At 34.5% G+C, this 72,089-nt stretch overlaps 5 protein-coding genes across 5 annotated transcripts in view; all 5 read right to left on the bottom strand.

Annotated features, from left to right (window-relative positions):
- The window catches only part of LOC113086156 (uncharacterized), a 14,328-nt gene extending 2,851 nt beyond the window's left edge, over nucleotides 1-11,477 (bottom strand). The window contains exons 1-8 of the mRNA XM_026255347.1: nucleotides 11,377-11,477; nucleotides 10,993-11,289; nucleotides 6,785-7,102; nucleotides 6,360-6,683; nucleotides 5,956-6,270; nucleotides 5,566-5,874; nucleotides 1,795-2,109; nucleotides 1,405-1,716 (exon numbers count right to left, since the gene is read on the bottom strand). Coding sequence (XP_026111132.1) covers nucleotides 1,405-1,716; nucleotides 1,795-2,109; nucleotides 5,566-5,874; nucleotides 5,956-6,270; nucleotides 6,360-6,683; nucleotides 6,785-7,102; nucleotides 10,993-11,289; nucleotides 11,377-11,419 — 2,233 coding nt within the window. The 5' untranslated portion in view covers nucleotides 11,420-11,477. The remainder of the gene's footprint in view (nucleotides 1-1,404; nucleotides 1,717-1,794; nucleotides 2,110-5,565; nucleotides 5,875-5,955; nucleotides 6,271-6,359; nucleotides 6,684-6,784; nucleotides 7,103-10,992; nucleotides 11,290-11,376) is intronic.
- An 18,096-nt stretch (nucleotides 11,478-29,573) lies between these two features.
- LOC113086153 (uncharacterized) lies at nucleotides 29,574-32,959 on the bottom strand. Its single transcript, XM_026255341.1, has 6 exons — nucleotides 32,649-32,959; nucleotides 32,224-32,547; nucleotides 31,820-32,134; nucleotides 31,430-31,741; nucleotides 30,005-30,067; nucleotides 29,574-29,850 (listed from the first exon to the last, which is right to left on the bottom strand). Exons 1-6 carry the CDS (start codon nucleotides 32,950-32,952, stop codon nucleotides 29,588-29,590), a joined length of 1,581 nt encoding a protein of 526 aa, XP_026111126.1. The 5' UTR covers nucleotides 32,953-32,959; the 3' UTR covers nucleotides 29,574-29,587.
- Nucleotides 32,960-38,241: 5,282 nt separating this feature from the next.
- On the bottom strand, nucleotides 38,242-44,570 carry LOC113086152 (polymeric immunoglobulin receptor-like). The gene is made up of 8 exons (XM_026255340.1): nucleotides 44,528-44,570; nucleotides 43,014-43,097; nucleotides 42,112-42,273; nucleotides 40,860-41,069; nucleotides 40,471-40,779; nucleotides 40,068-40,385; nucleotides 39,715-39,990; nucleotides 38,242-38,516 (listed from the first exon to the last, which is right to left on the bottom strand). The coding sequence occupies exons 1-8, from the start codon at nucleotides 44,568-44,570 to the stop codon at nucleotides 38,242-38,244; spliced, it is 1,677 nt and encodes a 558-aa protein (XP_026111125.1).
- Nucleotides 44,571-51,989: 7,419 nt separating this feature from the next.
- LOC113086151 (polymeric immunoglobulin receptor-like) lies at nucleotides 51,990-59,292 on the bottom strand. The gene is made up of 8 exons (XM_026255339.1): nucleotides 59,250-59,292; nucleotides 59,088-59,162; nucleotides 57,212-57,526; nucleotides 56,925-57,133; nucleotides 54,058-54,148; nucleotides 53,655-53,972; nucleotides 53,290-53,577; nucleotides 51,990-52,081 (listed from the first exon to the last, which is right to left on the bottom strand). Exons 1-8 carry the CDS (start codon nucleotides 59,290-59,292, stop codon nucleotides 51,990-51,992), a joined length of 1,431 nt encoding a protein of 476 aa, XP_026111124.1.
- A 5,467-nt stretch (nucleotides 59,293-64,759) lies between these two features.
- LOC113086154 (polymeric immunoglobulin receptor-like) lies at nucleotides 64,760-71,089 on the bottom strand. Its single transcript, XM_026255343.1, has 8 exons — nucleotides 70,933-71,089; nucleotides 66,861-67,175; nucleotides 66,471-66,782; nucleotides 66,072-66,389; nucleotides 65,707-65,994; nucleotides 65,310-65,417; nucleotides 65,114-65,157; nucleotides 64,760-65,027 (listed from the first exon to the last, which is right to left on the bottom strand). The coding sequence occupies exons 2-8, from the start codon at nucleotides 67,126-67,128 to the stop codon at nucleotides 64,818-64,820; spliced, it is 1,548 nt and encodes a 515-aa protein (XP_026111128.1). The 5' UTR covers nucleotides 67,129-67,175; nucleotides 70,933-71,089; the 3' UTR covers nucleotides 64,760-64,817.
- Between the last annotated feature and the right edge of the window lie 1,000 nt (nucleotides 71,090-72,089).

The following is a 72,089-nucleotide window of genomic DNA, read 5'->3' as shown; positions in this document are numbered from 1 at the left end:
ACACCAAGAGGACAACTGACGGAGAAGTGAAAACTCAGGTGATACCGGAGACTGGAGGCTTGGTAGGCCGGGACAAAGTTAGAGCAACTGAGGACCAAGGTGGGAGGAAGAGCCCTATAGTTCTTGAGAAACAAGATGAAACCAGAGTAAAAGACTGTGGTGGAGGCAGGTTGACGATTCACAGAGTCTGAGTCAGAGGGACAAGGAAGCAAGGAAGGATTGACGGACCCTGGTGGAGCAGAGGGAGCATGGAGGAGCTGAAGGGTTTGAAGGTGGATTCCTGTGACCTGGGAATGGCAGACAAATTAGACTCAGGGCTGAGCAGAACCAGTGGAAATGCAGGAAATACATGGCTGGGAGGAACCAGTGGAGATGGGAGAAACAGGGAAAAATCATTCATTGAATCCAATAAATAAACAACCAAACCCTATCAGAAGCAGGCATGTGAGCAGGGCTTTATTCTGTACCCTCAATCTCTCCAAGGATTCCTATGGCATCCCATGATAGGCTCAGTCACATCCTCTTGTGCAGGATCATGCTCTCAGTCTGCAGTGGGCATTGCAAATGTTTTTATGCAGGGGGGTGATGGCAGGCTGGTCCGTGGATCAAGAGTGGGGCTGGCGATATCCTCTACCGGGCAGATAGTGAAAGTCAATATATTATTCTCAAGCACTCACTCCACATAAGCAGCGAAGATCCCTTGAGGACTTTCCCTTGACAGCTTAACCTTTGACAAGGTGATCAGTCCAAAAAAATTAAAAAAATCCATAGGCAGCTGCCCAGGTAGCAAGTCAGGTATGCCATATCTAAATGATCTTTAGTGTGGTTCTTGAGGGAGTGATCATCTTGCTATAGACCAGGAAAGTAAATAGTGTAAAGGGGCAGTGGGTGCTGCAACAAAATAATCTTATCTAGGTTTTGTCTTCTTTCACAGAACATTGGCTGTAGTAAGTGCACGTTGAAGGAGTATATATATATACAATCACAAATAACACTGATGAGACCTAACAATGAACAGGGCTTAAATACATAGGGAGCAAAAAAAAATGGAACAAGAGTGGGGACTGAGAAAACAGACAGGAAACACAGGGGGAACAAAACCAATGCATACTGCACATGACACTAGTCACTGTTTTCATGTGGGCATTTATATAAATAGAAATAGAAATAGAAATAAACACAGTATATTTTCATGTGTTCTAAAACAAAAAAGTGAAATCCAAAATAAATATATATATTGTTAATGCAGGGTAATTGGGACATTTTTCCCAGTCATCTCAGTGGCTAAAAGTGGCCAAATGTATCTAAATTTGCCCCATTCCTACATAAGTTTGACATATATAAAGCATGCATTATCTGTTCACTTCATTATTTACTGCAGTGAAATCATCTGAATGGACTCACTGATGAGGTTGAGCTGAATCTGAGTGTTCAGGGAGATGAAAGTCAGATCTGTGTCTCTGGTTTCTGCTCCACACCAGTAAACTCCAGCATCTCTCACACTCACATTACTGATGCTCACTGTAACAACTCTCTCTTCATTTCTCTCTGATGAACCACTCATTTCTGTCACTTTAGATGAGCTGATGTTCTGGCAGATGTGATTATCATCCTCTTTACAGAAATGAACTTTATGTTCCTCTGGGATCTGACAGGTGATGTTGACTTCTCCACCGAGATTCACAGATTCTGTCACTCTCTTTGGGTATTTTGCATCTACAAACCAAGACAACTTTACATAGAAACTGAACAAATAATTTACATATACAATATAAAGTATTCTCTGTCCCTCACCGTGTTTGAAGCTCAGCTGTATCTCAGTGAATCTCTCAGTATAGTCAGATTCTTTCACTCCACACCTGTATGTTCCTGCATCTGCAGCTTTCAGCTCTCTAAAAAACACCATCAAGACTCCTGCTCCGGTTTCGTCATATAAAGAAACATCTCCATTCTCCATCCATTCATCCTGAACTCCTGGACTCTTCCTCTCTGAACATCCGTCTGATTCTTTACAGATGTATTTTGGTTTGGTTTTGTATTGAGGATGTTCACACTTGATCATCAGACGACCTCCAGAGTAGCCACTCACACTAGACACGCCCACGTTAGCTGTCAAAGTAGATGTTTAAATCGTTTTGAATACACCTTATTAACTCAACATCCATAGCTGAGTTTCCAACACCCTGCATTTTGAAGTATCACATCAAAATCGAGTGATGCATTGCAAAAAGAGATGTGTTAAAAATGACGTGTAGAATTTTAACACGTGTTGAGTGTGCTCAGGGACAACACATGTTATGTTGACTTTATCAACAGATGTGTAATCCATGTTAACACACATTGTGTCAGGTAATTAAATACTCAGAGTTGTTATGTTACAGTGAAACACGCAGATGTAAAAACATTAACCATTTAATCAATAGTCAAGTACAGAATGCATGTGCACACAAAGTACAATAAAACGTTTCAAATTTGCTCAAAGGCTGGACAGACTCAATGTGCTGTAAATTATTTAATTAATCATTCCTGAACACCTAATTCACAACACTGCTTTTGCAAAAAATTCATGAAAAGGGAACAGTTATTCAAATTTGCATTAAACTTTAAATTAAAATGTAGCAATTGGAAAAATATTGTACGCAAATAAGTTATGTTTATATAGGTCTTCTTTTTTGAGAACATAGCAAACAATGCATACAATGCATAATGATGGTGAGTGCATGTTGGCACTTAATTTAAAATAAAAAGGCCTTTCTCATTCCACCGCATCTGAAATGTTGTTCTACACTGTAAAAAATTGTGCCATTAAATAACAGTAATTTACTGGCAGCAGGGGAGCCAGTAAAGTACTGTTAATTTACAACTCTCAACCATTAATTTACCACTCTTAATTTTTTTTACAGTATTTTACTGTACATTCTACCATGGAGATTAACTCCACTCCCACTGCTTCAAACAGTGATCAGAAGATCAGAATTTGTGTCTCATCATTGACTGAAGCACAGGCTCTACTCTCCAGCACAATGGTGAACAACAAAACTTCATTAACATATCTCTCTTGTGCAAACACACATTAATACAGTTGAGTTCAATATTTACTCTCATTATCAGTGTATGACTTTGCATAATTTTTGTATGGATGTTCACAATATTTTATTTAAATTAACTTTTTTTCATTTGGTAAATCTGACATTTACATTTTACAGTATATTACTGTTTTTCCTTGAGTTAACGGCAACAAACTGTAGAAAAACCCTTTTTTTTTGCTGGCAACCATTAATTTACGGCAACAAACTGTAGAAAAATAACTGTTTTTCTACAGTTTGTTTCCTGTAAATTAATTACAGTTTATTACTGTTAAATTATGATTCATGCTGTTTTTACTTCATCTTAAATATTTTACCCTTTAAACACTGCAAAAAAATCCTTAGTTTTAAGTGAACAATAATGTGTATACACTACAGAGTGTTTGAGTAACACTGAATTAGTGAAGTTAATGAGATAATTCTGTGATTAATTTATGATTGAGCATTAGTGATGAACACCTGCTATTAACAAACAGAATCACTAAAGGAAAGAGAAACATAAGGACTACAAATGACTTCAGCCACAGCCTTGAATTCATCAAATCTCTCAAGATCTGATTAAACAACTCCTAAAACAGCTTCACCAGATTCACATTATTAACCAGACTGACTTTTCTGTCCGATGTCTACAGAAGATCTTATTGAGAGTTAAATAGGTTTAGGTGTTTTTTTTCCACTACCATGATGGAGATCAGTGTTTACTTTAGTTGGGCTCTTGAATGTGACTTTTCAACAACTAAGTTTTTTTTTTTTTTTCCATGCTGTAACAATGCATCTTTGGAACTTGTTATAGCAAAATAAAATAAAATCAACAATTCAATGGAAGAAATAAATCTGGTATTGTTTTTCATAGATTGACAAAAACAAACACTCTATCTCATCTGATTCAATCCTGTGTCCTTTCTCTTACTGGATACTACAGCAAAATAAGAAACACTGCTGAGCCTTAAGTTATGAAAGACTGTTAAGAAAATTTTTCAATGCTTTGTTTTGCTGAAATTTAGAAAGAAACATCAAGAATCAGCGTATGAATCACAACAATGGTGACCACAAAATAAATAAACAGATATGTTCTGAACTTCACAAAACATGCTACTAAAACTTAAGACAAAAGCAAAATGATAAGCACATAATAATTCAAGAAAATAAGTGAACAATTCAGGGGCATAATTTATTCATGCACAATGCATGCTGGGAGTCATGGATGAGTTTTATCCTGTGCTGGTACCCAGCATGCTTTGCATCATAAACCTTTTGATTGTTGCCATTGTTGAGATTCATATGCTGATTGTTGATGTTTCTCTTTGAGTGTTGTGGAGACTGCTGCCCAAAATATTTAAAACTCAAATTGTCGTTAAATCCATATGTTCCGGTTATCACATTACTGTTCAATCTTATAAAATTGAAGAAACAAAAAATGTATTAATATTTCGTTACTATAGCAACACTTTAAGGCAGTCTAGTAGTTGATGCCTGACAGAAACAATCATAATCACTTGACTATCAATATTAATATTGATGTACCAGATGTACTATAAAGATACAGCAATGAAACAAAATTTAAAGTACAGAAGTCAAGGGTCAGGACCCCAACTAAAGCAAACACTGATTTCCACAATGGTGATGTCAAACGAAACAGTAACATTATCATCTAAATCTCTGTAATTCTCAATAAGATCTGTTGATCTCTGATCTCTGATCTGACAGAAATAAAGTCAGTCTGGTTAGTAATGAGTGAAGTTGGTGAAGCTGTTTGTTGATCATTTAAATCTTCAGTTGATTTCATCTAAGGCTGTGGCTGAAGTCAGTTGTAGTTCTTGTGTTTGTCTTGTTTCTATTTTCTTCAGTGATTCTACTCGTTAACAGCAGCTGTTGATCATTGTCTGAATTCACTCATTAGTGTTCATTCTCTCTGTCAGGTGGATTATATTAGTAAACTCATGTAGGGAATAGTGAATGAGGGTGTAGGGTGTGATTTGAAACACAGCCGATGAGTGTTGACTTTGAACGTTGTTAATTTACGATATATAGCAGCAGGCTACCTTCTCGAAAATGATGAATATTACCCAGAATGCACTGTTTTAATGAGTTACTGTCGAAATTATAATTATATAATTATAATTGCCTTCCAGAACTGTTAAACGACTGCGTTCCCAAACAGCAGCATCCACCTCCGAAAGCAATTACAGCATTTATTGTTTCGTCTGCTCATTCTGAGGAGAAATGTATTATATATGAAAATTATTATATTTAGTAGCTGCTACTTTTCTCAGTGATGTATAGTAGCAGTTTTTCAGGATGTGATGATTTTGTTGTCTTTGACTCATTGGATGGAAACGGTGCTTGTTCACAAATGTTTTGTGCGATATTCCAATTTTGCGCATAAGTAAAATTTACAACTTTAAATGGAAACCTGGTTACTGTGAATCTGCATATAAATGTTTGATAGCTACATTGTGATTCATCTGAATGGACTCACTGATGAGGTTGAGCTGAATTTGAGTGTTCAGGGAGATGAAAGTCAGATCTGTGTCTCTGGTTTCTGCTCCACACCAGTAAACTCCAGCATCTCTCACACTCACATTACTGATGCTCACTGTAACAACTCTCTCTTCATTTCTCTCTGATGAACCACTCATTTCTGTCACTTTAGATGAGCTGATGTTCTGGCAGATGTGATTATCATCCTCTTTACAGACATTAACTTTATGTTCCTCTGGGATCTGACAGGTGATGTGAACTTCGCCAAGAAATGCAGCTTTATTCACAACCACTGGATATTTTGCATCTACAAACCAAGACAAGTAAACATAAAGATGAGAAAAATTACTTTATATATATATAAGATTCAGTATTCCATGTCCCTCACCGTGTCTGAGGCTCAGCTGTAGTTCAGTGAATCTCTCAGTATAGTCAGATTCTTTCACTCCACACCTGTATGTTCCTGCATCTGCAGCTTTCAGCTCTCTAAAAAACACCATCAAGACTCCTGCTCTGGTGTCGTCATATAAAGAAACATCTCCATTCTCCATCCATTCATCCTGAACTCCTGGACTCTTCCTCTCTGAACATCCGTCTGATTCTTTACAGATGTATTTTGGTTTGGTTTTGTATTGAGGATGTTCACACTTGATCATCAGACGACCTCCAGAGTAGACGCTCACACTAGACACGCCCACTTTAGCTGTCAATCACAGATATCACTTCTAATTATAATCAAATCTGACACAAACACAGACTGTAAAAATCTTGATTCGGTTTAGTTTTACTCACTAATAATATGTAGATGAACAGTTTTAATAATGTAGTAACTGTACGAGTGTCTGTTGATCCAAACTCCACACAAATAAACTCCTCCATCATCTGGTGACACAGCAGTGATTTTCACACTCAAGAGGTTTTGTCTGTTATCATAGATGCTCAATCTTTCTTTCTGATACCATTTGTCATCAGTGGAGATCATCTCATCAATGATGTCATTTCTTGTTTTGAATATGATCTTTCTAAGATACTTTTGATCCTTTGAGTATTCACAGCTGAAAGCAGCAGTTTCTTCACTATTTACTCTCACTGTCTCTGATGCGCCACAACATGAATCTGTCAACATTCAAAGTTTTATTTGTGATGTGAGTAAACTACAGAAAAATATGAATCAAAGCATTGAAAAACTGATCTGATTGATAACTTGTATTACTCACCAATAATATGTAGATGAACAGTATTAATAATGGAGTAACTGTACGAGTGTCTGTCGATCCAAACTCCACACAAATAAACTCCTCCATCATCTGGTGTCACACCAGTGATTCTCACAGTGAAGAGGTTTTTATGTTTCTCATCAGAAATACTGAATCTTTCTTTCTTCTTCCATCTGCTGTAAATCGTCTCAATGGAGTCTTTTCCTTCTTTGAATATGATCTCAGGATCATGTATATGATTGTATGAATATTCACAGCTGAAGGTGGCAGATTTTCCAATATTCAGCATCACTCTCTTTGACACTTTACAACATGAATCTGTAATTTACAAAATAAGGAAACCAACGTGTTCTGTGTCATAAAACTGCTTATTTAATTTATGCATTTAGCAGTCACTTTTATTCAAAGCGACTTACAGTGCATTCAGACTATCATTTTTTACATATCATGTGTTCCCGGGGAATCGAGCCCCGAACCTTGCGCTTGATAGCGCAGTGCTCTACCAATTGAGTTACAGGAACACTACACTGAAAAAAGTAATATGTAAATTTACTTAATTTTTATTTGGCAAGTTTTTGCACAAGCACTTTTCAAGTAAATTTAACACATTTGGAAATTAAGTAAATCTACTTAACTAAGTTAAGTAAAAAAAAAAAAAATAATAATAAGTACATTTTCTTGAGTAAAATTTAATTAAATAATATTAAATTAATGCATTTAGCAGACACTTTTATCCAAAGCAACTTACAGTGCATTCAGGCTAACAATTTTCACCTATCATGTGTTCCCGGGGAATTGAAACCCCAACCTTGCACTTGCTAATGCAATGTTCTACCACTGAGCTACAGGAACACTTCAAGATCTTGTGAAAAATAAGTGAAAACTTCACTTACTTACTTTTTTATTTTGGAAAAGTTTTTACACTAACAAAAAACCTGAAACAGATATTCTAGAAATTTCTAAATGTAAAATATATTTTTTTTTCAAAACAGTTTTATCAAATGAGGGTAAATAAGTCTCTCACTTCTGTCCCTTTAAACAGACAAAAGAAATAGCACTGTAAAACCCGATAAGTAAACTTTACTCAAACCGTTTGAGTAAACAGATTGCCTTGATTTAAACCATGTAAGTTTTAAAACTTTGCATTTAAGTAATTAAGTGATTAACTGAGTGATAATTGTGAATTAGTGATGAACAGCTGCTGTTAACAAACATAATTACTGAAGAAAAGAGAAACCCAAGAACTACTACAACTGACTTCAGACACAGCCTTAGATGAAATCAACTGAAATAAAATACATGAAATCTCTCAAGATCTGATTAAACAACCCACAAACAGCATCACCAGCTCCACTTATTAATAACCAGACTGACTTTATTTCTGTCAGACGTCTACAGAAGATCTTATTGAGAATGAACTAAGGTTTAGATGTTGATTTATTGTTTCATTTGAAGTAACCATGTTAGAGATCAGTGTTTGCTTTAGTTGGGCTCTTGACCCTTGATTTCTGTCTTAGTCTTTTCTCTGGCTGTTATAACTGTGTGTTTCTAAAACATGTTTGTTGTAACTCAAAAGCCCAGAAGAAAAGCCATCAGGTGTTAACCTGTGCCTAGGTGTAGGTTGTTATACTTTATATCGGTGATGATAATCATCAATTATTTATCTGTATGGCGTCTAAAGAAGTAGGTGTTGTGTAATTAGTAGAAGTGATTCTAGTAAAAATGACACTAAGAGCCAGTGATTTTGTAATAAACAGTTAATATATATATATATATTTTTTTTTTATGGTCACCATTGTTGAGGTTCATATTCTGATTATTGATGTCTTTGTGTGACTAACTGACACTGTGGAAGACCACACTGTTTGAAAAATCATTCAGATTAACGGATTATCACAGAACCACTGGCTCTTTGAATCATTTTTACTATAATTAATCAAAGTACACAACACTTATTTCATCAGAGATTAGACTCTGTACAGTTCAATAATTGATGATTATCATCACCGATATAAAGTATAACAACCTACATCTAGGTACAGGTTAACACCTGATGGCATTTCTTCTGGGTGTTTGAATTACAACAAATGTGTTTTAGAAACACACGGTTATAACAGCCAGAGAAAAGACTAAGACAGAAATCAAGGGTCAAGAGCCCAACTAAAGCAAACACTGATCTCTAACATGGTTACTTCAAATGAAACAATAAATCAACATCTAAACCTTAGTTCATTCTCAATAAGATCTTCTGTAGACGTCTGACAGAAATAAAGTCAGTCTGGTTATTAATAAGTGGAGCTGGTGATGCTGTTTGTGGGGATGTTTAATCAGATCTTGAGAGATTTCATGTATTTTATTTCAGTTGATTTCATCTAAGTCTGTGTCTGAAGTCAGTTGTAGTAGTTCTTGTGTTTCTCTTTTCTTCAGTGATTCTGTTTGTTAACAGCAGCTGTTCATCACTAATGAACAATTATCACTCAGTTAATCACTTAATTTTTAAATGCAAAGTTTTAAAACTGACATGGTTTAAATCAAGGCAATCTGTTTACTCAAACGGTTTGAGTAAAGTTTACTTATCAGGTTTTACAGTGCTATTTCTTTTGTCTGTTTTCTTAATAGCAGAATATTTATCATGTGCATCCAGTCCTTCGTGCTGTCTTTGCTGTAAACTGGTTTAAAGGGACAGAAGTGAGAGACTTATTTACCCTCATTTGATAAAACTGTTTTGAAAAAAAATATTTTACATTTAGAAATTTCTAGAATATCTGTTTCGGGTTTTTTGTAAAAACTTTTCCAAAATAAAAAAGTAAGTAAGTGAAATTTTCACTTATTTTTCACAAGATATTGAAGTGTTCCTGTAGCTCAGTGGTAGAACATTGCATTAGCAAGTGCAAGGTTGGGGGTTCGATTCCCCGGGAGCACATGAAAGGTGAAAATTGTTAGCCTGAATGCACTGTAAGTTGCTTTGGATAAAAGTGTCTGCTAAATGCATTAATTTAATATTATTTAATTAAATTTTACTCAATAAAATATACTTATTATTATTTTTATTTTTTTACTTAACTTAGTTAAGTAGATTTACTTAATTTCCAAATGTGTTAAATTTACTTGAAAAATGCTTGTGCAAAAACTTGCCAAATAAAAATTAAGTAAATTTACTTATTACTTTTTTCAGTGTATAAAGGTTGACGTCACTGTATTCTGTTTGCACCTATATCTTTATTTGTGCTTTTTTTAGGCACATGATTGCCTGTTAATAAGCGGAGTAGGACGGGATTTAATGATGTAGGCGATTTGTGATGTGCTTCTTTTCCTTATTTTTAATCTTTATTGTTAACCATATTGATGAGAAATGTGATGCATATGCAAATAATGTAAAGTGCATAGGCTTATTTAATTCAGTTTTGTTCTATAATGTTGTAATCATTTTTTTTCTGCACACACACACATACACTACACTAACACGTGCAAATGAATGCTCTTTTCAAACAGAAGCTTGTAACACACATGATATCTATCACAGCATATAATGACCACTAAAAATACAAATTATATATATTTTCATTCAAATAAAGGGAAAATTAAAAGTGAGTTTAATCCAAGCAGCTCTAAAAGATCTTAGAATAGTTCTGCATCCTTCTGAAGGCACTCCGTCTGTGTTCGCGGTGTTGCAGATGCCTGTCAAAGTTGATTTCATTACTATAGCAACAGTAAAACTGTCATGTTGTTATAACGAGAAAACAACTTTTGTTATGTCGAGATAACAAGAAAATTAAGTCGTTATAACGAGTAAACGACTTTCGTTATGTCGAGATGATGACAAATTAAGTCATTATAACGAGAAAATAAGAAGGAAAAAAAATCATAATTCATGGCCACTTAGAACTTCTGTATGTATGTACATATATATATATATATATATATATATATATATATATATATATATAATATGTATATATATATATATATATATATATATATATATATATATGTATATATATATATATATATATATGTATATGTATATGTATATATATATATATATATATATATATATACATATATATATATATATATATATATATATATATATATATATATATATATATATATATATATATATATATAGACAGTGAATGCTAGATATATAGATAGATAGATAGATAGACATATTGTTAGTAGTCTTATAGAGACTTAAAATGACTGACCTTCTTTCACATTTAAAATCATATCAATAGACCATTCGTCTTTAACTCTTATCATGTATCTTCCAGCATCTCGTTGGTTCAAATCTCTGATGTAGATCATAAGGTTTCCCTCATCGTTTTGAAACAGCGTGAATCGTCCTTCATTAATCCATTTGTAATGTTTCTTATATTTTATTATTGTTCTCCACTCAGATAATCTGGTCATATACTTATAATTTGCACTGAACCAAAGTTCCTTCGAATCAACAAGAACACTTCCTCCAGAATATCCAGTCACATCAATGTATTTTTCTGCAGCTGTCAATCAGATGAATACTGTGATCAGAAAGCTGCTGAACAGAAAACAGCATCATTACTGCAGTGATGAAAGAGAAAAGCTCTGACCTGAGATCAGGTAGAAAGTGAAGAAGATGAGGAGGATCTTCATTGTGACTTGAGTTCAGTCTTCTTTCTGCTGAATGATCTCTGTGTGATTCTCTCTGTCTCTACATCTGTCTGCTTTAGTTACTTCCTCTTTATTCAGCTCTTAATCAGTAATGAACAGCCTTACTGGCTCCTCCCCCCATCACCATTGACTGAATATCACATTAATCACACTGAAAGAGTGTCACCTACTGGAGGATACAGTGTCTGATACTGAGAGATCATACAGGCTTCATGTGCTCTATGTAAGCAAGTAGGGGTACCTGCAACCTGGAGCAATGGGCGTGCCAAAAGGTGGGCGTGCCGAAAGGTTTAGTGAAAACTGGCTGTTCCGCCTAAAGGTGAGCCATACTCTTAATCGCTATTGGCCTATAGATTAATAGAAAGCGATAAATTAAACACATAATCCTATTAAACCAATTGAAATTTATACAATGTAAAAACAGCGTTATTGATGTGAAGAATATTATTTTTAATTGTAAAATGTTACCCTAGAAAACTAGATTTTGCCTGATAGAAAAAAAAGATATAGTTGACAAAACCACTAAATTATGAAATTAGTCAGAAGAGTTTAGTAAGCTTATGTTACGTGACATAAGCTTACAAAAAGACAGCATTATCCACTACAACATTTATTTATCTTTGAGTTTCAGTTGTCAATTCAAGTGATCACATTCACAATTCACAACTAACATCTGGACTGACAGACTTGCAGTCAACGATACCTACACAAAAGAAAAAACTCATGTTGAGAGATTCAAAGAAGAAGTAACCAATAAGTAGAATAAAATATAAAATAAAAAAGACTAACAGTGAGAACTGAAGATGAACACAGAGCTGAGCCAGATAACAAACAAAAGATTGACTCGTTACCGATCGGTTTTCCGATCACCAGTAGTTCTTTCGGACAGTTCGATTCAATAAACCGGTTGAAGAAAACGGTTCACCAGTTCTTTTGTGCTCGAACTAATGAATTCATTGGCGATGATTGCCCTTGATTCAGCCTTCAGTTTACCCGTGCTCATAACATTAGCACAGAATCAGTTCAGAATCAATCACCAAAAGAATCAGTTCGGTTCAGACGCTCTGTGTCGGTCTGCTTCACGTTGAATCACACATGCAAAGTGTCGCCAGCTCCTCAGTTCTCGAATCGGACACGTCTGACAGAAACGGTTCTTGACTCGTGAACGAGTCATTATCTAACTCGGCTTGGTGTTCATCTTCAGTTCTCTCTTCACAGCAGTTCAGTCAGTGTACTGTTTGAGTAAATGAATTACTCCGGGATATTGGTTTGTTTTAACTCTGAGGGAGTGTCAGCCACATTAAACAAGTTAACAGCTTAAAGGTCCCCTTCTTCGTGATTCCATGTTTTAAACTTTAGTTAGTGTGTAATGTTGTTGTTAGAGTATAAATAATATCTGTAAAATTCTAAAGCTCAAAGTTCAATGCCAAGCGAGATATTTGATTTAACAGAATTCGTCTACAAAAAACGACCTGTTTGGACTACAGCCCTCTATTCTTTTGTCTGTTTTCTAAATTGCAGAATATTTATCATGTGCATCCAGTCCTTCGTGCTGTCTTTGCTGTAAACTGGTTTAAAGGGACAGAAGTGAGAGACTTATTTACCCTCATTTGATAAAACTGTTTTGAAAAAAAAAATATTTTACATTTAGAAATGTCTAGAATATGTTTTTTCCAAAATAAAAAAAGTAAGTAAGTGAAATTTCCAAATGTGTTAAATTTACTTGAAAAATGCTTGTGCAAAAACTTGCCAAATAAAAATTAAGTAAATTTACTTATTACTTTTTCAGTGTAGTTCCTGTAGTAATGACATCACTAAAACAGTTTTTTTGACTAACCTCCGCCCACATGAATTCACAAACAGGGGGCGTGGTCTTGTTGCGCTCCGACGGAGAAGAAGGAAGAGCTGTTTGTTTTTGTCGCCATGTCGTTGAAACACTTTTTTTTTCATCTCTGAGTACAATCACCTTTGTTTGGGCTTCCCAGGAACGCTGTACTTTGACATTAATGGTTACAATTTATGTTTAACTCGGTTCCCGACCATTATAATGCACATGTAAAACTATGTGCAGCTCATTTTTTGCTGAGGACAGCTTGCTGAGGACAACTTTCTCAATCTCAATCAGTTTAATGCTGGATTCGCACAAAGATTATTCCTGAAAGATGGAGCAGTTCCCTCTTTGTCTGGAGAAGGCGTTGTTTATGGACCACAACCGGTAAGTTTATTTTATTATTTAAGTTGGTGCGTTTAACAGTTTCTGTAACTTATTACACAAAGGGCAACGCTGTTTAGCTTTGTTAACTAGATGTTAGGGATGTGAAAAAAAAAAAAAACAAATGCGATTTTCATGCGCATCTCATCAGTAAAAACGCTCCTGTGATTATAAGTAAATCTCCAGCACATGCTCCTGCCCACTTGCTTCTCAAAACTAGTCCAATCACGTTACCAGGAGGTCAGCCTGCTCTAAGCTGCTGTCGAATCACAGCACAGGTACCGCTGGCCCAATCAGAACTCATTACGTATTTCTGAAGGAGAGGCTTCATAGACCAAGGAAGTCATCAGCCCGTTTTTTGTGACAGTGAAAACAGCAGTATACAGATAGGTGAACTGTGTGAAAAATACTGTGTTTTTTTTACACGCGAACCATGAACACATGTTATATTGCACATTGTAAACACAATCAAAGCTTCAAAAAAGCGCGTAAAACCGGACCTTTAAGTCATTTGTGGATTAATGCGTATTGGAGACGTAAACCTTTTAAAACAATTCAGTTTGATTTGGTGAACTGGTTCGAGAAGATCCGATTACATTGAATGATTCATTCGCGAACCGGATATGATGCTTTGTTTTGCTTTGTTTTGAACTCTCTCTCACAACAGAAGCAGAAGAGAAGACGATGCTGAATAAAGTCATAGTTTTTGCTATTTTTGGACCAAAATGTATTTTCGATGCTTCAAAAAATTCTAACTGACCCTCTGATGTCACATGGACTACTTTGATGATGTTTTTATGACCTTTCTGGACATGGACAGTATACCGTACACACAGTTTAAATGGAGGGACTGTTTGCTCTCGGACTGAATCTAAAATATCTTAAACTGTGTTCTGAAGATAAACGGAGGTCTCACGGGTTTGGAACGACATGAGGGTGAGTTATTAATGACATAATTTTGATTATAGGGTGAACAAATCTTTTAAATATATTTGATCAGTGTAATTTAAATCTTCCACTAGAGGGCATTAGTAAACTGAACATTTTGTTCACTGAGGTCATCAAGAGCAGATACTAGAGACTCCTGGAGCTGGAAATGCAGTTAATAATTTGAGTGTCTGACACTTTCATCAGTTGTAAAAAACAAAACAAAAAAAACATTAGCAGCCTTTTAGAATCAAACAAACTAGATCTGACTAACATACGACTGAATTTGTTTGCACAGTTTATGCATAAAAAAATGATAGCAGTTTGAGGTGGATTCAGCACCACAGACAGCGACTATCAGGGAAACTTCAGCATCATTGATGGCAGTTGAACTTGAGTTTATCTGCTTCCTTCCCTTCACTTTGACTGTGGTCATACACTTCTGCACAATAATTCCATGCAATTATCAAATATTTGGCCCCAGATTAATTATTTCATATTGACTCATTTCAAACATACAGGAGGTGTGTAAATTAAAGTAACATTTACAACTCCTCCAACCAGCACAATAGAAAATAAATGTATGTTCTGTATCAACTAAAATACAATACAACTAAATGAAGCTTGTTTTAATGAAACAATATTATGTATGATATATATTATATAACAATAATAATATAATGTATAACAATATAATATTATGTCAAGTATATAATGTTTAACATATATTGTTTAGTTACAGAATTGTAACATTAATTTGAATTTGCCCCTAGATGGAGCCAGATGTTTTGTGTTCACGGTCTCGACCATGTGAGTGTTCTTAGGTTATCCTCACATCATGTGGTGGCAAGTTTTCCAAAAGCGCACAATAATCAACAAATTCCATCAGAAAAATGTATAAATCGTTTGATATTTTCTGAAATGAGTAATTTCATTATCTCAGTACATTAGAATATGTTGTTTAATATAATTATATACTGCATGAAAATGTGTTCATCTTAGACATATCACGTTTGTATTAGTGAGTATAAATAAGGAGAAAAGCAGGAGTAAAATAAACGCTGAAATTAGCCCCCTCATTCAGCTGGTTCTGAGGCTCCACAAACAGACTTATCAGACTAACACAACTAACACCAGCCTCAGGACACTGGCACCCTCATCCACAAAAATTCGGCCCAACCAAATTATTAATGCAAACTACCAGTTTGTAAGGCCACAATATTGACGAACCAGTCACACCAACCACAATGTTTGCGTGTTTTATTATTATTTTTTCATAAGGTTATGCTAGGCTGACACTTACGTCCTCTTTTTACCGGACATATCCTCTTTTTGGAGCTAAAAAAACACATCCAGACGGCATTTCTAAATCACCCAAAATGTCCGGGATTCGGCTTTTGCTTTCTAGTCTGCATTCATTTTTTTTTTTGCATAAGATCACTGCTCAGGACTGTTTTCTTAATCCTGCTCTTGCTTAATTTCTGACCATTATGGCCTGATCCCGCAAGTGTGTGTTCCGCTCCCGATATTTTTGTGTCGAGTCCCACCTGCACCCAAAAACATGCTCATTTTGCATATAATTATTTGCGCATCAGTGAGTCGCTATCAATATGCGGGGTATTGAAATGCTCTTTACCCCACGCCTGGGTTCTTTAAACCGGGGGAGAGGGAAGTGTTTTAATTTATTCTTGTGTTTATGAGAGAATGAATGGCGAGGGTGTGTGAAGGGCGATCATTATAAGAGGGGGGAGTCGGGAGTAACTCGGCTTTATTATGTGTGCAGTGTAGGTTAATGTGATGTTTTCAACAGGGGTCACCATTGTATTAATCTATTGCGTTTGAAGATTCACTGTGTGTGTAGATGAATTGACGTGGGGACTGCGTGTTGTCCCGTGCCTCTTTCCTCTGTCCTCATACTTGCACCTGTCACTTTTTTTAGAAGCTTTATTTATTCCAATTGTAATAAAGTAAGTGATTTCTGTGGTATAATGACTGTAGATTTTTCAGGGAAGTTGTGGCCTGATGGTTAGAGAGTTTGACTCGCAATCGAAGGGTTGTGAGTTCGAGTCCCGGGCCGGCAGGAATTGTGGGTGGGTGGGGGGAAGTGCATGTACAGTGCTCTCTCCACCTTCAATACCACGACCTAGGTGCCCTTGAGCAAGTCATTGAACCCCCAACTGCTCCCCGGGTGCCGCAGCATAAATGGCTGCCCTCTGCTCCAGGTGTGTGTTCACTGCTCTGTCTGTGTGCACTTTGGATGGGTTAAATGCAGAGCATGAATTCTGATTATGGATCCCCATACTTGGCTGAATGTCACGTCACTTTCTAGTTTAATGATGGAAAAAAACGGTTGGCGCGACGAGGCACATGGTCTAAACAGGTTGTCCCCATTCTCTTAAGGAGCAATGTGTTTTTTGGGCATGACGTGCAATAAACCAATCAGAGTCTCATCTTCCATTCCCTTTAAGAGCCAGTTGCGCTCGTGCCATGAAGGAATTTACAATTTACATTTCGGAATTTGGACCGAGATTAAACGGAGCTGCTTGTCTGCGACCAAATAGATGGCTATCCATTATGACATATAGCCATCTATATATATTGCAATCTTATATGAATTGCAATCCTTTAATTTTTTATATTTGGCAGGTTTGTGTGCTGCTGTGCATCCCTGTGTTTAGTAAGCAAAGTGTATGCGCGTTGTGGACTCGCCTATACTAACACACTCTTTAAATAACAAAGAAAAAACATTGTGACAGACTTTAGACCAGGTTTGAGTTGGTCTTTGGGTCAGTCTATTTTCAGCTTCTTAAAATAACATTGCACCAGTAATGCACCTGAACACACTTCTTTTTTAGACCAGCACGCCCATGGGCGCAAAATTGAGCACAAATGCATTTGCTAATTAAACTGCGAAAATGCGAACAGCGCCGGACTGAAAGTAGCAAACACTTGTGCTGTGCCTTGCGTTGCATTGAGTGTATTATAGGGCCCATATAGGCTTACAATAGCCCAAAGATCTTATTGTCAGGTTTATGTTCTCTTAACCTGGTTCGTGGTTATGCTAAATAATACTTTGTTATACATGCCAGGCCAGTAGTTGGCGATCATGAAACACTATACATGTTCACATTTTTGTTGCTTACATAGATATGATACAGGCATCATGTTCAAAAGTTATTGAAGACACCTAAGGTTCACAAACAGAATCACTGAAGGAAAAAAAGGGTACATTTATAGGGTTACCATTATAGTGGTCAGTGTTTGCTTTAGTTGGGCTCTTGACCCTTGACTTTTTAATGTTACATTTTGTATGGCTGTTGTAACTGAATTATAACAGCTAGACTTGCTAAGAGAATTGCGGTGGTCCTGGTTACAATTTAGCACAATCTTTGTTTGGGCCTGAGCATTATAAATTGAGCCTGTTCTCGGAGACAAATTGACATTCATTAAAGCAACACCGGCAATTCTGCAATAAAAGACCTGGATTTTTATGTGAAATCCAGAGTTTAAGAATTCTGATTAAGAAAAAAAAAATATGACGGAGAAGGCAAACTTTCTCTTTGGCACTAAGTGACATCAAGAACCAGCGTATGATTCTCAAGAATGGTGACAAACAGCATGATGGGATTCATACATTAGTTTTCATTGGTGGCACCCAGAATGCAGTGCAACAAGTTTTTGATGGTCACCATTGTTGAGATTCTCAGGCTGATTCTTGATGTCTGTGTGCCTAAAATATTTTTTTTTCTTTTTAAATGTCCAGACCTCATGCTGTTCAAACATAGGACAACTGTTGCTTGTAAGACAAAACCAACTCCGAAGTCCAGACCAAATGCTGTCAAAAGAAACAACACCACCTGATCTTACTCTTTGTTGGTTTATCTAGTGGCAATCCCATTATTACAGCAACCAAAAAAAGTTTTGTTCAAAAGGTTAAGGGTCAAGATCCCAACTACAGCAAACACTGACCATCGTAATGGTAACCAAAATGTAGATTAATCTCCTGCAATGATTCTGTTTGTTAACATCAGGTGTCTTCAGTAACTCTGTTTTGGTAGCTTGACAACATGAGCTTTTGAACACGATGCCTGTATCATCTCCATGTAATAAACTAAAACATGAATTTGTGGATTACATTTTTGCGCTGTGTCTTAGTCGCCAACTACTGGCCTGGTATGCATTACATAGTGTTCATTAGCATAGTGTTTTGTTTTTGTTTTACATTGAATATATATATATATATATATATATATATATATATATATATATATATATATATATATGAAAACTTACTAGCGGCAAGGTAGGCTACATTACTGCCTGTTCTTTGCTTTTTTTCATGCAGTGTAAAATTTTTCATGCCAATAAATATATTTTGAATTGAATTTAATAAAAAAAATTAAAATTAAATGTTAAAGCACTTAAATCTTATTGGTTCTTGCGTCTGTTGTTAAAGTTCGATATTTGAATATTTAGATAAACAAGATCATACAGAAATACAAATATAACTTATTACTTTAGGAACCACATCTGCTACTATGTAATGCTACTGAAGAAGTGTTTTTATAACATAAAATTTATGTAAGTGCTTTCAGCAAAGGGGGCGTTTAGCATCTGATAAGTACAAATTATCTAACACACTCTAAACAGTTTTGATCATGTGCATCCCAATGATGTTGTAAAGGCCAACAGAAGCTATTACAGATGACCAGAATAAAACCTTTTGAAGGAAAAGCTGAAATGTATATTGTATTAATATATAACCATTCTCATAAATTACACACCCATAGTTTCTTTGTATGGAGTGGATTTATGTCCATGTAGGTTATAGAAGTGCAAATTGTTTTTACTGAAATAGTTTAAATTCAAGTGCTAAAGAAAACCACAAGGCAGCATGATCCCAGTGTTTAACAATCCTGCAAATACAAAACACTGAGACATTTACAAGCTAGTTTATTTAATAACCAAGTAAAGATACCCTTTTACGGTAAACCTGGAGATGCATATTTACGTGACATTAACATAAAATTACAAAATTTAACAGTACATATGAATAACATGTAAAAATGTTTAAAGTCATTCTGTGATTTGTAGACTCTTTTTTTCTTACTATAAAAGTAACAGTCAAATTACACATGGACAGTCTGTTGATTATAAACATTAAGTCTTTTTTTCTCAATTGATCACTTTTAGTAAATGCTGAAGCTGCATCACTGAATGAGCAGCTCTTCTTGATTGTCTTCTGCTCACAACGATCGTCTTCTGTGACTTGTGTGTCTCACTGTGGGTTTCCTGAATAACCTTCACAGACTGTTCACTGTCTGTGTGATGTTCACAGTCAAACTAAACTTAGACCCTCAACTGACAAACTGTTTTCTGTGGCTTTGAGTTGGACAGAAAAACAGCCTGTTCATCGCGCAAACACTCAAAACACACACACACACACACACACACACACACACACACACACACACACACAAAAACACCTCTAATGTTTAAGAAAACTTTAACACAAAATAAGAATATAATGTCATTTCGAAGTCTTCGATTATGGAAATCATTTAAAAAAAAAAGAAAAAGTGAATTAAAACTCTCAATAAATTTAATTACCTGATTGTTTTGGTAGTTTATATGTCAATATTTAGATCTGTCCTGAACATGATATAAAAAAAAAAAGTAAAAAAAAAAAGAAAACCATGAAATTATATATTTCAGGCTTTTTGCTTTGCACAAACTATTCATCTTTCTCACGGTCTTTCATGACAATAATAAGATAATTATATTCTTGTACTGTATTTCTAGATTTTTATCTGGGATCTGGCAGTATGTAAACTAGATTCACTCCCTGTGAATTGCTAATAATGCTGTCAATGTCTTCCCTATAATCTCTGTGTAACTATTTTGTATTTACAAATCTAAAGCAGGTCAAATATCGTCAGTATATGCAAAGAGATGAAAACAAGCCATTTTAACAGCTTTGAACAGAGTACAAATGATGATTCTCAAACTTCATGTGTCTCATCATGAAAGTCTGGTAAGTTCTGCTACTAAGAGCTTTAACTTTAACAAAAGCTGCTGTCTCTAGATGTTGAACGGAAACTTTATAGTATCTTCTAGAAGTGTCACTCAGGGCTTTTATTTCCTGTTTTCACCACACCCTCAGATAAACTGAGATGACAAACTATTTTAAACACGTGAAAGAAGCAACATGAGCAGCAGCGGAAACTTTAAACTTTCTCATGATTCACTGAACTGAACACATCTACTCATGATTCACTGAACTGAACACATCTACTCCGATCAATAAAAACAAATGTTTCAACATTAAATTATGAGGCTATTTTATATCAATGAATTGTGAATGTAAACAATATATAAGTAAAAAAAAAGGTTCTGTTTTTTAAATTTCTTTGGTAATGTAATGATCTGTGAACTGTTATAGTTAGTTGAGTCTCATGTGGTACAGTCAGAGTGAATCCAGCGATCAGCAGCAGAATCACACACACACTAATAATGATGATAATAATGATGATCCTGGAAAAATCTAAAAATAAAAAAAATAAAAAAATAAAACAATCCCGAGATGAATTAAATAAAATCTACACAATTGTTAAAATGTATGAATGGTCCTAGTGTTTCTCTATTCCAACATAAACAGCTGTTTTAACATCTTTGGGTTGTAAGTACATTTAATAGAATAATTGCAAATAAAAGAAAATATATAACTCTGTAATGTTTGATGACCTGTGATCTCTGTCATAAAGGGACCAGTTGTAGAGTCTCCTTCACGTCTCACTACTGGAGCCACTAAAACAATCAAACACAGACATTTAACACACATGATTGTGAACAGTGTTTACTGCAGTGAAATCATCTGAATGGACTCACTGATGAGGTTGAGCTGAATCTGAGTGTTCAGGGAGATGAAAGTCAGATCTGTGTCTCTGGTTTCTGCTCCACACCAGTAAACTCCAGCATCTCTCACACTCACATTACTGATGCTCACTGTAACAACTCTCTCTTCATTTCTCTCTGATGAACCACTCATTTCTGTCACTTTAGATGAGCTGATGTTCTGGCAGATGTGATTATCATCCTCTTGACAGAAATTAACTTTATGTTCCTCTGGAATCTGACAGGTGATGATGACTTCTCCACCGAGATACACAGATTCTGTCACTCTCGTTGGATATTGTGCATCTACAAAGCAAGAAAACCTTACATAGAAACTGAACAAATAATTTACATATACAATATAAAGTATTCTCTGTTCCTCACCGTGTCTGAGGCTCAGCTGTAGTTCAGTGAATCTCTCAGTATAGTCAGATTCTTTCACTCCACACCTGTATGTTCCTGCATCTGCAGCTTTCAGCTCTCTAAAAAACACCATCAAGACTCCTGCTCTGGTGTCGTCATATAAAGAAACATCTCCATTCTCCATCCATTCATCCTGAACTCCTGGACTCTTTCTCTCTGAACATCCGTCTGATTCTTTACAGATGTATTTTGGTTTGGTTTTGTATTGAGGATGTTCACACTTGATCATCAGACGACCTCCAGAGTAGACGCTCACACTAGACACGCCCACCTTAGCTGTCAATCACACATATCATTAAATCTGTTTCAAACACAGATTTTTGTTATTGTATTTATTTATTTATTTTTGCAAGATTTGATTTTTTTTCACTTACTAATAATACATAGATTAACAGTATTAATAATGGAGTAACTGTACGAGTGTCTGTTGATCCAAACTCCACACAAATAAACTCCTCCATCATCTGGTGTCACAGCAGTGATGCTCACAGTGAAAAGGTTTTTATGTTTGTCATCAGAAATACTGAATCTTTCTTCCTTATTCCATCTGCTGTAAATTGTCTCAATGGAGTATATTCCTTCTTTGAATATGATTTTAGGATTATTAATATCATTCTGTGAAACACACAGCTGAAAGTCTCAGTTGTTCCAGTGTCCAGCATCACTATATTTGACACGTTACAACATGAATCTGTGATGTTTTACAAAGATAAAAACTAAACCTTAGAAATTGTTAGTTTTATTAAACTTTGATCTTAAAAATGACTCACCTTCTACATTCAGAATCATATATATACGCTGATTTTGAAGAACATCAATTGTGTATCTTCCAGCATCGCGTTTGTTTAAATCTCTGATGTAGATCATGAGGTTTCCCTCATTGTTTCGAAACAGTGTAAACCGTCCTTCATTAATCCATTGAGCATGTTTCGTATAATTTATCATTGCTCTCCACTCAGGTAATTTGGCCATGTATTTAACAGAGTCACTGAACCAGAGTTTCCCAGAATCAACAAGAACACTTCCTCCAGAATAACCAGACACATCAAAGTATTTTTCTGCAGCTGTCAATCAGATTAATACTGTGATCAGAAAGCTGCTGAACAGAAAACAGCATCATTACTGCAGTGATGAAAGAGAAAAGCTCTGACCTGAGATCAGGTAGAAAGTGAAGAAGATGAGGAGGATCTTCATTGTGACTTGAGTTCAGTCTTCTTTCTGCTGAATGATCTCTGTGTGAATCACTCTGTCTATACATCTGTCTGCTTTAGTTACTTCCTCTTTATTCAGCTCTTAATCAGTAATGAACAGCTTTACTGGCTCCTCCCTCCATCACCATTGACTGAATATCACATTAATCACACTGAAAGAGTGTCACCTACTGGAGGATACAGTGTCTGATAGTGAGATATCATATAGGATTTGTTTGCACAGTCTATGCATTGAAAGAAAAGAAAAGAAAAAAAGAAAGGATTGCAATTTGAGGTGGATTCAGCACCATGGACAGTGACTATCAGACAAACCTCAGCATCATTGATGGCAGTTGAACTTGAGTTTATCTGCTTCTTTCCTTCACTTTGACTGTGGTCATAAACATCTGCACTCCATGCAATTATCAAAATATTTGGCCCCAGATTAATTATTTCATATGGACTTATTTCAACCATATGGGAAGTGGTTAAATTAAAGTAACATTTACAACTCCTCCAACCATAATAAAAATTACATGTATCATTTGTATCAACTAAAATACAATACAACTACATGAAGGTTATTTTAATGAAACAATATTATGGATAATATATATTATTTAACAACAATAATACTTTAATGTATAGCAATATTACATAATGTCTAGCATATCATGTTCAACATATATTGTTTAGTTACACAATTGTAACATTAAGGTTTTTTTGTGTTCACGGTCTCATGTGAGTTTTCTTACATTATCCTCACATTATGTGTCAGGCAAGTTTTCCAAGAGCACACAATAATCACCAATTTCCATCAGAAAATGTACAAATCGTTTGACATTGTCTGAAATATGCTGTTTGATATAATAATATAATGCATGATAATTTGTTCATCTTAGACATATTGTTGTTTGTATTTGTAAGTACGTTTATAAAAGCCTTAGCGCGACTGTCAGTTAAACCAGTGCATTCAAGCTCCAAACACTGTAAAATGTGTTGCCGTTAAATAACAGTAATTTCCTGGCAGCAGGGGTGCCAGTAAATAACTGTTTTTCTACAGTTTGTTTCCTGTAAATTAATTACAGTTTATTACTGTTAAATTATGTTGCATGCTGTTATTTCTTCATCTTAAATCTTTAACCCTTTAAACCCCACAACAAAATCCTCAGTTTTAAGTGAACACTTATAATGTGTGCACACTACAGAGTGTTTGAGTAACACTGAATCAGTGAAGTTAATGAGATAATTCTGTGATTAATTGATGATTGAGCATGAGTGATGAACACCTGCTATTAATAAACAGAATCACTAAAGGAAAGAGAAACACAAGATCTACAAATGACTTCAGCCACAGCCTTAGATGAAATCAACTGAATAAAAGAATACATCAAATCTCTCAAGATCTGATTAAACAACTACTAAAACAGCTTCACCAGATTCACATTACTAACCAGACTGACTTTATTTATGTCTGATGTCTACAAAAGATCTTATTGAGAGTTAAATATGTTTAGGTGTGTTTATTTTTTTTCATCACCATGATGGAGATCAGTGTTTACTTTAGTTGAGCTCTTGAACGTGACTTTTCAACAAGTTTTTTTACATGCTGTGAAAATGCATCTTTGGAACTTGTTATAGCAATATATATATATATATATATATATATATATATATATATATATATATATATATATATATATATATATATATATATATATATATAACAGAAGAAACAAATCTGGTATAGTTGTTTATAGATTGTCAAGGACAAACACTATTATTTCTGAACCAATCCCGTGTTCCTTCTCTTATTGAACATTGATACTACAGCAAAATAAGAAAAACAGCTGAGCCTTAAGTTATGAGAGACTGTTAAGAAAATTTAACTCATTAAAAAAAAACCTTAGCAGAAAAATAAAGACAGAAACATCAAGAATCAGCGTATGAATCACAACAATGGTGACAATCCACAAAATAAATAAACAGATCAGTTCTGAACTTCACAAAACATGCTACTAAAACATAAGAATTCAAGAAAATAACTGAACAATTCAGGGGCATAATTTATTCATGCTGCAATGTATGCTGGGAGTCATGGATTAATTTTATCCTGTGCTGGTACCCAGCATGCATTGTATCATTAACCTTTTGAATGTCACGTTGTTGAGGTACACATGCTGATTGTTGATGTCTCTCTTTATGAATATGAATCTCAACAATGGTGACAATCAACAAAATGCTTCATGCTGAAGTGCATGCTGGGTAACACCATAGTAAAAACTCCAATCATCAAAAAAGGGAAATTTAGTTTGGTATTTCAAGCTTTTAATTCAACACTGTGTTAATGTTAACTATGAAACACAACTGCAAGTGCTTAAAAGCAATTTTCCTTTTTAATTCTTAAAAGGGTCAAGAGCCCAACTAAATAAAACACTGATCTCCATGATGGTGGCATCATTTTAACCAATAAATAATCTGATCTTCTGTAATTATCAATAACAGCAGGTGTTTATCAATAAAGCACAATCATCATTTAATTAGTCACTTAATTATCTCACTAACTTTAACTCTTTTAGGACTTGGGTTTTAACTTGAGACTCGTTTGTGACTTGGAAGAAATGACTTTGATCCTCCTCTGGTGAAATCAGCTGCTGAGTTCATGGGTGGAATAACATATGGCAGGACTTTTACTCTCTGACCCCTGGACTTTAGACCTCTGTATGTAATATATCGGCATGTGTAATATATTACACTTGTTGGCCACCAGGTGGTATTGTGAGCAAATGAAGCTTCGAGAAATTAACCCTTTTGTGAACCAATCGGCTGAAAAGCTTAAAGCTTCATGAGGTTTCATCTTTCCTTCACTAACTACAACTGACTTTAAGCACAACCTTGAATGAAATCAATTGGAAGAAAAAAAAAAAAAAAAAAAAAAAAAAAAAAAAAACAACTTTGTCACCATAATTGTGGTCAGTGTTTGCTTCAGTTGTGCTCTTGAGCCTTTTAACAGCTTTGATAAATCTGCATCTGAGCAAATGCATTACTATTTCACAGCAAACAATTGTGTAATGCAGAAACAAATCTTGATCTAACAGGTAATTTATGCTTTTGATGAGTCTATGATCTTGATTTGAATTTCTACATTTTTCTCTAAAAAAAGTGATATCTTACTATACATTACCACAAAATACTTCAATGTTAAAAAAAAAGGTTTTATGAGAATTTGGCATTTAGCTATGGACATTTGTCATATGATTCTCAACAGTAGTGACAAATAATTATTCACCCTGCAGTGCATTATGCATTATGGTAGTTTTTCATGTATTACTCATGTATGATGCATTTTGTTGATTTTCACCATTGTAGAGATTCATATGCTGGTTCCTGATAGCTGTGTGTGTTTAAAAATCACTGGGGGTCAAAATTCTGAATGTGTTACACAGATTTACAATTTATTCCATGTAAATATTAACATTGTACTTTTTTGCGTGTTGAAGTTTCACTGGTATGATTATTTAAAATCTAAGCTAAAGAAAAATAAATATTTTGAATATTATTACACCAGCTCATTGTGCCTGTATGTTTATTGTAGATCACTGATCTCTCTTTTCTACAACACCACATATAAAGCTACAGAGAAAGATCTAGCACAACTAAATCAAACACTGATCTCCATGATGATGGCTTCATTTTAGTCAAATAAAACATCAACATCTGATCTTCTGTAACTTACAATAACAGAAGGTGTTCATCAATAATGCACAATCATCATTGAATTAGTCTCTTAATTATCTCATTAACTTTAACTCTTTGAGGACTTGGGATTTGACTTGAAACTCATTTGTGACTTGGAAGGAATGACTTGGTTCCTCTGGTGAAATCAGCTGCTGAGTTCATGTGTGGAATAAACATATGGCAGCACTTTTATTTCTTAGCCCTGGACTAACCACCTCTGTTTGTAATATATCTGCATATTGTTCACACTTTGGCCACCAGGTGGTATTGTGAACAAATTAAGCCTCCAAAAATTAATCATTTTGTGAATCTCTTTGCTGGAAAGCTTAAAGCTTCACGAGGCTTCATCTTGCCATCACTACATATAGGCTTACAATAGCCCAAATATCTTATTGTTAGGTTTATAGTCTGTCATGTGGATCATGGTTTTGACATGCTCTTCTGTTTCTTTAACTTCATAGTTAACAATATACTTAGTTTGGATTTCATGGCTTAAGCATTTCATCTCATTACATCTAAACACACACACACACACACTATATAATATATATATTTCTTGGTGAAATACTAGTGGCAAGGTACATTAAGGCCTGCCGTATTAAGAGGGAAAAGTCAACAGAACTTCTCCCATGTACACACACACATAAACAGAGACATATTAACTCAAACGCTTGTACACTCATTTGTAAATACACATCACTATTTCTGTACTATTGTTTTTCTACACCTGTTCATCATGCAATTAACTTTTATTTAATGGTTCTTTGATTTTTCATGCAATATACAATTTGGCATGACAATAAAGATATTTTGAATTGAATTTCTTAAAAAAACGTAAAACTCAAAACTGCACCTTATTGGTTCTTGTGTGTGTTGTTACAGTTTGATATTTGAATATTTAGATAAACAAGATCAAACAGAAATACAAATATAACTTATTACTTTAGGTGAAACATCTGCTGATAAGTACAAATTATCTAACACACTACAAACAGTTTTGATCATGTGCATCCCTTTGATGTTGGCCAACAGAAGCTATTACAGATGAACAGAATAAAACCTTTTGGAGGAAAAGCTGATATATATATATATATATATATATATATATATATATATATATATATATATATATATATATATATATATATATATATATATATATATATATATATATATATATAAAACCATTTGTCATATATTACACACACTATATTTCTTTGTATGGAGTGGATCATTTGTGTCCGTGCAGGTTACAGAAGTGCATCTTGGTTTGACAGAAATAGTTTAAATGCAAGTGCTAAAGAAAACCACAAGGCAGCATGATCCCAGTGTTTAACAATCCTGCAAATACAAAACACTGAGACATTTACAAGCAAGTTAGAGTAAACCTGGTAATGCTTAGGTAACATTAACAAAAAATACTAAATTTAACAGTACATCTGAATAACATGTAAAAAATTTTAAAGTCATTCTGTGATTTGTAGACTCATTTTTTCTCACTATAAAAGTAACAGTCAAATTACACATGGACAGTCTGTTGATTATAAACATTAAGTCTTTTTTTCTCAATTGATCACTTTTAGTAAATGCTGAAGCTGCATCACTGAATGAGCAGCTCTTCTTGATTGTCTTCTGCTCACAACGATCGTCTTCTGTGACTTGTGTGTCTCACTGTGGGTTTCCTGAATAACCTTCACAGACTGTTCACTGTCTGTGTGATGTTCACAGTCAAACTAAACTTAGACCCTCAACTGACAAACTGTTTTCTGTGGCTTTGAGTTGGACAGAAAAACAGCCTGTTCATCACGCAAACACTCATGGACACACACACACACACACACACAAACCCCTCTAATGTTCAAGAAATACTTTAACACAAAATCAGATTATAATGTCATTTCAAAGTCTTCGATTATGGAAATAATTTATAAATGAAACAAAAAAATAAAAAAAGTGAATTAATACTGTCAATAAGTTTAATTACCTGATTGTTTTGGTAGTTTATGTGTGGATATTTAAATCTGTCCTGGACATTATATTAAAACAAGAAAAAGAAGAAGAAAAAAAACAAAACATGAAATTGTATATTTCAGGCTTTTTGCTTTGCACAAACTATTCATCTTTCTCACGGTCTTTCATGACAATAATCAGATAATTATATTCTTGTACTGTATTTCTAGATTTTTATCTGGGATCTGGCAGTATGTAAACTAGATTCACTCCCTGTGAATTGCTAATAATGCTGTCAATGTCTTCCCTATAATCTCTGTGTAACTATTTTGTATTTACAAATCTAAAGCAGGTCAAATATCGTCAGTATATGCAAAGAGATGAAAACAAGCCATTTTAACAGCTTTGAACAGAGTACAAATGATGATTCTCAAACTTCATGTGTCTCATCATGAAAGTCTGGTAAGTTCTGCTACTAAGAGCTTTAACTTTAACAAAAGCTGCTGTCTCTAGATGTTGAACGGAAACTTTATAGTATCTTCTAGAAGTGTCACTCAGGGCTTTTATTTCCTGTTTTCACCACACCCTCAGATAAACTGAGATGACAAACTATTTTAAACACGTGAAAGAAGCAACATGAGCAGCAGCGGAAACTTTTAACTTTCTCATGATTCACTGAACTGAACACATCTACTCCGATCAATAAAAACAAATGTTTCAACATTAAATTATGAGGCTATTTTTATCAATGAAATGTCAATGTAAACAATTTAAAAGAAAAAAAAAAAAAGAAAAAAAAAAACTGTTAAAAGTGAGTTAGTTGAGTCTCATGCGGTGACTGACAGATGTGTAATCAGAGTGAATCTCATTCTTACTGAATCTGACTGTAGCTTCACTGAGAGACTCTTCATGCTTCTGGAAGCTGACAGCAGTGTACAGGAGCCCATCAGAGGGGATTGTGGGTAACTGTGAGTGAGCGTCGCCTCGTCTCTTGCAGACAGTCAGAGTGAATCCAGCGATCAGCAGCAGAATCACACACACACTAATAATGATGATAATAATGATGATCCTGGAGAAATCTGAGAATAAAAAACACACAATCCAGAGATTAATTAAATAAAATCTACACAATTATTAAAAGGTATGATGTTCTTACTCTTTTTCTATTCCAAGATAAACACCTGTTTTAAAATGTATGGGGTATAAGTACATTTTATAGAAAAAATTGCGGACCTGTGATCTCTGTCATAAAGGGACCAGTTGTAGAGTCTCCTTCACGTCTCACTACTGGAGGCACTAAAACAATCAAACACAGACATTTAACACACACAGCAAAATTTTCAGTGTTAATTTAACACTCTGAGTGTAGAGTCTGTGGACTCATATAAACACTAAAGCAGTGTTAAAAGTAAAACACTGAAGCAGAGTTGAAGTTAATGAGATAATTACAAAATTAATAGAGTCATGATTGAGCATTATTGAAGACACCTGATGTTAACAAGCAGAATCACCAAACGAGAAAATCACAATTTGTGTGTCACCATTATAGTGGTCAGTGTTTGCTTTAAAATTTGTTTTGGAAATCAAGAGCAACAGTCATTAGCTGGTGATGATTACGTTTTAATGTAATCGTTGTTTGACCTGAGTTACTAAACTAATTTACAGTGTTTTCTCTAATTAAAACTTCCATTATTGATTGTCACAGCTTTGATTCCACAATGAAAGCGTCTGCATTTTCTATTCATTTTGTAGCCATCTCTTGCAAGTGTTTTTTTTTTTTTTTAAATTAAAGAGTCTTTATTTTAGGCACGCACCGATAACAAGAATCAGTGTATGAATCTCAACAACGGTGACAAACAGCATATTCAGATAAACAGATCTACTCTGAACATCAAAAAACTAGATACAAAAAATTCACATAAAAACAGCAAAATAAAATATAGTTAGAATAAAAAGTTAAAAAGACAGTTCAGCTCATAATTTATTCAGGCCGCAATGCATGATGGGAGCATGGATGAGTTTTATTGGCTACATGCTTTTTTGATGGTCACCGTTGTTGTGATGCTCACGCTGATTCCTGATGTCTGTGTTTCTAAACTAAAGATTTTTTTCTTTATGTAGAACTAACTTTTAAAAACATGTCATATTGTGCCAAAAATGATGGATTGCTAACTTTGTTTTTCCCACTTAATTTATGTATGCATTAATGAAACCTGAACTGACACATTCAGATCACTACATGACAATTAGTTCAAACCACAATCAATAGCACACATGATTACCTTTGTTCTGGTCTGTATGTTATAATTGTGTTACAACAGCAACACAAAGTCTAAAGTAAACGTCTGAAGGTTCAAGATCCCAACTAAAGCAAACATTGACCACTATAATGGTGACACACAAATTGTGATTTTCTCGTTTGGTGAGTCTGCTTGTTAACATTAGGTGTCTTCAATAATGGTCAATCATAACTCAATTAACTTCTTAATTATCTCATTAACTTCAACTCTGCTTCAGTGTTTTACTTTTAACACTGCTTCAGAGTTTATATGAGTCCACAGACTTTACACTCAGAGTGTTAAATTAAAAATGGAGATTTTGCTGTGCACATGATTGTGAACAGTGTTTACTGCAGTGAAATCATCTGAATGGACTCACTGATGAGGTTGAGCTGAATCTGAGTGTTCAGGGAGATGAAAGTCAGATCTGTGTCTCTGGTTTCTGCTCCACACCAGTAAACTCCAGCATCTCTCACACTCACATTACTGATGCTCACTGTAACAACTCTCTCTTCATTTCTCTCTGATGAACCACTCATTTCTGTCAATTTAGATGAGCTGATGTTCTGGCAGATGTGATTATCATCCTCTTTACAGACATTAACTTTATGTTCCTCTGGGATCTGACAGGTGATGATGACTTCTCCACCGAGATACACAGATTCTGTCACCCTCTTTGGATATTTTGCATCTACAAAGCAAGAAAACCTTACATAGAAACTGAACAAATAATTCACATACACAATATAAAGTATCATCTGTGACTCACCGTGTCTGACGCTCAGCTGTATCTCAGTGAATCTCTCAGTATAGTCAGATTCTTTCACTCCACACCTGTATGTTCCTGCATCTGCAGCTTTCAGCTCTCTAAAAAACACCATCAAGACTCCTGCTCTGGTGTCGTCATATAAAGAAACATCTCCATTCTCCATCCATTCATCCTGAACTCCTGGACTCTTCCTCTCTGAACATCCGTCTGATTCTTTACAGATGTATTTTGGTTTGGTTTTGTATTGAGGATGTTCACAATTGATCATCAAACCACCTCCAGAGTAGACGCTCACACTAGACAGGCCCACTTTAGCTGTTTATCACAAATATCACTTCTCATTATAATCAAATCTGACACAAACACAGATTGTAAAAATCTTGATTCAGTTTAGTTTTACTCACTAATAATATGTAGATGAACAGTATTAATAATGTAGTAACTGTACGAGTGTCTGTTGATCCAAACTCCACACAAATAAACTCCTCCATCATCTGGTGACACAGCAGTGATTTTCACACTCAAGAGGTTTTGTCTGTTATCATAGATGCTCAATCTTTCTTTCTGATACCATTTGTCATCAGTGGAGATCATCTCATCAATGATGTCATTTCTTGTTTTGAATATGATCTTTCTAAGAGACTTTTGATCCTTTGAGTATTCACAGCTGAAAGCAGCAGTTTCTCCACTATTTACTCTCACTGTCTCTGATGCGCCACAACATGAATCTGTCAACATTCAAAGTTTTATTTGTGATCTGAGAAAACTACACAAAAATATGAATCAAAGCATTGAAAAGCTGATCTGATTGAAAGCTTGTATTACTCACCAATAATATGTAGATGAACAGTATTAATAATGGAGTAACTGTACGAGTGTCTGTCGATCCAAACTCCACACAAATAAACTCCTCCATCATCAGGTCTCACACCAGTGATTCTCACACTGAAGAAGTTTTTATGTTTCTCATCAGAAATACTGAATCTTTCTTTCATCTTCCATCTGCTGTAAATCGTCTCAATGGAGTCTTTTCCTTCTTCGAATATGATCTCAGGATCATGTATATGATTGTATGAATATTCACAGCTGAAATTGGCAATTTCTCCAATATTCACAGTCACACTCTTTGACATGTTACAACATGAATCTGTCAAATACATAAAGGAATATATTTTATTTATATATAAAACCTTTGAAATGATTAGTGGCTTTGCTACACATAGACGCTGATCTGAAAACTGACCGTCTGTCACATTCAAAGTCATATCAATGGACCACTGGCCATGATACCTAATCCAATAATCTCCAGCATCTCGTTGATTTAAATCTCTGATGTAGATCATGAGGATTCCCTCATCGTTTTGAAACAGCGCAAATCTACCTTCATTAATCCATTTATCATGTTTCTTATCATTTATTATTGTTCTCCACTCGGGTAACTTATACATGTATTTAGCCGAGTCGCTGTACCAAAGTTTCCCAGAATCAACAAGAACGCTTCCTCCAGAATATCCAGTGACACTGAAGCATCTCACTGCAGCTGCCAATCAGATTAATACTGTGATCAGAAAGCTGATGAACAGAAAACAGCATCATTACTGCAGTGATGAAAGAGAAAAGCTCTGACCTGAGATCAGGTAGAAAGTGAAGAAGATGAGGAGGATCTTCATTGTGACTTGAGTTCAGTCTTCTTTCTGCTGAATGATCTCTGTGTGAATCTCTCTGTCTCTACATCTGTCTGCTTTAGTTACTTCCTCTTTATTCAGCTCTTCATCAGTAATGAGCAGCTTTACTGGCTCCTCCCTCCATCACCACTGACTGAATATCACATTAATCACACTGAAAGAGCGCCACCTAGTGGAAGATACATTGTCTGATACTGAGAGATCATACAGGCTTCATGTTACAGTATGGGAATGGTATTACTGCAGCCTGGAGATCTCCAAATAGGGGTGGAAACTCCAGCCCCAAGATAGGCCTTCTCCCATTGAGAGACAGGTGCATGACATGCATGCACAATTTTTCCACCAATCCACTTCAGTGCAAACTCTGCCCCACAGCTGATTCTGATGTTTTTATTGGTTGTGTCAGTTAAAGTGTTTCCTACACTATGCAACAAAATAAACTAACCCCTAAACCAGTGATCCTCAAATCTGGCTCGCAAGAAAGTGGATCTCGCTAGCCAGATTTGAGGATCACTGCCCTAAAGCTACCCCACACCTTACTTTAACCAGTGAAATTGACTGAATGGCAGGATTGGCTCTGAATATTGTGGTAAAGAAAGTTGCAGTTCAGGACATAAACAGTTAATAAGATTATGCGATATGAGACTCACCACACAATGGCACCTTTTTAGTTACACCCGGCATCACTACCCCCTCCTAGCCTGCAAATTGCATGACCCGGGACGGCCCCATTGCTTGGAATAAAGCAATAGAGTAAAATCTTTCCCCTCCGCTGGGACGGCTCCTGAGTGATTCTGTTTACATCATGAAGAAGAGGTTCAGACTTGGGTTCAAACACCACAGGCAACGAGCTTTGGCCTCTGCTCTCATGGAGAATGTTTATTACATAGCATATTTTATTTTAGATGAACTAGACTCAATGTTGAATTTATAAAATTAAAGTAACAACTGAAACAGTAACAATTGGCTGAAGCCACATCCAATGGTGAAAGTCTTTGCAAAAGGAGACCCCGGCCCATTTTGGAGGTTCTTCCCAATTTTAGAGTTCACGCCCTATTTTGGAGATCTCCGGTCTGCAGTTACACCAACTTGGAGAATATCAGGTCAAATGACATTCGAGCAGTTCAGATCGGCCTGAGCATTTTTATTTTATTTTTTTTTATCTCCCACTAGAGGACAACTGTCAATATTAGTTCACTGTGCTCCATACAGTATACAACAAGGCACTCCTGGAGAGACAAAAATATCTTTTTATTAACAGCAAGAAACATCGAGGTCTATTTATTAAGGATCTTTTGTTATATGCTTTATGCATAACACTAGTAGTAATATGGTATATTTGTGGATTCAGCACCATGGAGAGCAGCTCTCAGACAAACTTCAGCATCACTGATGACAGACGAACATAAGTTTTTCTGCTTCCTTCCCTTCACCTTGACTTTGAGCATAACAACATCTGCATTAAAATAATGCATCTCTGTAATTATCAAATATTGGGACAAAGTTTAATTCTTCCAGATTAATTCTTTGTTTTTGAACAAACAGGAGGCAAGTAAATCAGTGTCATTTATAATTAATCGAACCAGAACAAAAGAAAATAAATGTTTGTTCTGTATCAACTACCATACAATACAAGTCCATAAAACTAATTTGAATGATATTAAGACATTTAATGTTTAGGCTAGTTTTAGAAATGTAAAATTACTTCATAATAATCACTAGAGGGAGCCAGAGGATTCAATAAGACAGCTGGTAGTGCGTTTACTGTGTGCTACAAAACCCAATGTCATATTATGTATATAATGTATAATTAGTAAAGACTTAATTCATTTTATTATAATGTTGTTGTTTTTTGTGTATTAAGGTATTGTGAGACTAACGAGCCTCAGTGCGACCGTTGATAAGCTCCAGAAAGATCGTCCATAATTTCGTGGCCTCATTGCAAGTCTTTTGAAGACATACAATACGTTTGTGTGAGGAAAAGATCTAAATGTAATTGATTACTCACTGAAATCTTGTCCTTGCTAATATGACTGTTCATTCATAAGACAATTTACCCAAGAACAATCTTTTACATTAAAAACAGACTGGCTGCGCTCAGCGCCATATAAGGACAAAAAGGAGGGGTCCAAACTGTGTTTAAACCTCATTGGCTCTCGAGTGTGTGCGTCTTTCCATATTTGAATATTTATAATCTAAATAAACGGAAAGTGTTGTGTGCCATAGTGGATCACAGTTGGACAAAAAAAATAAAAAATAAATAAATAAATAAATTATATATATATATATATATATATATATATATATATATATATATATATATATATATATATATATATATATATATATATATATATATATATATATATATATATATATATATATATATATATATGATAGTTTCGTACCCGTTTCAAAACACTGATGTATTATGTCGGGTCTTTTGAGTACAAGGTTAATTTACAGCAACATGAGAAAATCCAGTGAGACTGAGAGCAAAAGACACTGAGGGGTTCGATATTTTATAATGCACACTTACTTAATTATTACTACAAATAGTTGTACTTGTTAGAAAAACAATTTTGAGCCAATAAATATTCCAGATGTTTATAGTAAAAACATTTGGAGAAAGAACTGAGGCATATATATATATATATATATATATATATATATATATATATATATATATATATATATATATATATATATATATATAAATATGATAGATAGATAGATAGATAGATAGATAGATAGATAGATAGATAGATAGATAGATAGATAGATAGATATACTTTTTTCATGTATTACACACATCATATACATACAGCATATTTATTTTTATATTTTTATTTTGGAGTGGAAAATTTGTTAAGGGTGTGTACTGAAAAACTATTTCCTGTTTTTGTCATACATGCAGGGGGTCTTTGGTTTAAAGGCAAAAAAAAGAAAACCACAAGCTGAAGAGCAGCACATTAATGAGGTTTATCACACTTACCACCTTCATAAAGAGCCCTGCAAAGACAAACACTGAGACTTTTACAAACTTTTACCTAGCAAATATATATATATATATATATATATATATATATATATATAATGAGTTAAAAAGATAATTTGATAAATGTAGATAATTTGTTGATAATTAACATTTTAACTCTTTTTCTCAATGCATTATCTTCAGTAAATGCTGAAGCTGAATCACTGAATGAGCAGCTCTTCTTTATTGTCATTGCTCACAATGATGTTCATCTTCTGTCTGTGTTCAGTTCTTGTGTGTCTCTGTGGGTTTCCTGAAGAAGTCTGCTTAATCTTCACACTCAAACTAAACTTAGACCCTGAACCTTCACCAGTTTTCTGTGGTTTTTGAGCTTGATGGAAAAAATTGTGCGTTTATCACACAAACACAAAAAAACAACTCATATGAAACCTCGTAACAAAAATGAACTCAGATTGCTATTTCAGACTCAGACTTTCTCCTTTGCAGAAATGCTAACACTTTTTATTGTTAGAATTGTATTCTTAATGTAAGTTTTTTAATAAAAGCTTTGGACAATCAACAAGAAATTGTTTTCCAAAATTATTTATTTTTCCATAAAATGATTCTACAGTAAAGATATAAGGAGTTATTCAATCAGAAAAAAAAAAAAAAAAAAGTAAAATAAAACAAAGAGAACCAGATTGAACTGAAAACAACATCAGCAAAAGTATCTGCCAGTAAGTTAATGCAGAAGTTTTCACTGTGCTAAAATAATGACACTATTAATCATAAACACATTTATGAACAAATACTAAGAGTTTTAAATGTACAAAGAGTGAAACTCAGAGATGAGAAGAAGAAAACAGACATTTTAAAAGCTCTGAACAGATTAATCTGTCTCATAAAGGTTGGTTGAACTTGAGTCTTTTTATAAAATAAGTTTTATTAAATCTAATGTCAAAAGCTGCACTGTAAAAAATATAATGAGCTTTAAAAAAAATAAGATAACTATATTACACATAATATTTTTGAGTAGTTTTTCAAGCTATTTTTTTTTTTTTTTTTTTTTATGTAATCTACCTGAATAAATCATGTGAAATCTCCTAAATTAATTAATCTATGATACAATGAATTTAATATAATTAGGGAAATGTGCTAATTTATTTAAGTTTATTATCGAAAATCTGTGACTTTGAGTAAGGTCTGTTTGTATTTTGTTATTTTATATGTTTAAAAGACTGTATACAGTCATAGGAAAGTCTTGTATTTGAGAAATGCTGATATAGCATTTCATTTTAAAGTTTACTCTCCATATCCAGCCATATGCAACGCATGCTGGGAACTAACAATCACCTCTAAAATAAAACTGCAAAATTGAGCCAAGTGTCTTAAAATAAAAAGGCAGCCTTCTTTGCTTAATTATTTCAGTTTAATCAGTTTCCCAATTCAAGCATCCAAAATGCTTTAAAAAATTTGAAAACACATCTCTTGGTTTTATTAGTCCTCATTATTTTCTATACAACACTGAATCACAATTTCTTTAACAAAATCCACACATTATTTTTAATCATCACCTTTTTTTAACGAAATTACAAGAGCCATGATTCATTTTTTACAGTGTTCATTTGAATATACATTGTATGTCTCTGTATTTGGAGTGGAAACTTTACAGTATATTGTAGAAGTGTCACTGAGGGGTTTATTTTTTGTCTTCACTTAACTAACTTGATCAAAAAAGGTAATGTGATGATCTGTTATAGTTAGTTGAGTCTCATGTGGTAAATGACTACGGTGTAATCAGAGTGAATCTCATTCTTACTGAATCTGACTGTATCTTCACTGAGAGACTCTTCATGCTTCTGGAAACTGACAGCAGTGTACAGGAGCCCATCAGAGGGGATTGTGGGTAACTGTGAGTGAGCGTCGCCTCGTCTCTTGTGTCTTAATTTGCAGACAGTCAGAGTGAATCCAGCGATCAGCAGCAGAATCACACACACACTAATAATGATGATAATAATGATGATCCTGGAGAAATCTGAGAATTAAACACACAGACACAGTGTTAATATAATATAATATAATATAATATAATATAATATAATATAATATAATATAATATAATATAATATAATATAATATAATATAATATAATATAATATAATATAATATAACTCTTGTGAGTTTAATGATCATACTTCCCATTTAATTATTTTTTTAAAGAAGCTGAATTGTTCTGCAGTAACAAGAGAGTATTCATCTGCAGACTTACTCATAACCTATATTGTACTTCATCTCTCTGTGAGTCTCATGTGGGTTTCCTGAATAAAGACTGTTAGTTCTTCACAGCTGAATTAAACTGACTCTGATCCTTCAGCTCATCTCTGTGGTTTAAATGTGAAATGAAAACTTTCCGTCATAAACAGCTAATGCTTTCCTGTGAGTTTGGACATTGTCTTGTTTTCTCACCTGCCTCGCTAAAGAGGAAACTATTCACAGCAATATTTAGAGTTTCACAAGATAACCAGCGACAATAAAGAAGAGACACAGGGCAGTGTCAGAATAAATGGATAAAAATGTATTCATTTATTTATTTTATCCTGATTCAATATAAAGCAATCACAGACATAATATCTGCACAGAATTATATCAGAGCACACTTCGAGTTAACAAAATATGTATGTTATGATTCATACATAACTAGTCGTCTTTTGTGAACAATGAATTTGCCTAATCTCAGGGAAGACTCCTCCTGTGTAAACAGGCCTGTATTAAACTTCATCATATCGTAGACTACACTCATTCGTCTGCTTGGGGTGTATCAGAAGGTTCAGCATTATTACCCAGTGAGAACAAGTTCGGCCACTGATATCTTGCAGGTTAGAAAGGTGTCAGATATTGATTCAGTAAAAACTCTGATTGAGTTTGTGAGTTTGACTCTTCAAAACAATATTAAAATAACTGATGTGCTTCCAGAGTTAATTGTTCATAAACACAAGGTGCACTTGCATGTGCATGTTCTGTGAGGAAAACGTAATACAAACTTGTTGTTTCTTACCACTATTTCTTGGTACACTGTCTATTTATCTCATCATATCAATGAACTGTTGCTGAAATGGCATTCATGTTTTATACATCAGAATAAACACATTCCACGTGCTGCCACAACGTGTGAGTGATTGTTATTGTGCTGATTTCTGAATATTTAACAATGAAGGAATGATAAACTATCTTACCCTTTTTAACAGTGAGTCTGACTTTAGTGGTGACGTGATCTCCACACCAGTATATCCCAGAATCCTCTTCTCTCAGATCAGTGATGTTCACAGTAAAGACTCCAGCAGATGCTTCATCACTGAAAGAGAATCGATCATCTCTGATCGTCTCCAATGAAACTCCATCCTTCACACACATGGAGGCTTCATGTGCTTTGCAGAAGCTTTTCTGATCTTCATCCTGATGTTTGCACTGGATTGACACGTCGTCTCCTTCATACTTAGTCAAGTTCAGCTCTGGAAATGATTACAGACACAAGAAGGTCAATTCACAGCCAGAGTTTGACATCTTCAGATGAAGAGACCTTCCTCACCCTCGTTCATGATGACCATCAGATGAGTGTGAAGATAATTGAGCTCTGTTTCTAATGTCACTGCACACCAGTATTTCCCAGCATCCTCTGCTGTCAGTGCAGTGATGGTCCCAGTGAAGACACTTGCAGTGACGTTATCTTTCAGAGTCAATCTGTCAGTCTTGGTCTCTTTCTCTTCTCTCACAGTCTCACTGAGAGGATTTCTGTCTCTAGTGGAGCACTTCCCCTTACAGAGAGACTTTGGCTTTGATTTATAGATTGAATCATAAGGACAGAAGATCTCAGCAGATTCCCCTTCACGTCTCACTACTGGAGGCACTAAAACAATCAAACACAGACATTTAACACAAATGATTGTGAACAGACAGTGTTTACTGCAGTGGAATCATCTGAATGGACTCACTGATGAGGTTGAGCTGAATCTGAGTGTTCAGGGAGATGAAAGTCAGATCTGTGTCTCTGGTTTCTGCTCCACACCAGTAAACTCCAGCATCTCTCACACTCACATTACTGATGCTCACTGTAACAACTCTCTCTTCATTTCTCTCTGATGAACCACTCATTTCTGTCACTTTAGATGAGCTGATGTTCTGGCAGATGTGATTATCATCCTCTTTACAGAAATGAACTTTATGTTTCTCTGGGATCTGACAGGTGATGTGAACTTCGCCAATAAATGCAGTTTTATTCACAACCATTGGATATTTTGTATCTACAAATCAGATTCAAGTAAACATAAAGCTGAGAAAAATTACTTTATATACACAATATAAAGTATTCTCTGTCCCTCACCGTGTCTGAGGCTCAGCTGTAGTTCAGTGAATCTCTCAGTATAGTCAGATACTTTCACTCCACACCTGTATGTTCCTGCATCTGCAGCTTTCAGCTCTCTAAAAAACACCATCAAGACTCCTGCTCTGGTGTCGTCATATAAAGAAACATCTCCATTCTCTATCCATTCCTCCCAAGGGTCATCCCTTGAAATCTGTGCCTTTGGTGTCCCTAAGAAATAATCAAATGTAGATTTCATATAACAACAAATAAATGTGCAATTTAAAAACATAACAATATGTTTTCATTAATATTAAATAAAAAAGGTCAATTAAATATGAATTTAAATAATTTAATTAGCATTTATGCTGGTAAAAGAAAGTTTTTGGCTTGTCCCTCATTATGATTTTTCTTTTCCGACAGGACATTTTAATTTGCCAAATGAAGGCAAAATTATATAAAATCACATTTGGAAGATTTTTTATTTATTTTTTTTTTTTATTATTATTATTATTTTTATTGTTAAGCACTGTTTTTGGCATAAGTATGCAGTTTTTCTATAACATACTAATAATTGTATTGGTTTAACCTGATTTCATGTCGTCCCTGTTACCCATATCAAAAAACCCTTGTTTTTACAAAATAATATATTCAAGTGACATCATTTCTAGGAGGTTGCATCATCTCTCAACCTGAATTCCAAACTTAAACACAAGCAAGTTCTTTTTACTCTTAGTGTTCTATTTACTATAGTGTTATATTTTTGATAATTTATGGGGCTTGACTGAGACATCATGCAGTGTCAATCCTGTTATCATTTTTAAAATGTAAATTTATACAATTATTTCTTACATTTAATATAATCAATATCTATAAGTAAAATTATTTCAAAGTATACAATTTGTGCTTGTTTGAAATCATCAAACCTATTGCTGTCGACCTTTAACTTGTAAGAGTACAGGTTTTGACATGTGGGTAACAGGGGTGACATTTATTAGGTGTGACCCTGTGTTTAAAGATTGTGTGTGTAAAATTCTGTGTAAAATTATATTATTGAGCTAATGCCTATAATATCATTCAGTGGCATATGAGTTCCAATTAAACTACAGTATCTACTAACGCTTGTATTGTTAACAGGTTTGACAAAAATACCAAACCATGAGGTAGAAAAGTACTCATAAAATATTAAATGATATGGCCTGAGATGGCACAATACAAATTCTTGTCATTTTAAGGTTTTTATTTCATGGATATTTAAAAGTGGAAAAGGCACCGATTTTGTGGAATGACCCCCGAACTCCTGGACTCTTCCTCTCTGAACATCCGTCTGATTCTTTACAGATGTATTTTGGTTTGGTTTTGTATTGAGGATGTTCACACTTGATCATCAGACGACCTCCAGAGAAGCCACTCACACTAGACACGCCCACTTTAGCTGTCAATCAGAAAATATCTTATTTAATCTCATTAATCAAATTTGACATCTAGGAAATACTGAAGAAGCAAACAGTGGCTACATGTATTTTCTAGAAGACATTGATACTTTGTGTTACTCACTCATAATGTGTAGATGGACAGTATTAATAATGGAGTAACTGTACGAATGTCTGTCGATCCAAGCTCCACACAAATAAACTCCTCCATCATCTGGTGTCACAGCAGTTATTCTCACAATCAAGAGGTTTTTATGTTTGTCATCAGAAACACTGAATCTTTCTGTTTTATTCCATCTGCTGTAAATCATGTCAATGGAGTCTCTTCCTTCTTTTAATATCATTTTGAAGTTAGTAATATGACGGTATGAATATTCACAGCTGAAGGTGGCACTTTCTTCAATATTCACCATCACTCTCTTTGACATTTTACAACATATTTCTGTAATACACAAACATTAAAAGTTTTGAAATGATCAGTTGTTTTATTGTAATTTGATCTTAAGAATTTGATCTTAAAATGGCTGACCTTCTTCCACTTTCAAAGTCATATCGATGGACCATTTGCCTTCAACCCTAATCTGGTATTTTCCTGTATCACGTTTGTTCAAATCTCTGATGTAGATCATAAGGTTTCCCTCATTGTTTTTAAACAATGTGAATCGTCCTTCGTTAATCCATTTTTCATGCTTCGTATTATACGTTATTTTTCCCAACTCAGGTAACATATGCATATATTTACCAGAGTCACTGAACCAGAGTTTCCCAGAATCAACAAGAACACTTCCTCCAGAATATCCAGACACATCAATGCCTTTCACTGCACCTGTCAGGCAAAGATTGGCTTGATTTTCATACAAAAACGGACTCAGGAACTTTCACAGAAATGGAAGCTGCTCACCCTTCCTGAACCCCCTTTCCCTCTTCTCCTACAGCAGGCTCAAGACACTGAAAGTTCACTAACACTGTGTCTACACTGGACTCAACAAAGCAGCCAATTCAAATTTGAACTTTGTGTCAGTTTGTCATAAATAGATCAAAGCATTTTACGGAAGGGAATTTGTCGTGCTGCATCCAGTGCAATCAACTACACTGTATGTATTTTGTGAATCTGTTGTTTTATTATATATATATATATATATATATATATATATATATATATATATATATATATATATATATATATATATATATATATATATATATATATATAATTTAATTTAATTCACTTTCTTGCTTGGTATCATTGGCCAGGAGTGACCTTTGGGTCATGGGATTCTGATGAACCGAAAAGTGTTCTTCTGTTTTAAAACTTACATTTTAAGATTTATTTTCTCTGTTATGAATATTTAAGGGAAAGTGGCAAAAGAGTCTGGGATTCTGTAGGTAAAAAAAATAAAAAAAATAAAAACGTTTCTCTCTGGAGCTTTGTATCAAAAACACTCACATGCTGCTGTGTCTCTCTCTCCGTGTTCACATATGCATCTCTCAAGCCTAAAGTAACCTTTGAGTATGAAGTTAAAGCAGAATTGCAGGTGTTTTCAGAAAACATTTCTGCGTTGGTAAACCAGTTCAATGTGTCTGTTTTAAAAATAGGCAAATTCCTGCTTTAAAGTAGCCATAAAGTAGTTTTGATTACTTTTACTTTTGGAATTTAAATGTTATATGACAAAACAGCAATAAACTAAATTTTCACACACTTTAATGATCTCCATGATGGTAATGTCAAATGAAACATCTAAACCTCTGTTAATTCTCAATAAGAACTTCTGTAGACGTCAATCTGGGGTGCGTTTCCCAAAAGCTAACCTGTTAGCAACTTATTTGGTTGGCAATGGGAAATTGTATTGCAACCAACAAAGTTCTTAACTTAGTTAGCAACTATGGTTTTAGGAAACGCTCCCCTGGGTAGTAATAACTGAAGCTGGCGATGCTGTTTGTGGAGTTGTTAATCAGATCTTCTTAGAATGTTGATTTTTTTAAATCAAAATTAAGTTGACAGGATGTTTGAGGAACATCATACATTTTAAAAACTTTCCTCTAACATCAAGAAAACTTTTTATGGACTTTTTATGTTCCTAGAACCGACACTGAATATTTGGAGAATGTTCTTGTAACAAAATTATGTTAGCTTGGATTATACCGCCACTGGATTCTGTCGTTGAGCCAATGGTGAACGCTGCAATACTGTGATCAGAAAGCTGATGAACAGAAAACAGCATCATTACTGCAGTGATGAAAGAGAAAAGCTCTGACCTGAGATCAGGTAGAAAGTGAAGAAGATGAGGAGGATCTTCATTGTGACTTGAGTTCAGTCTTCTTTCTGCTGAATGATCTCTGTGTGAATCACTCTGTCTATACATCTGTCTGCTTTAGTTACTTCCTCTTTATTCAGCTCTTAATCAGTAATGAACAGCCTTACTGGCTCCTCCCCCCATCACCACTGACTGAATATCACATTAATCACACTGAAAGAGTGTCACCTACTGGAGGATACAGTGTCTGATACTGAGAGATCATACAGGATTCATTTTCCCTATATCAGAACAAATGGCACAATTGCATCATTTAAATCTCCTACTAGAGTGAGCCAGTATGATTTACATATACAACTGTGGCTTAAAGTATTGGCAATGATAGAAATTCTGGCATGCTGGATATCAGGTTCTGGACCAAATCCTGACTGATGGCAATTCATTCTTGCCTTATCTGCTTGTCCATTTGCCTTTTGAGGATTGACCACAGGTTCTCTATGGGATTGATATTCAGGGAGTTGCCTGGCCACAAATTCAAAATCTAACTGAAATGATATCTGAGGCACTTCATAACCGCTCTTGCCTAGTGACATGGTGCTCCACCGTGCTGGAAAATGCTCAGATCATGGCCAGATTTATCCTGAGTCACTGGAAGAAGTTGTTTCATCTGGACGTTTTGATACCATTCATGGAAGTGTTTTTTTTTTTTTTTTTTTAAACATGATTTTTACTTACTTACGTATGTATGTAAATATGTTTGCAAAACACACAATTTATTTCTGTCATAAATGTAAAAAAGTTCTTATTGAGATTAACAGAGGTGTTGGTGGTTTATTGAAAACAATAGTTTAGCTTGAAGTCACCATTATGGTCATCAGTACTTAGGCAGTATGACTCTTTTTTTTGTATGATGTACCCAGAATACATTGCAGCATGAAAGCATCTCACCATTGTTGAGATTCATACACTGAATCCTGATGTTTGTGTGACAAATATTTTTTTTCTTCTTAAAACACTTGACATTTTCTGCTTTAAATTCAGCTGGGGCTCAGGTTGTTGACCGATTGAGTCACTTTCATAAATATGCAACTGGCACCTTACATTAGATTGGGTGACCAAATCACATATGTGATGACATATTAATCATCAGCAAGCAACCAGTGTTGTCCAACCTGAGGTTCTCTTGCTGTTTTTGCCTGAATAAAGATTACAGCAGTTAAAGAATGACTGTGATAAGCCAAGTGTCAAATTGCACAACTAAAGCCAACACTTGCTGCCATTATGGTGACCTCAAACCAAACTATTACTTTTATACAGACATCCACATCTAACTCTGCTTAAATATTCATTAGAATGTTAGGGGATAATGTTCTAATAATGTTATTAATAAACATTTTAGAATGTTTTTAGAGAACGCTATCCTATCTTTTGAGAGAACAAAAATAAAACAACCCGCTAAAAACGTGGTGAGAACAATCATGGGGATGTTCTTAGAACATTTTTTTAGAACAAAAACATTCTAGCTGGGTAAGGCATCTTTAGAGTCTCAGCAGACTTATAACGTAATGTAGCTTCAACATTAAAATTATTTCAAATAAAAGGTTGAAAAAAAAAAAAAAAAAAACATGTAAGATGTAATACAAAATATACCACATACAGAACAGACGAAATTCATACGTTATGAAATGTGCATCAGCTACTAAGTCTGATCTATTCTCATATACAGAAAATGAATAAATAAATAAATAAATAAATGAAAACCAAAGAATGAAATGCTGAGACTTGAGTTTATCTGATTTCTTTCCTTCAACTTTAACTTAGGTTTTGAAAACATCTTCATGAACGATGAGTCCATGTAATATCAAATACGAAGTGAAAGTTTCATTCTTCCAGACTGACTCTTTCATTTTAAACTTATACGAAAACTTATGTAAATCAGAGACATTTATTATTAATCAAAACAATACTGGAAAATAAATAAAAAACCATGCACCTACTCTATCAACTACCATACCATACCATTTTGTTTTAATTAAAAACAAGGAATTTAACCAAATTAAACCCATATTCGCCAACAGGTGGAGCCAGAAGCTTCAGTTAAGCATTCATGTTCATGTTTAATCAGATGCTCTCAAGCAATATTTTCACAGACTTTGTATTGGCTCAATGCCTCAACTTAAATTATATTATTCCTAAAGTAATTTCACAAAAAAAAAAAAAAAAAAAAAAAAGTCAACCTGTTTATTTATTCTGAAACGCTGCAGTTTGCATTATACATCTACATAGTATGGAATAAATGAATATAGCACACATTATATGAAAGTATTGGCGACCGTCTCATTGTGTTGTGGCGGTCTGCATGCATAGGCCCTATTTATTTCAGAAAATGTAGCTGGATATATGCCAGGCCACTGTCTGAGTAATTTTTATATTTATGTATGTACGTTACAATGTTTAATATGCTAATTTCACATACTGTAAAATGAGGCATTAAATCATAATAGTCATTTACTGTCATTTTATTATTATTATTATTATTATTATTATTATTATTATTATTATTATTATTATTATTATTATTATTTATTATTTTATCATATTGTGTGAGATTCATAAGCCCTGGCCTTTAGCTACACCACTGCTGTCAACATCAAATAAAGTACCATAAAAGTCATTGATATGATTCGTGCTCTGTACAAGCCCTCTGAAGACGTAAAACATATTTATGTGAGAAATAGGCCTAAATTAAATTTATGACTCATATAAAATCTTCCTCTGTCCTGTTAATTTAAATGTTTTTGTTTTCATTTAAACTGATGCTCAGTGCCCTATAAGGAGAAAGGGGAGGAGACAAAACTATGCTTAAACCTCATTGGTTATTGGTGTATGTAGTCTTGCAATATTTGAATATTCACTATCTACATGAGAAAAAGGTTTACTCTTTTCATCAGAGTAAAGTTGAGCAGCATGTAAAACAATGTAAAATGCCCCAGTGCTCCAGAAAGCATGAGGGGGCTGAAAAGTTATATTTTTAACTTTTGAAAAGATGGCACACTTACTTATAACTAAAGATGGTTTGAAATAAATTTGATATTGTATCTCAGATGACATGGCAAAAACCTTTTGAATTCTAAATAGCTAGGATACATTATACATATAATTACTAGTTTTCATATATAAAAAAAAAAAATTGACAGCATGTTTTTATGGAGTGGAAGATCTGTTTTCATTGACTAAGATAAACATTTCATTTTTAATCACACCTGCAGGTGGATGGAGGTTTTTGGTTTGACCAAAGAAATATAAATAGAGCAAAAGAAAATCACACGCTGGAGAGGATCACATGAAGATGATCTTAAGCACACTCTGTGAACATAAAGCACAGAGACATTAACAAGCAGCTCACTTTATCCTAGTTAAGAAGCCAGGCTAAAAAAGTTTTATTTATTTATTTATTTATTTTTGACTGAATAAAAAAAAAAAAAAAAAAAAAAAAAAAAAAAAAAAAACATTAGTATATAGCTCTTTCTATTACTGCCCTACAAACGTGCCATAATATTTTGAATTTGACCAGAGAGATGATGGAAAATCTGAGAACACACAGTGAAATATAAAGTAAATATTGCAGATGTTGCTTCTTTAAAGTGTGTTGACTTCAATGTACTAACAATACAAATGTGTGGAATCTAAAGAATGATGAGACATCCTCTGTTCAGTGTTCATTCTCTGCTCATTGTTATGTTTTTCTTTGATCTGTTTTTGAAAGAAAAAATCAAAGCACACAAACATCCTTTGATAAGAAAAGCTTAATTACTGAATGAGCAGCTCTTAGTCTTTGTCTTCTGCTCAATGGATGTTCATCTTCAGTTCTTGTGTCTCTCTGTGGGTTTCCTGAAGAAGTCTGTTTAATCTTCACACTCAAACTAAACTGAGACCCTGAACCTTCACCAGTTTTCTGTGGTTTTGATCTGAACGGAAAAACATTATGTCTGTTCATCATGCAAACTCAAAAAAACACCTCCGGGGTTTGTGACAGAAAGCATCAAAAATACAATTTTTAGGTTTCTGAATATTACAGGAGTAACAAATCCTTTAAAACATACAAATTAATATTGTTTATGTGCATATACTGTGAATATCTAGATCAGTTCTGGGGGTGATACAAAATAAAATGCATAAAATTATTATTCATATTTCAGAAAGTACAAACTATTCTCACTGTCTTTCATGAAGATAATTAGATAATCATGAATTTATAGTGTATTATTAGATGTTTCACTGGTAACATTGATTTCATCAGTAAAACTAGATTCAACCGTTGTCTGTGTTGAAGTCATGTCAATTAAATTATAATATAATATAATTCAACAACTTTAATTATGAGCAATAAAGAAGAAATAATAGCAAGAAAAGTTTATTTTTGTTTACTTTTCAGTTAATGTTTGAAAAAATATCAGGAAATTTTTTATTTTTCAATTAATAAAATAAATGATTCTACTGTAAAACATCAGAAAAATTTGCAAGAGCAAGAATGAACTAAAAAAGCAACATCAATAAATGTATTTTACATGTACAAATCTAAAGCAGGTCAAAGACAGTCAATATTCAGAAAGATGAGAAAGAAACTGTTTAAGAGCTGCTATAAAAGAGTCTTTATTAACGCTCTAAGGCTGCTGTGTCTCTAAACGTGGAGTGGAAACTTTACAGTCCTTCTAAAAGTGTCAATCAAGGGTTTTATTTCCTGTTTTCATCGCACCCAGATAAACTGAGATGACAAACTATTTTAAACAGGGCCGTGCACAGACCTTTTGAGGGGCATGTGCTGAAACTGAAAAAGGGCACCCCCCTCCCTTTTTTATATCAATTATATATATTCTCTTTTTTAGCTATTCTGTTTGGTTTTATAAGCTTATTTGTATTATTTGGTTAACATGATTATGAATGACACTGAGAAGAGGGGAAGGTGAGCAATGAGTCAAGTATTTTTGACAAACTTTTTTGAAATATAATTTAAGTAATTATGTCCAACTCAATTCCAGATTATAAGAAACTATAGCCATACCGTTACTATAACATATCCAACATGTATCCGCCTACCTGGCAAAAATTTGATACTGTGGTGGACCAGGGATGTTGGTCTCTTGAAGGTCTCTTATTCACTACACTTTCCCTAAAATAAGTCAGCAATGAAAAAATAAATAAAAATAGTGTGAAAAGTACAGTTGCAGTGAAAACATTTCTGAAGGATCACGTGACACTGAAGAGTACTGAACTGGAGTAATGATGCTGAAAATTCAGCTTTGACCACAAAAATAAATTACATTTTAAAATATATTCAAATAGAAAACAGTTATTTGAAATTGTAAAAATATTACACAATATTACTGTTTTTGCTGTATTTTGGATCAAATAAATGACCATGTTTTACAACATTTTATACATGTGAGGACGAGCGGAGAGTATACCATAACATTATTAGCCGAAATGTTAATAAATTAAGTGTATCAGCAATCATAAATCAAAGAAGAAATTTCTTAGAAATATATGTTATCTAGGTGACGAGGATCACTCGTCACTTTGTGTAAGTTCCGGTACGAAACAGCGCGGGGCGCAGCTGTTATGATTTCCCGATGGTAAAAACAAATTATATGTTGTTGTATTACTTATCAATATATCGTTTTTGACCAGCGAATGTGTGCAAATGTGAATTTTTTTTCTGTCCGTCATTAAAACGGCATCACATTACATTTTCATCTACATCTAGTTTTTTTTTAGCTATATAGAGGGAGCGCTCAGTTTGTCCTATGGTAAAATGCATTTGGCCAAAATCGCATTTTATAAAAGATGAAATGCTACTGTATGCACAGGCTATTTAAGTGTTGGCTATGTATCGGCTATGACTAGATGGCAAATGCTAGCCCTCTCTCTGAGGCGTTGTCCCACGTCTCAGTCAGTGAGTCAGTCAGACATCAAATAAATAAAATGAGCGTTTATAGACATAGTGTTTAGTAGTACTTATTCAAACAACAAGATATTTATTTACCCTTCGCAAAACTTTGTTCAGCTCAGCTGTTGTCTACTGTACTGTGTGTTGACTCAATGAATATAGAGGGGGCGGAGTTATCAGCTTACTGACAGCTTGAGGATCGAATAAGATTTACACAAGCTCGTTTTAAGAACTTTCATTTGCTAAATATTTGTAAAACAGACAGACAGACGTAAAGTGTGACCAATAGCATTGATAAAAAAAAAGGGCACTTCGGGGTGTAAGGGCAAAAAGGGCATGTTCTCGGCACAGGTTGAGCCCTACCTGTGCACGTGCCTGATTTTAAACACGAGAGAGATGCAACTTGAGCAGCAGTGGAAACAGTCTCATTATTTACACACTGACGTGAACAACCCTCACACATCAAACAACTGTTCAACACTACATATTAATTATAATAACATAACATTTTAATAAACAAACTCTGAAAGTTGACAAGTAAAAAAAATAAATAAATAATGATAATGATATATATATATATAATAGTTATAATCATAGTTATAATCATAGTCTATTTTTTGTAAAATTCCGATGTGTGAAGATCTGTGATATGTTATAGTTAAACTGTCTCAATAAAACAAATATTTCAAACATTAAATTATGAGGCTATTTTTTATCAATGAATTGTGAATGTAAACAATATAAAAGTAAAAAAAAAAAAAAATGTTATAAGTGAGTTAGTTGAGTCTCATGCTGTGACTGACAGATGTGTAATCAGAGTGAATCTCATTCTTACTGAATCTGACTGTAGCTTCACTGAGAGACTCTTCATGCTTCTGGAAACTGACAGCAGTGTACAGGAGCCCATCAGAGGGGATTGTGGGTAATTAATCATTGCTGATAATTTGAGCTGATCCAGGATCTGAGAGAGAATCATGTCTGCTGTCTGCACATGATGACTTGACATGGATATGAGAGAAAATGTATTTTAAAACAAGAAAATATATCATAAGCACAATATACAAACACACAAAGTGTAACTCACCATCATATTTTTCTTCTTCTTTCTCTTGTCTGATGTTGAGATTCTTCCTAATTACCCAAAACAAAATGAATTGTTCAGAGAAAGAGAAACTAGATCAACATTAAATGTCAGCAGAAACTTATTGAGTGAAATTTACTGAAGCAGCTCAGAGACAATAAAAAAATATTTAATTAAACGACTCAAGAGTTAAATAATGAACTCAAGCATCACCTCGTCTCTTGTGTCTTAATTTGCACAAAGTCAGAGTGAATCCAGCGATCAGCAGCAGAATCACACACACACTAATAATGATGATAATAATGACGATCCTGGAGAAATCTGAGAATGAAACACACACAGGATTATACAATTACTTGATCAAATGAAACTAAATTGTGGAGGGAAATTAGCATATTTTAGTCTCTCTTTTGCAGACATGCACACAACTCTCGTTCATCTCTCTGTGAGTCTCATGTGGGTTTCCTGAATAAATACTGTTAGTCTGTTAGTTCTCTGAACCTTCAGCTCATCTCTGTGGTTTTGATCTGAAATTAAAACACTGTGTTCATCAAACACTTAACACCTCCTGCATTTATGAGCAATGTCACAAAACAAAATTCAAAGATTTATTAAGCAATAAAGGATTTTTTTATGAGATAACAATGAATCACAGACACACTCTCTCTCACACACACACACACACACACACACACACACACACACACACATAGTGTTTTTTAAATAAATATACATAAAAATAACACATGTCTGAAATAAAATTCCATAAAAATCCAGAGACTCAGATGTGCAGTAGGTCAATCATTTTATCAGAGGATCAATTACTACATTGATATCTACTGAGTTATGTGAAATAAAACACACCTTTTAGTGCGTTAAATTTAAGAGAAACTATATATCAGGGTTCCTGACAGCAAAAACATGGTGAGTGTGAAGTAAAGAAAAGTGGACACTGAAAATAGGTGATTCAGATGTGAATGGACTGTACAGTTTCGAGAGAGTGGTACCATCTTTGTTATTGATATTGGTTCGCAGTGAGTTCACAGTTTTAATGTAAGTTTTCTTTAGCCTAATTTTATTTTCAAAATCTGAGGTAAAATATCTATCCTTGCTTTCACTATGGCTATAAAGATCACGCTAAATAATATTCAAACTCAGAAAACAGAAAATAAAAACCATTTCTAAAATAGAATCCAGTGTCGCTAATTGTCATGTATCACTGTCGCAGGTGTTTAGGACAAAAACTACAACGAAAAGATACTTTTTTATCAATTTGCGTCGCGTCTGGTTGGGACACACGGTGTTGCAGTTTGATCCTCCCTAAACATATTTAAGTAAAAATATTAATGCTGACAGATCTAATAACTGAATCTGCAATTAGGGAAAGTGGAGAGAAGAGATTCAGTCTGGAGATGGGCAGCAACAGTTGATTGCATGGCAGACATGGAAATACATTTTTTGTTTGCTAATTTGTTTTTAATACTCAACAGGCAAAGTTCTTCTGTATATAAATGCAAAAATGTTCATAATTGTTTAATTATATAAATAAAACCGACTACTGGGGAGGAAAATCTGAATATTTATCTTGTGACCATCTTTTGATAATTTTAACAAAAGCAACAATAATATAATAATTGTAATAATAATAATTATTATTATTAAATGACTTTAGAACGACCCTCTCAATGTCACAGTGTTTATATTTGACAGTGTGAATAAAATAAAGTGATCTTACTCCTGTTCTTATCTTTGCTGACATTTAAATGCACTTTAGTGATGACGTGATCTCCACACCAGTATATCCCAGAATCCTCTTCTCTCAGATCAGTGATGTTCACAGTAAAGACTCCAGCAGATGCTTCATCACTGAAAGAGAATCGATCATCTCTGATCGTCTCCAATGAAACTCCATCCTTCACACACATGGAGGCTTCATGTGCTTTGCAGAAGCTTTTCTGATCTTCATCCTGATGTTTGCACTGGATTGACACGTCGTCTCCTTCATACTTAGTCAAGTTCAGCTCTGGAAATGATTACAGACACAAGAAGATCAATTCACAGCCGGAGTTTGACATCTTCAGATGAAGAAACCTTCCTCACCCTCGTTCATGATGACCATCAGATGAGTGTGAAGATAATTGAGCTCTGTTTCTAATGTCACTGCACACCAGTATTTCCCAGCATCCTCTGCTGTCAGTGCAGTGATGGTCCCAGTGAAGACACTTGCAGTGACGTTATCTTTCAGAGTCAATCTGTCAGTCTTGGTCTCTTTCTCTTCTCTCACAGTCTCACTGAGAGGATTTCTGTCTCTAGTGGAGCACTTCCCCTTACAGAGAGACTTTGGCTTTGATTTATAGATTGAATCATAAGGACAGAAGATCTCAGCAGATTCTCCTTCACGTCTCACTACTGGAGGCACTAAAACAATCAAACACAGATATTTAACACACATGATTGTGAACAGACAGTGTTTACTGCAGTGGAATCATCTGAATGCACTCACTGATGAGGTTGAGCTGAATTTGAGTGTTCAGGGAGATGAAAGTCAGATCTGTGTCTCTGGTTTCTGCTCCACACCACACTGTTAAAAATCGCTGTTAAAAAACGGCCAAATTTTGACAGTAATATACTGTTTTTCATTAAAACAGTGCATTCTGGGTAATATTCATCATTTTCGAGAAGGTAGCCTGCTGCTATATATCGTAAATTAACAACGTTCAAAGTCGACACTCAGCGGCTGTGTTTCAAATCACACCCTACTCCCTCATTCACTATTCCACATGAGTTTACTAATATAATCCACCTGACAGAGAGAATGAAAACTAATGAGTGAATTCAGACAATGATCAACAGCTGCTGTTAATGAGTAGAATCACTGAAGAAAAAAGAAACAAGACAAACACAAGAACTACAACTGACTTCAGCCACAGCCTTAGACGAAATCAACTGAAGATTTACCAACTTCACACATTACTAACCAGACTGACTTTATTTCTGTCAGATCAGAGATCAGAGATCGAAACATCTTACTGAGAATTAAAGAGATTTAGATGATAATGTTACTGTTTCGTTTAGCGTCACCATTGTGGAGATCAGTGTTTGCTTTAGTTGGGCTCCTGACCATTGAGTTTTGCACTTTAAGTTTTGTTTTATTGCTGTATTTGCATCTTTATGATGCATCTGTTACAGCAGTATTAATTTTGATAGTCAAGTGATTGTGGCTGTTTCTAACAGGCATAATCTACTAGACTGACTGAAAGTGTTGCTATAGTAATCAAATATTAATTTGGTGTTGAAATATTTGAGTGAATGACACAATTTTTTTTTTTGTTTCTTCAATTTTGTAAGATTGAAAAGTAGTGTGATAACCAGTATTTATGGATTTAACAACTAGTTTTATTTAAAAAATATTTCGGGCAGCAGCCCCCACAACACTCAAAGAGAGAAATCAACAATCAGCATATGAATCTCAACAATGGTGACAATCAAAAGGTTCATGATGCAATGCATGCTGGGTACCAGCACAGGATAAAACTCATCCATGATTCCCAGCATGCATTGCGGCATAAATAAATTATGCCCCTGAATTGTTCACTTATTTTCTTGAATTCTTATGTGCTTATAATTTTGCAATTGTTTTAAGTTTTAGTAGCATGTGTTGTGATGTTCAGAACTGATCTGTTCATTTATTTTGTGGATTGTCACCATTGTTGTGATTCATACGCTGATTCTTGATATTTCTGTCTAAATTTCAGCAAAGGTTTTTTTTTTTATTATGAGTGAAATTTTCTTAACAGTCTTTCATAACTTATGGCTCAGCAGTGTTCCTTCTTTTGCTATAGTATCAATAAGAGAAGAGACACGAGATTAGATCAGAAATAATAGTATTTGTTCTTGTCAATCTATAAACAACAATATCAGATTTTTTTTTCTTCTGTGTACTTTTGTTTTGCTATAACAGGTTCCAAAGACGCATTGTTACAGCATGAAAAAAAAATACCTTAGTTGTTTAAAAATCACGTTCAAGAGCCCAACTAAAGTAAACACTGATCTCCATCATGGTAGTGAAAAAAACACCTAAACCTATTTAACTCTCCATAAGTTCTTCTGTAGACATCTGACAGAAATAAAGTCAGTCTGGTTAGTAATGTGAATCTGGTGAAGCTGTTTTAGTAGTTGTTTAATCAGATCTTGAGAGATTTGATGTATTCTTTTATTCAGTTGATTTCATCTAAGGCTGTGGCTGAAGTCATTTGTAGTTCTTGTGTTTCTCTTTCCTTCAGTGATTCTGCAGGTGTTTATCACTAATGCTCAATCATCAATTAATCACAGAATTATCTCATTAACTTCACTGATTTAGTGTTACTCAAACACTCTGTAGTGTGCACACATTATAAGTGTTCATTTAAAACTGAGGATTTTCTTGTGGGGTTTAAAGGGTTAAATATTTAAGATGAAGAAAAAACAGCATGAAACATAATTTAACAGTAATAAACTGTAATTAATTTACAGGAAACAAACTGTAGAAAAACAGTTATTTACTGGCACCCCTGCTGCCAGTAAATAACTGTTTTTCTACTGTTTCTTGCCGTAAATTAATGGTTGCCAGCTAAAAAAAAAGTGTTTTTCTACAGTTTGTTGCCGTTAAGTCAAGGAAAAACAATAATATACTGTAAAATGTAAACGTCAGATTTACCAAATGAAAAAAAAAGTTAATTAAACTAAAATATTTGTGAACATCCATAGAAAAAAAATTAGGCAAAGTCATACACTGATAATGAGAGTAAATACTGAACTCGACTGTATTAATGTGTGTTTGCACAAGAGAGATCGTTTAGTTTAATGTAGTTTTGTTGTTCACCATTGTGCTGGAGAGTAGAGCCGGTGCTTCAGTCAATGATGAGCCACAAATTCTGATTTTCTGCTGCTTTATATAAAGACAGTAAATGTGGAGTCACTGATACAGTTATGTTCTCTGTGTTAAGTACTTCAGCACATACATGTGTGCTATAGCTGACAATGAACTGCAGTGATTTGAGTAAAAGTCATGTATTTAGTTATTTTATTACTGCACATTAAGTGTTTGCATCGTAATATTAAGAAATATTCCTGCAAGAAATATTGTTCATAGTACTAACATTGTAGGAATGCTAGTTTTAAAAACTCTAACTGTTTGAAGCAGTGAAAGTGGAGTTAATTTCCATGGTTGAATTTATGGTAAAATACTGTTAAAAAATAAGAGTGGTAAATTAATGGTTAAGAGCTGTAAATTAACAGTACTTTACTGGCAACCCTGCTGCCAGAAAATTACTGTTATTTAACGGCAACATTTTTTACAGTGCAGTAAACTCCAGCATCTCTCACACTCACATTACTGATGCTCACTGTAACAACTCTCTCTTCATTTCTCTCTGATGAACCACTCATTTCTGTCACTTTAGATGAGCTGATGTTCTGGCAGATGTGATTATCATCCTCTTTACAGACATGAACTAAATGTTTCTCTGGGATCTGACAGGTGATGATGACTTCTCCACCGAGATACACAGATCCTGTCACTCTCTTTGGGTATTTTGCATCTACAAAGCAAGATAGGTTTACTCAAAAAGTGAAATAGACAAATCATGCATGCAGTTAAAGTATTCTCTGTTCCTCACCGTGTTTGACGCTCAGCTGTAGTTCAGTGAATCTCTCAGTATAGTCAGATTCTTTCACTCCACACCTGTATGTTCCTGCATCTGCAGCTTTCAGCTCTCTAAAAAACACCATCAAGACTCCTGCTCTGGTGTCGTCATATAAAGAAACATCTCCATTCTCCATCCATTCATCCTGAACTCCTGGACTCTTCCTCTCTGAGCATCCGTCTGATTCTTTACAGATGTATTTTGGTTTGGTTTTGTATTGAGGATGTTCACACTTGATCATCAGACGACCTCCTGAGTAGCCGCTCACACTAGACACACCAACTTTAGCTGTCAATCACAGATATTAATTTATATGTACATCAAAGGAAATAAATATAATTTCATTCAAGTCAAATATATAATTAAACATTAAACTCAGAATTACTGTATTGGGTTACAGAAATGAAAGGTAACATCTGGATCTACAGTGTACTCACCCAGAATAATATGTAGATGAACAGAAGTAATTATGTAGTAACTGTACAAGAATGTGTTGATCTGAACGCCACATAAATAAACTCCTCCATCATCTGGTGTCACAGCAGAAATTATCACAGTTATGTATTTTTCTTCTCTTCTTTCAAACATACTGAACCTTCCATTAATTTTCAAAGAACTGTTTAGAATCTCTTCAATGTAGCTGTTTCCTTCTTTGAATACGATCTTGGGATTATAGATATGATTCTGTGAATATTCACATCTAAAGATGGAAGCTCGTTCCCTTCTTTTCTCCACTCTCTTTGACACTTTACAACAAGGATCTGTCATTTACACAAAAGAGAACAATTATATAATATGTATCTGGCATGTTTTGTTAAGTAAATATAATGAGGTTGAATATAAATGCCATGCCATATGTCTGTGAAATTAGTGCAGCAAACCACGAACCTTCAGCCAAAGCAGAGTTTGTGTTACTCAAATTAAATTAAACATAGTTAATGCATTAAGTATCATAGCAATGAACAATAATTGTCCCCAGCATTTATTAATTAATCTAGTTTTACCCAAACAGATACTCATACAACATACAGATGTACATTAATTGCTCAATTTGTATTAATGAATATAAATACCACTTTATTTTAATGGTTCTTTTGGAACATTCTTTTGACAATAAATAGCATTGCACCTATCTCAATTAACTCTCATTAAATTATCGTTAAGCTGTCTGATTAATATCTGCTATCTCATAATTGTTATGGTCTCTCAACAGACATTTTTCTAATTATAAGTAACTTTTCAATTACATCTCAACTTATTCTAACCCTAACCCTACCAGTCTACTAAAACTATATAAACAGTACAGAGTTAGTAGATATTTATGAACAGAATGTGTTATGGGACCATCAAAATAAAGTGAAACCAATCAATTATTGTTATGAACAAACTTATTTTTAACAATATAACATTTCTAAATGAATGAACATTAACCTAGATTAATAAATGCTGCGAAATGAATATTGAAGATAAAGTACTTTAACTACATCGCAGTGGCTATACTGGTAAATGGATCCTACACCAACCCTTCAATGTCAAGATCCCTTCTTGCCCCCAGAGTCCATTAAAATTAAATTCAACGTTCTGTAAACACAGCCCCATAGTTCATAATGTCCATATTACTCACCATTTATCACATTCAAATGTAATTCAATAACCTCTGAACCTGAAAGTCTAATCTTGTATCTTCCAGAATCCTGTGCATTTAGTTCTCTGATTAAGAGCATGACGTTTCTGTTTTTGTTGAGATACAAAGTATATCTTCCTTCATTAATCCATTTAGCTTGTTTTTTGTTGTCTATTATTATATTCCACTTCTCACTGGTTTGTTTTTGTAGATTGTGATTGTTACCAGGTGAAAACCTGCCAGAATCAACAAGAACACTTCCTCCAGAATATCCAGACACATCAAAGTATTTTTCTGCAGCTGTCAATCAGATTAATACTGTGATCAGAAAGCTGATGAACAGAAAACAGCATCATTACTGCAGTGATGAAAGAGAAAAGCTCTGACCTGAGATCAGGTAGAAAGTGAAGAAGATGAGGAGGATCTTCATTGTGACTTGAGTTCAGTCTTCTTTCTGCTGAATGATCTATGTGTGAATCTCTCTGTCTCTACATCTGTCTGCTTTAGTTACTTCCTCTTTATTCAGCTCTTTATCAGTAATGAACAGCTTTACTGGCTCCTCCCTCCATCACCATTGACTGAATATCACATTAATCACACTGAACGAGCGCCACCTAGTGGAGGATACAGTGTCTGATACTGAGAGAATATGCAGGATTCATTTGCTATATATAAGGACAAATGATACTGAAGTGAATCAGATAATCCTGAGCATTTAATAGTCTCCCACTATAGGATAATTGAGTATATAAGTTCATAGCGCTCCATGCAGTACCACAAGGTGGTATATTATATAAAATAAAATATTTTGATTTTTGACTTTTTTATTAGCTGTAAGAGACATCAACATCCATTTATAAGAAAAGAGACTATATATGATTTGATTTTGTCCTTTTATACTTTATGCAAAAAACCCACTAATAATGTGGAATAGTCAATTCAGCACCACGGACAGCAGCTCTCAGACAAACTTCAGCATCACTGATGACAATAGAACATAAGTTATTCTGCTTCCATCCCTTCACTTTGACTTTGAGCATAGCAACAGCTGCAAATAGTGCCTCTATTTAATTATCAAATATAAGAACGAAGTTTAATTCCTCCAGATTCATTCTTTGTTTTTGAACATACAGGAGGCGATTAAATTAGTGTAATTTATAATGAATCAAACCAGAACAAAATAAAATAAATGTTTGTTCTGTATCAACTATACCACCCAATACAAGTCCATAAAACTAATTTAAATGAAATCAATAAATGTAATGTTTAGGCTAGAAATGTAAAATGACCTCATAATAATCACTAGAGGGAGCCAGAGGATTCAATGAGACAGCTGGTTGTGTGTTTACTGTGTGCTCCTAAACTATAATAAATGCAATGGAGAACAGGCCATTGCAAACACTAACAACTAGAGAAATTCAACACAGGTCGCCTGCACAGATTACAAGAACAAAAATACAAATATGAATAGATGATACTGTAAATCTGTGTTTATAGTCAGACCAAGTTGTCTCACATTATTCTCTCACAGACTACAAAATGCAGTCTCTTTATTGTATATTCTTGTAATACACTATCCTTAAATAAGTTTCACAAAATAACCATATTAATAATAATAATAATAATAATAAAGTTTCATATTTGTTGAATATGTAAAAATCTAGTCTGATATATTTGTTTAAAATTAGTCATTTTGTTATGTAAGAACGTGTTTAATATAATTATTTTATACTGTATAATTAGTAAAGTCAATAATTTATTTGAGTCATATGTTTGAGTTTGTTAAGATACTGTGAGACTCACAAGACTCAGCATGACTGTTAGTTAAACCACTGCTGATAAGCTCCAGAAAGATATGTTTCGTGGTGTGTGATTGGAAGTCTTTTGAAGATATAAAATAGGTTTGTGTGAGGAACAGATCCAAATGTAACTGATTGCTCATTGAAATCTTGTCCTTGCTGATATGTTTGTTCATTCATAGGATGATTTACTCTTGAGTGTCTGCATCTTTTTTATATTTGGATATTTATAATCTAAATAAGAATTAAACATGATATGTGCCATAGTGGATGTATTAATTGGGGTCTTCTGAGTACAAGGTTAATGAACAACAAGATGATAAATTCCTGTGAGACTGAGAGCAAAATACACTGAGGGGTTCGATATTTTACTATATGGGGAGACTGCAGACCTGGAGGCGGTAGATAGAGACAGGGGTAGCTGCAGCATGGAGCAATAGGCATGCCAACAGTTTTCTCATTAGTGAAAGGAGTATTAATTTTCCTCTATAACCACAGAGCTACATCGTGTTAAGACAGTGACAGTCAGAAATATAAAGCCCCTAATGGTGTTCCCCATGTTTCATCCATTGGTGCTTCTGTATATCTGTCCTGTATGCAGATTTGCGGAAATACCATTACATATTAATCTACTTGAAAAATTATTTCAGAAGAGATCAGAATAAATCACATATAACAATTTATTATCAGTCAGGTAAAAATGTATTTTGCCAGATTACATAGTCAATTAAAAGATATCAAATCAATACAAGATATCAAATTCTCAAAGATAAATCTAATAGTAAGGGATACATACCTGACTTTAGGAAAATACATAGAATAGACTTTGTATTTGACTGAGTATAGAACAGAAACTCCCTAATATTGGCTTTCTGGCTACATAATCTTCCTGTATTGTTTTGGCACTTACCTTATATACCCAAATAAGAAAACAAAGAAATCTTCAAATAAGGTGTAAAACATAAAATACCTTTTGGTTTGTTAGGTTCTCGTGACCCATGTATATTTCTATTTCTAATAATACAAGTGACTACTGTGAAATTGAGACCATTTTACCAAAGAGACAGTTAAAATGATACCAAACATGAAGTGGAAAAAAACAACATATTCACAAGATGTAACATGACATATGGATAATATTTTGGGGGAAAAGAGTGAGAGCCAGAGGCAGGGAGGGGAGAGGAGAGGGAGGAGAGATAGGTGTTGTTTGCTGGAGATAGGTCTGATCCCTTCTCCAGATCAGGCATGGCATCCGTTTTACTGGGTTTATTGGCGTCACAAGGAATTTATTAATTGTCTGTGTTACAAAGAAAAGTAGATTTTTTTTTTTTTTTTTTTTTTTTAATCCTTAAAATGATCTGCTTTGAATCCAGCTGGGTTTCAGGCTGTTGACCCATTGAGTAACTTTAATAAATGACATGTACCTAACAGTATACATTAGACTGGGTGAAACCATACTGTATGTGATGATATCTTAATCAGCAGCAAGCAACCAGTGTCATTTAACCACATATTCATTAGCTGTTTTTGCCACAATAAAGATTATAGCAGTTAAATAACAACACTGACAAGTCAAATTGCACAACTAAAACCAACACTTATCACCATTATGGTGACATCAAACAAACTATTACTTTTAAACAGACATGGACATCTAAATATCTGCTTAAATCTTAATTAGAATGCTAGGGGATAATGTTGTAATAATGTTATTAATAAACACTTTTTTTATGTTTTTAGAGATGGTTATCCTATCTTTTGAGATAACTTTCTGGTAACAAAAATAAAACTACCCACTAAAAAAACATTGTTAAAACAATCCATGGGAATGTTCTTAGAACATTTTTAGAACAAAAAAAAAAAAAAAAAAAAAAAAAAAAAATTAGCTGGGATGTTTGGAATCTAGATTGGAGTGAATGTTAGATGAGAAGCTGAAGTGGTGAAGCAGGATGTCATAAAAATTCATCAAGACATGTTTTGAATGCTTATATAACTAATTGTTTGTTTTGTCACTGTTTTGGATCACAGTAGATTATTCATAACCTTAAGTCTAATTTATTGATACTAAGAAAAAAATAATCAGTGTTGATTTCAGGGGGGCTTTAACATTTTAAAAGCAAGCAGATACTGTAGGTTATTTTATGCAATCTTATGACTGCAGTTGGTTGTAATATTACATTTAATTTATTCATTTAGCTGATGCTTTTATCCAAAGCGACTTACAGCTACATATGTCAGAGGTCGCACACCTCTGGAGCAACCAGGGGTTAAGTGTCTTGCTCAGTGACACATTGGTGTTTCACAGTGGATTCAAACTCAGGTCTTTCACACCAAAGGCGTGTGTCTTACCCACTGCGCCAACAGCACCCCAAAGCAAAAATAATAATCAAAAAATATTAAGCTTTACTTTCATCTAGCAAATATTTCATATGACTAGAATAGTGCATTTTAGAAAAACACCTGAGAATATATTATAAACATTTTTTTTTTTATAGAGTGGAAAAACTGGGCCATTGAAAATCAATTTACTGTTATAGATCACACATGCAGGTGACTAAAGAGCTTCTTGTTTTGACCCACATAATATAAGTATAAAAGAAAACCACAAGCTGGAGAGGATCTCATGGAGATGATCTTAAGCACACTCTATTTTATACACACTATTTTTTATTTATTTATTTTTTACTGAATGACTGAATTTAGAAAAGCAAACTAGTGTACAGCTATCATTATTACTGTTATTACTGCCCTACAAAAATGTGCCATGATATTAAGATATAAGCAGAGAGATAATGATTACAAATCTGAGTGCACAGTGAAACATAAAGTGAATATTTCAGATGTTGCTTCTTTAAAGTGTGTTGACATAAATGTACTAACAATACAGATGTGTGAAATCTAAAGAATGATGAGACATCCTCTGTTCAGTGTTCATTCTCTGCTCATTGTTTTGAATTTCTTTGATCTGTTTTTGAAAGAAAAAAAATCAAAGCACACATGAACGATTATTTGATAAGAAAATACAGTTTACAGTCATTTTTTGAGGTAAATTACTGAATGAGCGACTCTTAGTCTTTGTCTTCTGCACAATGGATGTTCATCTTCAGTTCTTGTGTCTCACTGTGGGTTTCCTGAAGAAGTCTGTTTAATCTTCACACTCAAACTAAACTGAGACCCTGAACCTTCACCAGTTTTCTGTGGTTTTGATCTGGACCGAAAAACATCATGTCTGTTCATCATGCAAACTCAAAAAAAAAAAAACACCTCCGGGATTTGTGACAGAAAGCATCAAACATACCATTTTTAGGTTTCTGAATATTACAGGAGAAACAAATCCTTTAAAACATGCAAATGATTGTTTATTTGCAAATACTGTGAATATCAAGATCAGTTCTGGGGGTGATACAAAATAAAATGCATAAAATTATTATTCAGATTTCAGAAAGTACAAACTATTCTCACAGCCTTTCATGAAGATAATTAGATAATCATGAATTTATACTGTGTTATTATATGTTTCTCTGGTAACATTGATTTCATCAGTAAAACTAGACTCAGTCATCGTCTGTTTTGAAGTCATGGCAATTATTGACAATTCAAATATAATATAACCATTAATGTAAATAAAAATTGATTCAACAACTTTAATTAGGAGCAAAAGGGAAGAAAACATAACAAGAAAAGTTTTTTTTGTTGTTAATTTTTCAGTTAATGTTTGTAAAAATATTAGAAAAACGTGTTAATTTTAAATTGATAAAATATATGATTTTACTGTAAAACATCAGAAATATCACTGCTATAAAAGAGTCTTTATTAACGGTCTATGGCTGCTGTGTCTCTAAATATGGAGTGGAAACTTTACAGTCCTTCTAAAAGTGTCAATCAAGGGTTTTATTTCCTGTTTTCATCGCACCCAGATAAACTGAGATGACAAACTATTTTAAACATGAGAAAGATGCAACATGAGCAGCAGCGGAAACTCATTATTTACACACTGACTTGAACAACCCTCACACATCAAACAACTCTACTAACGAATTATAATAACTTAATATTATGCATAATATATCATAGTCATAATCATAGCATATCATAGTCTATTTTTGTTTTTAAATACAGATGTGTGAAGATCTATGACCTGTTATAGTTAGTTGAGTTAGCGGTGACTGACAGATGTGTAATCAGAGTGAATCTCATTCTTACTGAATCTGACTGTAGCTTCACTGAGAGACTCTTCATGCTTCTGGAAACTGACAGCAGTGTACAGGAGTCCATCAGAGGGGATTGTGGGTAATTCATTATTGCTGTTAATTTGAGCTGATCCAGGATCTGAGAGAGAATCATGTCTGCTGTCTGCACATGATGACTTGACATGGATATGAGAGAAAATGTATTTTAAAACAAGAAAATATATCATAAGAACAATATACAAACACACAAAGTGTAACTCACCATCATATTTTTCTTCTTGCTCTTGTCTGATGTTGAGATTCTTCCTAATTACCCAAAACAAAATATTTTATTCAGAGAAAGAGAAACTAGATCAACATTAAATGTCAGCAGAAACTTATTGATTGATATTTACTGAAGCAGCTCACAGACAATCAAACTATTTAATTAAATGACTCAAGAGTTAAAAAATGAACACCTCGTCTCTTGTGTCTTAATTTGCACAAAGTCAGAGTGAATCCAGGGATCAGCAGCAGAATCACACACACATAAATGATTATGATAATAATGATGATCCTGGAGAAATCTGAGAATGAAACAAACATACAGAGTGATAGTTCAACATGCATTAGAAATACAATTACTTCATTAAACTAAACTAAATTATGGAGGAAAATTAGCATATTTTAGTCTCTCTTTTGCAGACATGCACACAACTCTCGTTCATCTCTCTGTGAGTCTCATGTGGGTTTCCTGAATAAAGACTGTTAGTCTGTTAGTTCTCTGAACCTTCAGCTCATCTCTGTGGTTTTGATCTGAAATTAAAACACTGTGTTCATCAAACATTGACAGTGTGAATAAAATAAAGTTCTTACTCCTGTTCTTATCTTTGCTGACATTTAAATGCACTTTAGTGATGACGTGATCTCCACACCAGTATATCCCAGAATCCTCTTCTCTCAGATCAGTGATGTTCACAGTAAAGACTCCAGCAGATGCTTCATCACTGAAAGAGAATCGATCATCTCTGATCATCTCCAATGAAACTCCATCCTTCACACACATGGAGGCTTCATGTGCTTTGCAGAAGCTTTTCTGATCTTCATCCTGATGTTTGCACTGGATTGACACGTCGTCTCCTTCATACTTAGTCAAGTTCAGCTCTGGAAATGATTACAGACACAAGAAGATTAATTCACAGCCGGAGTTTGACATCTTCAGATGAAGAAACCTTCCTCACCCTCGTTCATGATGACCATCAGATGAGTGTGAAGATAATTGAGCTCTGTTTCTAATGTCACTGCACACCAGTATTTCCCAGCATCCTCTGCTGTCAGTGCAGTGATGGTCCCAGTGAAGACACCTGCAGTGACGTCATCTTTCAGAGTCAATCTGTCAGTCTTGGTCTCTTTCTCTTCTCTCACAGTCTCACTGAGAGGATTTCTGTCTCTAGTGGAGCACTTCCCCTTACAGAGAGACTTTAGCTTTGATTTATAGATTGAATCATAAGGACAGAAGATCTCAGCAGATTCTCCTTCACGTCTCACTACTGGAGGCACTAAAACAATCAAACACAGATATTTGACACACATGATTGTGAACAGTGTTTACTGCAGTGAAATCATCTGAATGGACTCACTGATGAGGTTGAGCTGAATTTGAGTGTTCAGGGAGATGAAAGTCAGATCTGTGTCTCTGGTTTCTGCTCCACACCAGTAAACTCCAGCATCTCTCACACTCACATTACTGATGCTCACTGTAACAACTCTCTCTTCATTTCTCTCTGATGAACCACTCATTTCTGTCACTTTAGATGAGCTGATGTTCTGGCAGATGTGATTATCATCCTCTTTACAGAAATGAACTTTATGTTTCTCTGGGATCTGACAGGTGATGATGACTTCTCCACCGAGATACACAGATTCTGTCACTCTCTTTGGATATTTTGCATCTACAAAGTAAGATAAGTTTACTCAAAAAGTCAAATAGACACATCATACATGCAGTTAAAGTATCCTCTGTCCCTCACCGTGTCTGACGCTCAGCTGTATCTCAGTGAATCTCTCAGTATAGTCAGATACTTTCACTCCACACCTGTATGTTCCTGCATCTGCAGCTTTCAGCTCTCTAAAAAACACCATCAAGACTCCTGCTCTGGTGTCGTCATATAAAGAAACATCTCCATTCTCCATCCATTCATCCTGAACTCCTGGACTCTTCCTCTCTGAGCATCCGTCTGATTCTTTACAGATGTATTTTGGTTTGGTTTTGTATTGAGGATGTTCACACTTGATCATCAGACGACCTCCAGAGTAGACGCTCACACTAGACACGCCCACTTTAGCTGTCAATCACACATATCATTACAGACATGGGGACTTGTGACTTGGTGACTTGGACTCGAGTCGACTCGAGTCGCTATTTTTAGGACTTGAGACTTGACTCGGACTTGGAAGTTAAAGACTCGGGACTTGACTTGACTTGAGACACAATGACTTGAATGACTTGAGTGTTAATCACATCATGTTTTCAGTTTGAATATAAAATATATAAATTATTTTTTTAAATAAAGTTGATTACTCAGCTGGAGCGCAGGCTGAGAATAGCGTCGTGACTGGATCAGGACACTATCATCAGTCATGCCCTCTCTACCTTACACACACCACGCCCACTTAAATCAGATATCACATCACATCAACATGTCAGCCTGAGAGGTACCGAGGGTCATCGCTTTTGTCTTCAATAGTTCGCGCCTAAAAACGCGTGGAAAACGCTAGTCGCGCCGCTTTCTCCTTCTTTCCAAAGCGCTCGGACAGAAGTGCTCCTGGGGCGTCTGTCGTTGCTAAGCATCCATGACACGCTCTCTCTCAATGAAGACGCGGAAATTTCAGCAAAGTATAAATGGATTTGCAGCACTAAAAATCGCTCGCAGTAGCTCTGCTACTAAATTCATTTCAAAATGGCAATCCATATACAGCTATGAACAGCTGTTCCTTCATCTTAGCTGAGCTTTCAACGTTGATACGGGAAAGGATGAAGCTGATTGGTTAGTTATTGTCACATGACCTGCGGTGCGCTTGCGGCATTCTGAAAAGTTTAGATGTTTTTAACTCGATGCGGTGCGACGCGCGCGCGTTGCTATCATTATGAGCGCGCATACCGCGCGCCTACATTGGAAATAACGAACTTGCGCGCGCAAAAGACGTGATATGAACGGCCCCTAATGATCCGCTAGCAGGCCGTCAAAAAACGCATTCCAGGGGCGGCGCTAGGGCTGGGCTAAGGGGGCATAAGCCCCGAATATTTTGTTACCTTGTCTTTCTCATAGAGCAAAACAATTAATCAGAAAAACTAATGTAGCTGCCGCGATTACCCAATCATGAGAAGTGCATATATATATATATATATATATATATATATATATATATATATATATATATATATATATATATATATATATATATATATATATATATATATATATATATATTAGCACTTGTACAGTACAGTACAGAATATATATATATATATATATATATATATATATATATATATATATATATATATATATTAGGGGTGTAACGGTTCACAAAATTCACGGTTCGGTTCGGTACGATTCACTGATGTCACGGTTCGGTTCGGTACGGTTCGGTACGTTTTAGATACAGCAAAAAGAACAAATTGGCAACAAAGTATGTTTTTTGTTTTTTTTTACATTGAACAATGATCTATTCTTTACCCATCTTCTATGGTGTTTTCTTAGCAGCATACTGTATAAAACAAAAACAGCTCCTTATTAAAAAAAATTGAAAATGTTATATTGTTGTAGTAGTTATGAACAAATACAAAGATGTAACTTTTCATATGGAACTCTATAACTCTTTATATTGAGTGTGTTTTTACTCAATTGGTTCTCTATAGGGCTTATGTTTTTTGGAACAAAGCAGGAATTACGGTCTGGCTGAAATGGGCTCGTGAAGGAATATAGTAACGGGGCTCAATTACATTAAGCATATTCTTAAAACATGCGTTTTCCACTATAGGCGCTCGCTCACTCAGCACACGCTGAAGGCTCGTTGCAAAATGACTAAAGGGTCTTTCACACAGGACGCGGTATGCGCGGCGCTGGACCCTGGGCTCAGCGTTGCCCTTCAGATACAACGCGATTTGCGCTGCACTATGCCAAGAGCAAAGTAGGTGGAGTTTTCAAAACTGCCCGTGCATACGTTCTATTTATAACAGTTCTTCTATAACGTGCAGGCCTGTTAATTGAATCGTACTGCTCAGGAAATTCCGACACAGTACAGTACTAGTCCATTTTGATTACCGTGCTTGTTTGGATGCCCCGATCGATTGGTAAAGTGCACCCAAACACCAGACCTGTTGGTTATTGGAGGATCTTCTATTTGTGGTCTGTTAAACGCATTGGCCATTTTTGAAACGAGCCTTCAGCGCGTGCTGAGTGAGCGAACGCCTGACCTGAGTAGCCTAACATAAACATATAAGCTGGTGTTTTTTTTTTCTTGTTCGGGGGTGTCAGGGGCGTTGCCTGTTACGTCGTTTGGGTTATTGGGCTACCTTGTTGAACGCATATCATTATATTTCAAAATTTTTTCTTTATTTTCCAAATATAATTAATTAGTCCAACGAACCGTTCGGTACATAATGCGTACCGCGTACCGAACCGAAAGCCTCGTACCGAACGGTTCAATACGAATACGCGTATCGTTACACCCCTAATATATATATATATATATATATATATATATATATATATATATATATATACAGAATATAAATATGACGTATTTTAAGTTGTTTCATACTTTTTTGTTATGTACAGTACAGACCAAAAGTTTGGACACACCTTTTCATTCAAAGAGTTTTCTTTATTTTCATGAATATGAAAATTATAGAGTCACACTGAAGGCATCGAGGGCTATTTGAGCAAGAAGGAGAGTGATGGGGTGCTGTGCCAGATGACCTGGCCTCCACAGTCACCGGACCTGAACCCAATCGAAGATGGTTTAGGGGTGAGCTGGACCGCAGACAGAAGGCAAAAGGGCCAACAAGTGCTAAGCATCTCTCGGGGAACTCCTTCAAGACTGTTGAAGATCATTTCAGGAGACTACCTCTTGAAGCTCATCAAGAGAATGCCAAGAGTGAGCAAATCAGTAATCAAAACAAAAAGTGGCTACTTTTTTGTTATGTATATAATTCCATATATAATTCCACATGTGTTAATTCATAGTTTTGATGCCTTCAGTGTGAATCTACAATTTTCATAGTCATGAAAATAAAGAAAACTCTTTGAATGAAAAGGTGTGTCCAAACTTTTGGTCTGTACTGTACATAACAAAAAAGTATGAAAATACGTCATATTTATATTCTATAATCTGAGAGAGAGAGAGAGAGAGAGAGAGAGAGTGTGTGTGTGTGTGTGTGTGTGAGAGAGAGAGAGAGAGAGAGAGAGAGAGAGGAGAAATGTAACAGTTTAATGTTGTATGTAAACTGTGTTTGAGAGAGAGAGAGAGAGAGAGAGGTGTTCAGAGAGGAAAATGTAAAACATTTCAAACACTGTTGGCAGAAGTGAAAAATAAATAATTTTAGGAAGTTACAATTTTGTTTGATTCCATGATGTATTTTACTGAACATGAGTATTTACAATGCAAATCCAAATTATTTTAATTTACTGACAGTTACTTATATCTTGTCTTTTAACTTTATTAAGATCAGATTCTGCAGGTAGAATAACAATATTAAGGTGACTTGACTTGGACTTGACTTGACATAGCTTGTGACTTGACTTGACTTGACTTGCCCAACAAAAAAATACTTGGGACTTACTTGAGACTTGAAGGTTAAGACTTGAGACTTACTTGAGACTTGCACATGTGTGACTTGGTCCCATCTCTGTATCATTAAATCTGTTTCAAACACAGATTTATATATATATATATATATATATATATATATATATATATATATATATATATATATATATATATATATATATATATATTTTATATATATATATATACATATATATATATATATATATATATATATATATTATTTGTTCATTTATTTTTTTCACTCACCAATAATATGTAGATGAACAGTATTAATAATGGAGTAACTGTACGAGTATCTGTTGATCCAAACTCCACACAAATAAACTCCTCCATCATCTGGTCTCACAGCAGTGATTCTCACAGTGAAGAGGTTTTTATGTTTGTCATCAGAAATACTGAATCTTTCTTTCTTCTTCCATCTGCTGTAAATACTTTCTATGGAGTCTCTTCCTTCTTTGAATATGATTTTAGGATTATTAATATAATTCTGTGAATATTCACAGCTGAAAGTCTCAGTTGTTCCAGTGTCCAGCATCACTCTATTTGACATGTTACAACATGAATCTGTAATGTTTTACAAAGATAAAAAATATATATATATATATATATATATATATATATATATATATATATATATATATATATATATATATATATATATATATATATATATATTATAAATTGTTAGTTTTATTAAACAAAGATTTTGATTGTAATTTGTTTGACCTTTTATGTTCAGAATCATATATATACGCTGATCTTGAAGAACATCAATTGCGTATCTTCCAGCATCTCGTTGATTTATATCTCTGATGTAGATCATGAGGTTTCCCTCATTGTTTCGAAACAGTGTAAACCGTCCTTCATTAATCCATTTATCATGTTTCGTATCATTTATTATTGTTTCCCACTTTGGTAATTTGGCCATGTATTTAACAGAGTCACTGTACCACAGTTCTCCCGAATCAACAATAACACTTCCTCCAGAATATCCAGACACATCAATGTCTTCTGCAGCTGTCAATCAGATTAATACTGTGATCAGAAAGCTGATGAACAGAAAACAGCATCATTACTGCAGTGATGAAAGAGAAAAGCTCTGACCTGAGATCAGGTAGAAAGTGAAGAAGATGAGGAGGATCTTCATTGTGACTTGAGTTCAGTCTTCTTTCTGCTGAATGATCTCTGTGTGAATCTCTCTGTCTCTACATCTGTCTGCTTTAGTTACTTCCTCTTTATTCAGCTTTATAACTGAGTCATAGTTATCTGCTTCCTCACAGAGACGTTATCCTGAGAGATGTAGAAAACCGCCCCATAGGCTTGATTTGTAGTTTTGTTGTAGTTGGCAAAATTGTTCAGGTTAACCGTAAATTTTATGCAGTAAGTTTATAGTTATGCATTTC

The sequence above is a fragment of the Carassius auratus genome, unplaced genomic scaffold (genome assembly GCF_003368295.1).
Source record: "Carassius auratus strain Wakin unplaced genomic scaffold, ASM336829v1 scaf_tig00042780, whole genome shotgun sequence".
NCBI classification, from domain to species: Eukaryota; Metazoa; Chordata; class Actinopteri; order Cypriniformes; family Cyprinidae; genus Carassius; species Carassius auratus.
This window is presented reverse-complemented; position numbering and strand designations above follow the sequence as displayed.

Excerpts from the sequence above, each read along its gene's own strand:
- LOC113086154 (XM_026255343.1), bottom strand. The coding sequence starts at position 67,128 with ATGATCAAGTGTGAACATCCTCAATACAAAACCAAACCAAAATACATC. Across the intron at positions 66,783-66,860 it reads ACAGCTGAGCGTCAGACACG|ATGCAAAATATCCAAAGAGA; the intron begins GTGAGGGACAGA and ends CTTACTTTGTAG. Across the intron at positions 65,028-65,113 it reads GCAAGAAGAAAAATATGATG|TCATCATGTGCAGACAGCAG; the intron begins GTGAGTTACACT and ends ATCCATGTCAAG.
- LOC113086151 (XM_026255339.1), bottom strand. The coding sequence starts at position 59,292 with ATGAAGATCCTCCTCATCTTCTTCACTTTCTACCTGATCTCAG. Across the intron at positions 57,134-57,211 it reads ACAGCTGAGCGTCAAACACG|ATGCAAAATACCCAAAGAGA; the intron begins GTGAGGAACAGA and ends CTTGCTTTGTAG. Across the intron at positions 53,973-54,057 it reads AATTCAGCTCAACCTCATCA|TGCCTCCAGTAGTGAGACGT; the intron begins GTGAGTGCATTC and ends TGATTGTTTTAG.
- LOC113086152 (XM_026255340.1), bottom strand. The coding sequence starts at position 44,570 with ATGAAGATCCTCCTCATCTTCTTCACTTTCTACCTGATCTCAG. Across the intron at positions 42,274-43,013 it reads ACTCTGGTTCAGTGACTCTG|CTAAAGTGGGCGTGTCTAGT; the intron begins GTAAATATATGC and ends TCTGATTGACAG. Across the intron at positions 41,070-42,111 it reads GGGGTCATTCCACAAAATCG|GGACACCAAAGGCACAGATT; the intron begins GTGCCTTTTCCA and ends ATTATTTCTTAG.
- LOC113086153 (XM_026255341.1), bottom strand. The coding sequence starts at position 32,952 with ATGTCAAAGAGTGTGACTGTGAATATTGGAGAAATTGCCAATTTCAGC. Across the intron at positions 32,135-32,223 it reads TGTTCATCTACATATTATTA|CTAAAGTGGGCCTGTCTAGT; the intron begins GTGAGTAAAACT and ends TGTGATAAACAG. Across the intron at positions 30,068-31,429 it reads GATTCAGCTCAACCTCATCA|TGCCTCCAGTAGTGAGACGT; the intron begins GTGAGTCCATTC and ends TGATTGTTTTAG.